Source organism: Bos javanicus, chromosome 22 (genome assembly GCF_032452875.1).
Source record: "Bos javanicus breed banteng chromosome 22, ARS-OSU_banteng_1.0, whole genome shotgun sequence".
Classification (NCBI taxonomy): domain Eukaryota; kingdom Metazoa; phylum Chordata; class Mammalia; order Artiodactyla; family Bovidae; genus Bos; species Bos javanicus.
In genome coordinates this window covers 52,698,729-52,755,139 of record NC_083889.1, presented here as the reverse complement: position 1 = coordinate 52,755,139, position 56,411 = coordinate 52,698,729, and the positions used below count along the sequence as shown (strand labels likewise).

The 56,411-nt window shown below is 48.3% G+C and overlaps 2 protein-coding genes across 3 annotated transcripts; both read right to left on the bottom strand.

Annotated features, from left to right (window-relative positions):
• Nucleotides 1-16,934: 16,934 nt before the first annotated feature.
• LOC133235459 (putative serine protease 42) lies at nt 16,935-37,586 on the bottom strand. 2 transcript variants are annotated; one of them, XM_061396995.1, is made up of 5 exons: nt 37,336-37,586; nt 20,823-20,979; nt 20,209-20,471; nt 19,145-19,305; nt 16,935-17,647 (listed from the first exon to the last, which is right to left on the bottom strand). In XM_061396995.1, the coding sequence occupies exons 1-5, from the start codon at nt 37,436-37,438 to the stop codon at nt 17,414-17,416; spliced, it is 918 nt and encodes a 305-aa protein (XP_061252979.1). In that variant the 5' UTR covers nt 37,439-37,586; the 3' UTR covers nt 16,935-17,413. The 2 variants fall into 2 exon arrangements, with proteins under 2 accessions (XP_061252979.1, XP_061252978.1); XM_061396994.1 differs by lacking the exon at nt 37,336-37,586 and adding an exon at nt 21,259-23,157.
• Nucleotides 37,587-48,936: 11,350 nt separating this feature from the next.
• Nucleotides 48,937-55,353, bottom strand: MYL3 (myosin light chain 3). Its single transcript, XM_061397014.1, has 7 exons — nt 55,142-55,353; nt 52,710-52,737; nt 52,417-52,566; nt 51,462-51,635; nt 49,563-49,640; nt 49,384-49,426; nt 48,937-49,184 (listed from the first exon to the last, which is right to left on the bottom strand). The coding sequence occupies exons 1-6, from the start codon at nt 55,280-55,282 to the stop codon at nt 49,398-49,400; spliced, it is 600 nt and encodes a 199-aa protein (XP_061252998.1). The 5' UTR covers nt 55,283-55,353; the 3' UTR covers nt 48,937-49,184; nt 49,384-49,397.
• Nucleotides 55,354-56,411: the final 1,058 nt, after the last annotated feature.

Genomic DNA, 56,411 nt, shown 5'->3' with positions numbered 1-56,411 from the left:
ACTCTTTGCGACCCCATGGATGCAAGGCTTCCCAGTCCATCACCAACTCCCGGAGTTTGCTCAAACTCATGTCCATTGAGTCGGTGATGCCATCCAACCATCTCATCCTCTGCCATCCCCTTCTCCTCCTGTCTTCAATCTTGCCCAGCATCAGGATCTTTTCCAGTGAGTCAGTTCTTCACATCAAGTGGCCAAAGTATTGGTCTATATGACCTGGCAAATCCTATGGTGCTAGAGTTTGCTGTGGTGAATTAAAATGCTTGTAAGAAGTCTTTGCTATGTCCTAATTAGAGAGTCACTGTATAGATCCCTACAGTTCTGAAGCAAGACCACACTCTCTGCTGCAAAGAAACTATATTCTTTGAAAAGCAACTTCTGGCACACTACTGAATCCTAAAAAGAAACTAAATACCAGACCACAGGACATTATGTGACTAAGAGACGCCTCCTATCATAAGGTGAATATTTAGCCAAATTAAGTCATAAACTCAGTTGGAAAAAGCAAATTCATCACTCATTGGAAGCCATATATTTGGGATTAGATCATGGCAGGTCCTGAAGACACAAGTAAGCTGTGCAAAGAAAAGGCGTAGACACCACCATCCCCCATCATGGCACTTATCTGTATTGAACTGAAGCTTCTCCGTCAGTTCACACCCATAGCCTGATACGCAGGATCCTATGACCAATTGATGAAAGAAGAAAAAACCCGGGCCTGGTTCACAGATGGGCTCAAAATCTTAGTGCCAGCTGAAAAGAGACAGCTGTGGCACTAGAACCTCATTGAGTAGTTACGTATACACATGTACATTCTTTATATAGCCAGCATTGCCTGCTGATAATGCCTTTGCTGACACCACTCTCAGTGGACTCAAGAAACATGTAACTTGCCATCATGGAATCCTGAGTAACATCACCTGACATACAGGGGCCTGCTTTTTGATCAGGAAGGTGCCAAGTAGGTACATGGTTAAAGGATCACTGGAACAGTCATAAACTTCATTATATAGAAGTTAGAGGATTGATCAAATACTGGAATGGCCTCTGTATTAGTTTTCTCTGTTCTATAACAAATACAAATTCAGTGGCTTAAAACACATTTACTACACATTTACTATCTTACAGTTCCTGTGGGCCAGGAGTCCAGGCACAGTTTACCTGGGTCTTCTGTAAGGCTGCAGTCAAGGTGTCAGCCAGGGCCAGGTTCTCATCCACCGGGAGACTCGACTGGAGAAGAGTTTCCTCCAAGCTCAGTCAGTTGTTGCCTGAATTTGTTTTCTGCTGTTGTGGGACTCATGGCAGCTTGCTTTTCCAAAGCTAGCCAGGGCGAGAAAGACACAGAATGAGTCCTCAGCAAGGTAAGAGTTTTACATATTGCAACATAATGTTAAGGGTGACATCCCACTCCTGAAATCAATCAATCAGATTCACTTTTCAAATTTCCTTGATGGGGAAGTAAAAATGACTAATTTTATTAAGTAGTGACCTTTTGGTCCACATTTATTTAAGATTCGGGGTGATGAAATGACAATTATGCACAAAGCACTTCTGCTGTATAAAAAGTCTTTTGGACTCTTTGGGAGAGGGAGAGGGTGGGATGATTTGGGAGAATGGCATTGAAACATGTATAATATCATATATGAAACGAGTCGCCAGTCCAGGTTTGATGCATGATACTGGATGCTTGGGGCTGGTGCACTGGGACGACCCAGAGGGATGGTACGGGGAGGGCGGAGGGAGGAGGGTTCAGGATGGGGAACACGTGTATACCTGTGCAGATTCATGTTGATATATGGCAAAATCAATACAATATTGTAAAGTTAAAAAATAAAATAAATAAATAAATGGAAAAAAATAAAAATCATTGAATTGTACACTAAAAGTGAGTGAATTTTATGATATGTAAATTATGCCTCAATAAAAGTTTTCAGAAACCTGAAAAAAAATAATAAAAAAAAAATCCAAAGAGCAGAAATACACCAAACAGCAAATAGGTCCAAGATGAAATGTTTAAAAATAATGGATTATTCCCATTATCTGAATGGTGGAGACTGTTTCAGAGTTTTTATATATATCAAAACACATTTAATTGTTCACTTAAAATATATGAATTGCATTTTATGTAAATTACCCATCAATAAAGCTCTGGAAAAAAAAAAGTAGGATGTTCACTCAAGCAAACTGTACATCTGTTAAGCTGACTTATCAGCTTTTATCATGGGATATCAGTTTTACTTAAAAGAGTGACTAATAAATTGTGGTAATTTAGACTTGCATATTTGGCAGACATATGATCAAGAATAAAGTTTTTTTAAAGAGTGTGCAACTTTTAAGAAAACAAGTGACAGTATTTGTTGCCAATGATAAGATTTGAGCTTAGAGGTGAAAAGTTTCAGAAAATTTATATTTGCTCTCATGAGTTCAACACCTTTCCAATAGTTAAATACTTTTCTGACAACGGTAGTGGTAACATGAGTGAGTGTGATTTTTTATTATGTAATGAAATGTGTCAACATTTGGGAATTCTATATAACAAAGTGAACCAATATTTTTCAATGATTTACAAAATTATGCATAGTTTCAAAAGATCCATTAGAAGTGAAAGATAGACTTCTGAAGTTCAGTGTATTTTCATATCCTTACTTGTCATCTGTGCCTTCTTTCTATAAAATGTTTGCTCATAATATCTACTCAGTTTTACATTTGAGCTGATTTTAAAGTACTTTCTGTTTAGTTTTTTTATATGCGTCCTAATCTTTTGTTGGAGTGTTGGTGTTGGAGAAGACTCTTGAGAGTCCCTTGCACTGCAAGGAGATCCAACCAGTCCATCCTAAAGGAAATAAGTCCTGAATATTCATTGGAAGGACTGATGCTGAAGATGAAGCTCCAATACTTCAGCCACCTGATGCGAAGAACTGACTCATTGGAAAAGACCCTGATGCTGGTAAAGATTGAAGGCAGAAGGAGAAAAGGACAACAGAGGATGACATGGTTGGATGGCATCACTGACTCGATGGACATGAGTTTGAGCAAGCTCCAGGAGATGGTGATGGAAAGGGAAGTCTGGCGTGCTGCACTCCATGGGGTCTCAAAGAGTCAGACACAACTGAATGATTGAACTGAATCCTTTGTTAGTAATGGGTATTTCAATTATCATTCATAATCATGATTTGTCTTTTCACTTGATTACATGTTTTGATGAACAAAAGTTATTTAACTATAATGCAGTCAGAAGTAACCATCTTTTTCTTTATCATCTATGCTTCTGGGGTCTTATTTTTAAAAGCCTTCCACACCCTGGGGTTTTAAAGGTACTGTCCTATATTTTCTTCTCAAAGTTTTAAACTTCTGTTTCTCATGTTTACTCTTTCATCCATGTAGTTATTAAATACATAGCATGAGACAGGAATTCAGTTTCTTTTTTTTCTACTTGACCATGTCTCCTAACACTATGTACTGAGTGGCCTACTATGCCCCCATTCATCAACAGTGCCACCTCTTTTATATATATATACGTGTCCATAGATACTGAGTCTGTTTCTGGCCTCTCCAGTCTTTCCATCGTTCAATTTACCTATGTCTGTGCCAGTACTATGGTTTCTTGACCACCAGAGCTTTTGCGCATCAACATATGAGAGAATGCATTCTCCTACCTCAACTTCTTCATTAGGGTTTTGGCTACTCTTGGTACTCCATACATGTTTTAAAATTAGTTTGACAGTTATTTAAACTGTTGAACATTCTATTTGAATTGCATTAAATCTAAAGACCATTTTGGGGAGAACTGCCATATTCATGGTATTACCCTTTCCTATTCATGAACTTGGGGTATCTCTCCTATTTAGATCTTCCTTCACATCTTTCAATAAAATTTCATAAATGTTCCCATAAAGTCATGCACATCTTTCAGAAATGCAATTTTATGTTATTCTTTTATTTAATAATGCTATCAAATTACTTTATCAGTTTGGAAAGTTTGTAGATTTTGATGGGTTTCTATACTGACAACCAGGTTATGTACAAATAATTATATTTTTTCTGTAATGAACATGTTCTCTTTGCTCTTCATGAACATTCTCTCATTCTGTTTTGGGTAGTCCTGTCTTGCTTAAAAAAAAAAAAAAACTAAAAATTATAAATTGTTTACACAGTCATGATTTTAGATATCTGTTATTTCTTCTTTGCTCACTTTATTTGTTAAGGTACAGGCTAAAATGTGGTAACAGAGATATCTGAAGATACAGTGGCAAAAATAACAAAGTTTACTTCTCTCATACCCGTCCACCTATAGGCAACCCAGGTCAGTTTCTGCCACCCTTAAAATGGGCATACACCTGCATCCAAGATGGCACCTCCATCTTCCTCACCTTCCACTTTGGGAAGGGGAAAGAGCCAAGAAAGTCTGCTCATGTCTGCCGAGGTCCACCCCGGCTGATCCAGGGTATTCGAAGCGGGGACGGCGTCAGCGAATACACTGGCTTTAATTAAGTATTAATTAGAGGTATAAAGAGTAATAGAATGAGGATAGCTCAGCAGGAACATTCAGTGGAGAAAAGAAGCTGAGTAGCTTGGTTTACACGGGAAACCAATAAAACTTCAAGACAAGAAGCTTGCACCACTTACGTAGGCCGCAGACATCCTTCCGTTCTCCCAAAGGAGAGGAGACACTGAGGCCTCCCCGGTTGGATCTTAGAAGCCCAGGCATAATTAGTAAGCATGGCTGGCTCCGCGCTCCAGATGGAGACTCAGCCAGAGTTTGAGAGAGAGAGAGACATGGGGAGACCAGTATTTCGAGGAACTGATCCCAATTCTTTATTTTCCAGAGTCTGTTTTTATACACTGAGATGTTATACAAAAGTCACGTGGGGACAGCAGTCCTGACTTTTATTAAAGTCAGGTGCTTCATACAAATGTATACAGAGGTCTTAGTGGTGTTACATCATCTTCTGGCCAGGGGGGCCTGCTGACAATTTATGACCCTCTCCTTGTGACAGCGGTCAGTCAACCAGAACACTTATTTCTCCATGGGTGATTATTTTTGAAACAGACGCCACCCAAATAAAGTTACATTCCTATAGGGTGAGGGTGTAGTGGGTTTTAGTTAAAGAAAGAATTTACTTAGCCTAAGGTCCAAAGTAATTAATATCAAAGTTTAATACTTATTTCTTCTATATATTCATTAACGTGTATAAGGGCAGGGGATGTGGAAACTTAGCAGTAAACATTGGCTCAACAAATGAAAAACCCTTCACCAATACAATTTCTAATCAGCCCACTATATTTATACTAATAGTTTTTTAACTTCTCTAAAGAACCTGTTTTTAGAAGGTTTAAAGCATCTCATGCCTCTCACGGTTGGGAGGCTGTGAGCAATCACATGTGGCCGGGCAGGCCTGTCAGGCAGGCTGGAGAACCTTCAGAGGAGTTTGTAGGTTGAAACACTCCTATCACGCCCAGGAATTATTATTAACTGGAGCTCTAAGTTAACTCCTTCTCCAAAAGAGGCGGTGGGGGACAGTCCCCTGTAAAGTCAGAGGTGTAGGTGAGAGCAAAAGTAGTAAAGTAGGCAGGCTCTGGTTATGGGGGTAGATGCTCGAGAATTTCCAGGGGGACTCCTGAGGCTCGATCCCGCCTTTGCGTATGTCGAGCCTCCTTCCTCATGACCTTTGCCATTGGCGGAGTGCCTCCCGCTGGCTCCCTGCACATGTCCCTTTGAAAGGCACATCCCTCCAACAGCACACATTACTTCTATTTACATCTGCTGCTGCTGCTGCTGCTAAGTCGCTTCAGTCATGTTCGACTCTGTGCGACCCCATAGACAGCAGCCCACCAGGCTCCCCCGTCCCTGGGATTCTCCAGGCAAGAACACTGGAGTGGGTTGCCATTTCCTTCTCCAATGCATGAAAGTGAAAAGTGAAAGTGAAGTCGCTCATTCGTGTCCGACTTTTAGCAACCCCATGGACTGCAGCCCACCAGGCTCCTCCATCCATGGGATTTTCCAGGCAAGAGCACTGGAGTGGGTTGCCATTGCTAATGAAACATAAATTAGATACATGGTCCCCCTAGGCTTCAAGGGAAGCTGACAAAGGTAATTTTTAAGTGGGTGACCACCCAGATCACTCAGGATCCATTTTACCAGTTTGGTGTACCCATCCCCAAACTGCTCTGGTTACAGCTACTAAGAACTCACACTTGCATCATTCTCAGGAGGTTTACCTTTGGGAACATGGAGTCTCATTACAGGAGGTGACAAGGAGTTGCATTCCTACTTCTGATCCTTCCAGTCATCCTGGCTTCCAGTGTGCCCAGTGATTTAGTGGTCCTAGGGCACAAAAGCCCAGCTCCTGTGCCTTAAGACTGGAAGAACTCTCTAGTATAACACAGATCCCAGAATTATGCTAAGCATAGACTTCACCTATCATCACTTTCTTACTAAACTTTTTCCCCTTACCTATCCTGCTTCCTTCACACTCATACAGGTTTCCCCTGAAAATATCCCTCTTAAGTGTTTGAACATGAATCCCTGTCTCAGAATTTGCTTCTAGAGAAATGATCCAGTGGGTGCTGGAGCTGGCTTGTACCAGTTCACGAGAGCCAGTAGTTAATTTGCAGCAATTTTGTGAGCTAGTTGTTTAAAATTACTATTATTGTTGAAAATTGAAGTATAAGGCCTACAGTTAAAGAAATTACATTAAAAACAAAGGTAATAAATAATCAAAAGCCATCACTTTTGCATTATTTTACTGTATTTACCTGTGCTCTTGGGGTTATGTCTACTGTAGCTGTATGGTAGAAATTCTGTATAATGGTGCACATCTCTTCCCAACTCCAGACTCAATAATGTCATGTTACTTAACTTATATGCAGAGTACATCATGAGAATCGCTGGGCTGGAAGAAGCACAAGCCGGAATCGAGATTGCCAGAAGAAATATCAATAACCTCAGATATGCAGATGACACCACCCTTATGGCAGAAAGTGAAGAGGAACTAAAAAGCTTCTTGATGAAAGTGAAAGAGGAGAGTGAAAAAGTTGGCTTAAAGCTCAACATTCAGAAAACTAAGATCATGGCATCTGGTCCCATCACTTCATGGGAAATAGATGGGGAAACAGTGGAAACAGTGTCAGACTTTATTTTGGGGGGTTCCAAAATCACTGCAGATGGTGATTGAAGCCATGAAATTAAAAGATGCTTACTCCTTGGAAGGAAAGTTATGACGAACCTAGATAGCATATTAAAAAAGCAGAGACATTACTTTGCCAACAAAGGTTCATCTAGTCAAGGCTATGGTTTTTCCTGTGGTCATGTATGGATGTGAGAGTTGGACTGTGAAGAAGGCTGAGCACCGAAGAATTGATGCTTTTGAACTGTGATGTTGGAGAAGACTCTTGAGAGTCCCTTGGACTGCAAGGAAATCCAACCAGTCCATACTAAAGGAGATCAGTCCTGGGTATTCATTGGAAGGACTGATGTTGAAGCTGAAACTCCAATACTTTGGCCATCTCATGCAAAGAGTTGACTCATTGGAAAAGACCCTGATGCTGGGAAGGATTGGGAGCAGGAGGAGAAGGGGACGACAGAGGATGAGATGGCTGGATGGCATCACCGACTCAATGGACATGAGTTTGGGTAAACTCCAGGAGTCCATGATGGACAGGGAGGCCTGGTGTGCTGCAATTCATGGGGTCACAAAGAGTTGGACACGACTGAGAGACTGAACTGAACTGAACTGAATAGTTTGAAATAAGCCTGGATGGAAGTATTTCTATCACAGAAATGTGCAAATGTTACAGATCAGGACTTTTTTCCCCTACAGAGCAACTTGTTAAAAATTTTCAGGTACCTTATGAGAATTACCTAAGGCATCAGGTCATTGCATAAGACATCTACTGTTACGAAAGGAGAAGAGAATGGATATTGGGGCTAATTAGAATGCCACATAGGCCTATTTTTGTTAAAAGCTGGAGGCAAAAGTTTCATAAAGTGAAATACACAGATCTTAAATGCATGATTTAATGTTTTAATGAATATATGGGACCCTGTAACAACCATCTCAATCAAGATATAGAACATTTTGGAGTTCACTGATGGTCCAGTGGTTAAGCATTTGCCTGCCAATGGGTACACAGGTTTGATCCCTGGTCTTGGAAGATTCCACATACCATAAGGCAACTAAGCCCATGCGCCACAACTACTAAGCCTGTGATCTAGAGCCCTAGAGCTGAAACTAATGAAGCCAGCGTGCCTAGAGCCCAAGCTCTGCAACAAGAGAAGTGAGTGAAGTCGCTCAGTCGTGTCCGACTCTTCGCAATACCATGGGCTGTAGTCTACCAGGCTTCTCTTGTCCATGGGATTTTCCAGGCAAGAGTACTGGAGTGGGTTGTCATTTCCTTCTCCAGGAGATCTTCCTGGCCCAGGGATTGAACCCAGGTCTCCTGCATTGCAGGCAGACACTTTACCCTCTGAGCCACCAGGGAAGCCCTCACCACAACTAAAGAAAGCCTGCTTGCAGCAATGAAGACCCAGTGCAGCCAAAAAAATATTAAGTAAATAAGTAATCTTAAAAAGAGGTATAGAACATGTCAAAACCCCAGAGAGTGTCTGTGTGCCCTCTTCAAATCCATCACAGGCAACTGCAGGTTACCTGTTTTGCTTGTTTGGTCTTCACATAAGTGGAATCAGAATACTGCACTCTTCCAGGTCTGACTTCATTCAGTCAACATAATGTTTTTGAATTTCATTCATGTTCCTGTATATAACAGCCCTTTATTCTCTTTTATTGCCAAGTTGTATTTTAGTGACTATCGTTTATCTGTTGACAGACATTTGAGTTGTTTCCGGATTTGAGCTATTATGAATAAAGATGCTGTGAACATTCGCAAGTCTTTGACTATACATTGTTGCTTCTTTATTCTAGTCTGTGGCTTTTATTTTCATTTTCTTAACAGTGTCTTTGAAAGAATAGAAGATTTTCATTTTGATGAAACCCAATCTTTTTTTTTTTTCCTAAATGGTTCATGCTTTTCCCACCCTATATAAAGAATCTTTGCCTACTCAAGGGTCACAGAGATTCTTCTTCCAAGTTTCTTACATTTAGTTCTATAATCCATTTTGAGTTAATTTTTCTATATACTTCAAGGTAAGGATTGAGGCGCTTTATTTTTTATTTATTTTGTATAGGAATGTCCCATTGTTCCAGCATCATTTGTAAAAATAAAACTATCCTATCTCCAGGTGAGTTATCTTTGCACCTTTGTTAAAATAAACTGGCCATATAAATGTGGATCTATTTCTTAACTCTTGATTATATTCCCTTGATCTATATGTCTGCCCTTATGCCAATACCACATTGTCTTGATTACTATACCTATATATTAAGTCTTGACTATCCTGTAGTTCTTTATTTTGCTTATCCTAGGCCCTTTGCTTTTCCACATATATTTTAGAATCAACTTTTCAATTTGTACAACAAAAGCTCAGGCTTGAAAAACATGAAATTTTTTCAAATTTGGAAATATCACACTATCAAATTTCAAGACTAACTACAAAGCTATAGTAACTAGGACACTGTGAAGTTAGCATAAAAATATACAAATAGATAAGGAATTGAACAGAGTCCCAAAATAGGTGCACATATATCCTGAAAGATGATGCTGTGAAAGTGCTGCACTCAACATGCCAGCAAATTTGGAAAACTCAGCAGTGGCCACAGGACTGGAAAAGGTCAGTTTTCATTCCATTCTCAAAGAAAGGCAATGCCAAAGAATGCTCAAACTACCGCACAACTGCACTCATCTCACACGCTAGTAATGCTCAAAATTCTCCAAGCCAGGCTTCAGCAATATGTGAACCGTGAACTTCCTGATGTTCAAGCTGGTTTTAGAAAAGGCAGAGGAACCACAGATCAAATTGCCAACATCCGCTGGAGCATGGAAAAAGCAAGAGAGTTCCAGAGAAGCATCTATTTCTGCTTTATTGACTATGCCAAAGCCTTTGACTGTGTGGATCACAATAAACTGTGGAAAATTCTGAAAGAGATGGGAATACCAGACCACCTGATCTGCCTCTTGAGAAATTTGTATGCAGGTCAGGAAGCAACAGTTAGAACTGGACATGGAACAACAGACTGGTTCCAAACAGGAAAAGGAGTACGTCAAGGCTGTATATTGTCACCCTGTTTATTTAACTTATATGCAGAGTACATCATGAGAAACGCTGGGCTGGAAGAAACACAAGCTGGAATCAAGATTGCCAGGAGAAATATCAATAACCTCAGATATGCAGATGACACCACCCTTATGGCAGAAAGTGAAGAGGAACTAAAAAGCCTCTTGATGAAAGTGAAAGTGGAGAGTTAAAAAGTTGGCTTATAGCTCAACATTCAGAAAACGAAGATCATGGCATCCAGTCCCATCACTTCATGGGAAATAGATGGGGAAACAGTGGAAACAGTGTCAGACTTTATTTTTCTGGGCTCCGAAATCACTACAGATGGTGACTGCAGCCATGAAATTAAAAGACGCTTACTCCTTAGAAGGAAAGTTATGACCAACCTAGATAGCATATTCAAAAGCAGAGACATTACTTTGCCAACAAAGGTTTGTCTAGTCAAGGCTATGGTTTTTCCTGTGGTCATGTATGGATGTGAGAGTTGGACTTTGAAGAAGCTGAGCGCTGAAGAATTGATGCTTTTGAATTGTGGTGTTGGAGAAGACTCTTGAGAGTCCCTTGGACTGCAAGGAGATCCAGCCAGTCCATTCTGAAGGATATCAGCCCTGGGATTTCTTTGGAAGGAATGATGCTAAAGCTGAAACTCTAGTCTTTGGCCACCTCATGTGAAGAGTTGACTCATTGGAAAAGATTCTGATGCTGGGAGGGATTGGGGGCAAGAGGAGAAGGGGACAACAGAGGATGAGATGGCTGGATGGCATCACTGACTCGATGGACGTGAGTCTGAGTCAACTCTGGGAGGAGGTGATGGACAGGGTGCTGCAATTCATGGGGTCGCAAAGAGTCAGACATGACTGAGCGACTGATCTGATCTGATATACTGTCAATTAATTTTTGATAAAGCACCAATGCAAATCAATGTGAAAATAAATGTATTTTCAACAAATGGTACTGGTATTGGATAAACATTAGAGAAAATCAAACCTTGTTCCCTATCTCACACTGCATCCCCAAATTTAATAAACCTCAGACTTCAATGTAAAAGCTAAAATTATAAAGCTTAGGGAGAAAAAATAGAAGAAAAATCTTTGCAACCACAGGTTAAAAAGTGAAAAAAAGCAAGCCACAGACTTAGGAACGAATAAAAAGATAAGTCTCTTGATTTAAAATGAGCAAAAGAATTAGAAAGTTGACTCACAAAAGAAGATACACATATGAGCAATAGTACAGGAAAATGCACTCAATATCATTAGTTACAGGGAAACGCAAATTAAAACCTCAGCGAGAGACCACTTCATACCTGTTAGAACTGGCAATCTTCACCAGGTCCTGAGGAGGGAGGATATGGATCAAGCGGAACCACCATTTACTGCTAGTAGGAGCATCAGTTCAGTTCAGTCGCTCAGTCGTGTCTGACTCTTTGAGACCCCATGGACTGCAGCACGCCAGGCCTCCCTGTCCATCATCAACTCCTGGAGTTTGCTCAGTCTCGTATCCATTGAGTCAGTGATGCCATCCAACCATCTCAGCCTCTGTCGTCCTTCTCCTCCTGCCTTCAGGATCTTTCCCAGCATCAGGATCTTTTCAAGTGAGTCACTTCTTTGCATCAGGTGGCCAAATTACTGGAGTTCCAGCTTTAGCATCAGTCCTTCCAATGAATATTCAGGACTGATTTCCTTTAGGATTGATTGCTTTCATCTCCTTGCAATCCAAGGGACTCTCAAGAGTTTTCTCCAACACCATAGTTCAAAAGCATCAATTTTTTGGTGCTCAGCTTTCTTTATGAGCCAACTCTCACATCCATACACGACTACTGGAAAAACCATAGCTTTGACTAGACAGACCTTTGTCAGCAAAGAAATGTCTCTGCTTTTTAATATGCTGTCTAGGTTGGTCATAGCTTTTCTTCCAAGGAGCAAGCGTCTTTTAATTTCATGGCCACAGTCACCGTCTGCAGTGATTTTGGAGCCCAAGAAAATAAAATCTATCACTGTTCCCACTGTTTTCCCATCTATTTGCCATGAAGCAATGGGACCGAATTCCATAATCTTGGTTTTTTGAATGTTGAGTTTTAAGCCAGCTTTTTCACTCTCCTCTTTCACTTTCATCTAGAGGCTCTTTAGTTCTTCTTCACTTTCTGCCATAAGGGTGGTGTCATCTGTGTATCTGAGGTTATTGATATTTCTCCTGGTAATCTTGATTTCAGCTTGTGCTTCATCCAACCTGGCATTTCACATGATGTACTCTGCATATAAGTTAAGTAAGCAGAATGACAATATATAGCCTTTATATACTCTTTTCCCAATCTGGAACCAGTCCATCGTTCCATGCTTCCTGACCTGCATATAGATTTCTCAGGAGACAGGTAAGGTGGTCTGGTATTCCCATCTTTCTAAGAATTTTAACAGTTTGTTGTGATCCACACAGTCAAAGGCATTGGCGTAGTCAATGAAGCAGATATTTTTCTGGAATTCTCTTGCTTTTTCTATGTTCCAGTGGATGTTGGCAATTTGATCTCTGGTTCCTCTGCCTTTTCTAAATCTAGCTGGAACATCTGGAAGTTCTCAGTTCACGTACTGTTGAAGCCTAGCTTGGAGAATTTTCAGCATTACTTTGCTAGTGTGTGAAATGAATACAGTTGTGCGGTAGTTTGAAAATTCTTTGGCATTTCCTTTCTTTGGGATTGGAATGAACTGACCTTTTCCAGTCCTGTGGCCACTGCTGAGTTTTCCAAATTTGCTGGCATATTGAGTACAGCACTTTCACAGCATCATCTTTCAGGATTTGAAATAGTTCAACTTGTATTCCATCACCTCCACTAGCTTTGTTCATAGTGATGCTTCCTAAGGCCCACTTGACTTCACACTCCAGGATATCCTGCTCTAGGTGAGTGATCACACCATTGTAGTTATCTGGGTCATGAAGACCTTTTTTGTACAGTTCTTCTGTGTATTCTTGCCACCTCTTCTGAATATCTTCTTCTTCTGTTAGGTTCATACCATTTCTGTCCTTTATGGTGCCCATCTTTGCATGAAATATTCCCTTGGTATCTCTAATTTTTCTGAAGAGATCTCTAGTCTTTCCCATTCTATTGTTTTCCTCTATTTCTTTGCACTGATCACTGAGGAAGGCTTTCTTATCTCTCCTTGATGTTCTTTGGAACTCTTCATTTAAATAGGTAGATCTTTCTTTTTCTCCTTTGCCTTTCGTTACCCTTCTTTTCTCAGCTATTTATAAGCCCTCCTCGGATAACCATTTTGCCTTTTTGCATTTCTTTTTCTTGCAGATGGTCTTGATCATGGCCTCCTGTACAATGTTATGAACCTCCATCCATAGGTCTTCAGGCACTCTATCAGATCTAGTCCCTTAAACGTATTTGTCACTTTCACTGTACAATTGTAAAGGATTTGATTTAGGCCATACCTGAATGGTCTAGTGGTTTTCCCTACTTTCTTCAATTTGAGTCTGAATTTGGCAATAAGGAGTTCATGATCTGAGCCACAGTCAGCTCCTGGTCTTGTTTTTGCTGACTGTATAGAGCTTCTCCATCTTTGGCTACAAAGAATATAATCAATCTGATTTTGCTATTGACCATCTGATGATGTCCATGTGTAGAGTCATCTCTTGTGTTGTTGGAAGAGGGTGTTTGCTATGACCAATGCATTCTCTTCACAAAACTCTGTTAGCCTTTGCCCTGCTTCATTTTGTACTCCAAAGCCAAAGTTGCCAATTACTCCAGGTATCTCTTAACTTCCTACTTTGGCATTCCAATCCCCTATGATGAAAAGGACATCTCTTTTTGGTGTTAGTTCTAGAAGGTCTTGTAGGTCTTCATAGAACTGTTCAACTTCAGCCTCTTTACAAATAATTTGGAAAACTCTGGAATTTTCTAATAAAGTTAACCATACATCTATTCTATGAACAAGCAATTCCACTCCTATGTTTATTCCCCAAAGAAGAAAAAGCATATATGCACAAAAAGTGTTGTACCTGCGTGTTTATCAGTACCTTGATTCATAATAGCCCCTAACTAGAAACATCCCAAATGTCCATCAACAAGAGAATTAATGAACTGTGAAAACTCATGTAATGGATAACTATTTAGCAATGAAAAGGAATCAACTGATGATACACATGAGAACATGGATTAATCTCAAAAACAGTATGTGGAATTGAATGAAGGCAGTCAAAAGGTACAAACTTCCAGTTATAAGATAAATAAATTCTAGGGATGTAATGTACAACATGATTAGTATAATTAACAATATCATATGTTACATACGAAAGCTGCAAAGAGAACAAATCATAAGAGTTCTCACAAGGAAAAGTGTATTTCTATTTCTTTAATTTTGTGTTTATGAGATGATGGCTGCTCACCAAACTTAATATGGCAATCATTTCATGACATATGTAAGTCAAATCATTAGGCTGTATGCCTCAAACTTATACAGTGCTATATGTCAATTATATGTCAATAAAACTGGAAGGAAAAAAGACAAAAACAGTATGTGGAAGGCAGACCCAAAAGAACAGACTGTATGGTTCCATTAATGTGAGATACAATAACCTGCAACTCTAATGTGACAGTAAACAGAACAAAGGTTATCTCTGGGAGGGGATATAGAAAGGAATATAAAGCAGCATCTGGATCGATGGAGATGTTCTCCATCATGATTTTGATGTTAACATGGGTATGTATTTGTTAAAAATCATAAACGAGTACACTGCAATATGTGCATTTTACTATATATAAATTATACCTCAATAAAGAAAATAATAAGAGAAATACATTGAGATAATAGTCATTCATCAACATAAACCTCTAACCTTATCAGTTTTTAAATATGACTAGAGAAGGAGTGCAGAAGAATTGATGCTTTTGAACTGTGGTGTTGGAGAAGACTCCTGAGAGTCCCTTGGACTGCAAGGAGATCCAACCAGTCCATACTAAAGGAGATCAGTCCTGGGTGTTCATTGGAAGGACTGATGTTGAAGCTGAAACTCCAGTACTTTGGCCACCTGATGTGAAAAGCTGATTCATTGGAAAAGACCCTGATGCTGGGAAAGATTGAGGGTAGGAGGAAAAGGGGACGACAGGGGATGAGATGGTTGGATGGCATCATCGACTCAATGGACATGGGTTTGGGTGGACTCCGGGAGTTGGTGATGGACAGGAAGGCCTGGCATGCTGCGGTTCATGGGGTCGCAAAGAGTCGGACACAACTGAGCAACTGAACTGAACTGAGAGAAGGAAGCAATGGCACATAACAAAGTAGAAATAAAAATAATTTAGTCTAAATAAGAAATGATTTTAAAAGCTTCTATTCATAACAATCCAGAAATAAAGCTATAATACCAACTGAATTAAAGTGAGATTTTTCTATGAGTAACTGAAACTGAAGATGATGGTGGCTCAATTAAGAGAGTTTATTTCTCTCTTGCATAAAGAGATGTGATGGCATCTATATTTGCTCTATAAATTCCAGAGAGTCAAGTTCCTTCTGAATTTCTGTTCTATACCCTTAACATGTTCCTCATGTTCCAAGATTGCTGCTCAAGCTCCAGTCACCATGAATATACTCTAGCCAGCAAAGAAGAAAGTGACAAAGGGCTTGTTCTCCTTTCTTTGAAAGGTATCTTTAATACCTTCCAAAATTCATACTCAACATCACTACTTACATTTTATTGACCAGAACTTATTACCAAACTTAAGACAGGTGGGAAGGTTGGAAATGTATTCTTTATCCTGACACCATATATGCCCAGAAGGAAGGGTCTGAAAGAAGCCATAAGACCATCAAGTTGACTTTTTTATTCACCTAACTATTCATATGCACCTTCTCCCCATATGCAAAATGCACGATCCTCTCCTAAAAGAAGGCAAACTCAAACTTTCATGAAAGAAATCAAGAAACAGTGAAGTGCTCTGCACAATGACAGAGAGGTAATCTGGGACCACACGGTAGTGAGGGAAACGGGCCAGTAGAGACACATTGTGTGTGGTGTTGGCCGCTCAGTCATGTCCAATGCTTTGCGACCCATGGAGTGCAGCCCACCAGGCTCCACTGCCCAAGGAATTCCCCAGGCAAGAACACTGGAGTGGGTGGCCATTTCCTTCTCCAGGGGATCTTCCTGAACCAGGGATCAAACCCAGGTCTCCTGCATTGCGGCCAGATTCTTTACCGTCTGAACCCCAGTAAGCGACCCAAACTGTCCCCTCCCTGAGTCTCAGTGCTGTTCTCCATAGCCTGGCCAAGGCAGTCTGGTGCTCCAGGCTCCATAAACCTAGAAGGGGAGCAACAGAATCACACAGAAAAGTGGGGTGATGTTTAGGCATAATGCCCTGACCCCTCTCCGGCTTCCAGGCTTCTCTCTCACTCCCTCCTTCCCAGATACAGTGGCTAGCAAACTCACCTGCAAAGGTCCCTGCAGAGATGCTAATGGCTATGAGGGACACAGAAGCAGGACCCAACTTCTAAAGCCATCTGTCCACTCACATCACATCAAATCACTTCACTCCAGGGCTTTAAAAGACCATGAATACTTTCCTAAGCTAAATGTGAGATAAGTTCTCTTCAGTGACCCCAGACCAGTACAGATGCAGAACACACACATGATTCTCCAAACATTTATTGGGTTGACATCAGAAGTCTCCACACTCTGTAATACTTCAACACAACTTGGGGTGAGCCTGGATGTGGCCACTGGAGCCCTGGGAAGGGGGTTCCAAGACTGGGTTGCCCCCGGAGGGCTTGTGTGGCAGAGGCAGATACTCACAGGTGGATCTACACTGGGGAGCAGGGGACCTTTTCCAAACCTAGATAACTGAGTCACATGAAGACATGGTAGGGCCTCCTTGCTCTCTCCCTACAATCACCACACAGACCGGTTTGATAAAAGTGTCAGATCTAACACTGCTTCACCAGTGACGATGTCTCTTCTTTGCCAGATGTTCCCCATGATGTGGATGAAGCATCATGTCCACCTGGCAGATCGCTGTCCATCCAGCTGGGATGTTTTCACCCACTCCTTCCTGGCAAGCAGAGCACGGCCAAGGGGTAGACATGGATGAGGCAGGGAAACTTCCAGGGCTTCTTGCTGCCAGCTCTCTGTCATGTGAATCTCCACAAGATCAGTGGATACCAAATGGAATTCAGGAATTGGCACTAAAGTAGGAGTGGGAGGTCAGAGGCAGGGCTAGGTGTGAGACTCAGAAACAGGGGGGAGTGTGGACCAGGGTGATCACAGGGTCACCAGGAGGCCCAGGGGCAACACCACACACAGCAACAGGAGGAGCACCACTGGATACAAAGAGGCAGCCTTGTTCACCACTGCAACCAGCCACTTAGCGTAGAGAGCAGTTTCGGTGTAAACTCCAGGCGTATTGTTACGACCACAGCCAACACCCCAGCTCACAATCCCTACCTGGACCCATGTGGTACTGTACTGACAGACCAGAGGGCCCCCAGAATCTCCCTGAAAAAGAGAAAGAAATCAAACTTCAGGAATGGAAGAGCACCCACATCAGGGCAGGCTGACTGCACAGCAAGACACTGAGAGACGGGTATCTGAGAGCCTTCCCCAGACATCTCCCAGGCCCAGATTTCCGTGATGGTAAGAACTGAGGACTGAAAAGTCAACTGGAAAATTTTAGTATCCTCTGAAGACATTATGACTGGTCATTTCCTACACTACGTGCATGTGTGCTGAGTTGCTTTAGTCATGTCCAGCTCTTCGAGCCCGCCAGGCTCCTCTGTCCATGAGACTCTCCAGGCAAGAATACTGGGGTGGGTTGCCATGCTCTCCTCCAAGGGATCTTCCCAACCCAGGGATCGAACCCAGGTCTCCTGCGGCTGCTGCACTGCACACAGATTCTCTACCACTGAGCCACCAGGGAAGCCCTCCTATACTACAGTGGTTGTTAAACACTTCAAATACGACCTCTGCTCTGAGCCCCTTAATCCGTACACCTAGCCTAAGTTTCTCTAGAGCTCCTGACCATACAGCCAGCTGACTCCATATATTAAGCTACACTCTCAAGACATCCCACATACTCATCCCAGCTCATGCAAACACTGCACATCCTTTTCCAAAACTGCTCTGGTGCCCCCCACCAACCAGCTCAGTCAGAAACTCAGAGTCCTCTTCAAGCTCTCCCTCACTCCCATCCTCACATGCAATTGGTTACCAAGAACTGATGACAATGTGCTTCAGATCCCCTCCACCCCTCCATGAGCCCAGGTCCTGCCTGGGGCTCAGCACCATTGCCCACATGGAGAAAACAAACTCCCGGCCTACAGGCCTGCCTGGACAGGACCAAGAAGCGCAGCACAGCACTGCAGGCCACACATTCTGACTCCAGCCCCTACTCTGGCCATACTGGCCTCCTCATTGCTCCAGACCGGAAACCCATTCCCTAAACATGACCGGTGCTTCAGACCTTGAGCCTCGAACTCACTGCTCCCTCTCCCACAGTGATGTTCTCCTCTTGCCAGGATCCAAACACTCATCCTCTGAGACCTGTCCCCTGCTCAGGAAGCTGCTCAGGGCAGAGGGGATGCTGTGGGCCCAGGGCTCCTACAGGCACTCCCAGAGGCCCTGGAACTTCTGTCTCTGGAGGGCCCACATCTGTATAATAAGATGTATAATGTCTAGGTGGCTGGGTTGTGAGCTGGGAGACTGAGCTAATGTGGGTGAATGCTGAAACTGGCACAGAAGTGCCCACAGAAAGAACTCAATTACAGGAACTACATGATTATCATCATCACCCCCAACTTCACTGCATCCTGGCAGCACCCCCAGGATGTAGGGCTCCTCCCTATTGGAGAAACAGGCCAGGCCGGCTCATGGGTATCATGAGGGGTTCTCCCCTGAATCTCCTTAAGTAAAGGCTGAAAGATAAGGTGGGAAATAACCCAGGCCCTGTCACTGGGGAAGAAGGATACAGACGTGGCAAGGGACCCATGAACTTACCTGACAAGAATCTTTTCCTATACTATTATAGCCGCAGATCACTCCTTCTTGTACTAAATCCTTATCTGTTCGTAGGGCCATCTGGAGCAGCCCATTACATTTTTCATAGTACATGATATATTGGTCGATCTCCTGGAGAACTTCAGACACAAGTGGGCCTTCTACAAACAAAGAAGAAACTCGGCAGGTGGTAGATCTGCACAGGTGAGTGATAAGCCCCCAAACACCTTGAATCCCACCTCCCCACCGAAGAAGGCATTATAGAGGTCATTGTCCCCATCTGACAATGGAAGAAACTGAAGCCCCAAGCTGGCAAGGGGAGAAGAGAAGGTAGGAACCAAATCCACAACAAAATAAGGAAGAACAGATCAGGACAGGAAGAGGCAAGCCTGACCATTCTGAGAAATGATAACCAAGCATCTGCCACTCTGCGTATCAATAGTAATCATGAAAGGCATCGCATACATCGGCAAAATGCCTTTACTTTAAAGCAGAATCACAGATGCTCAGACAAGGAGCACCCGAAAGCAACAATCCAGGCTCTTTCCAGAGATAAGAGGCCCTATAGCCTCAGCAACAGGGGTCTTCTGGCTCTGCCAAGACGCCCAAGGACAGAAAGTTCCCTACACACCAAGGCAAGTACTTCCAGCAACAGACAGCTCTGACTGGCAGACAACTCATCACATCCTGAAGAGTTAACCCCGGAGAGAACTCCAGAGCATCCGGTTCTGTCCCCAAGGAACCTAAAAATACCCCCAAACCAGTCAGGCACACTTCCCCACAAATCTGCAGGAGATTTCGCCCATGTATTTTTTCTTCAGAGGACAGCTCTGGTTCCCAGGACTGGTGCCTTTCATAAATGGCTGGCATCAAATATTTGTGTTGCAACAAAAGATTTCAATCAGTTTCTGGGCTCCAGCCATTTGGGAACCATTAACCTGGCTGCTCCCTTACCCACCCGACAGGTGGTAGCCTCTCCCACCCCACCACTTTAGTGCTGTTGCTTACTCCAGGGATAAGGCTGCCCCCCTCTACCCAAGGTTACTACCTCCTCACCGTCTCACCAAATTCTTGCTTCCTTCCCCATCCGGTCACCCAGCACCTGGTCCCAGCTTGCACGCGGAAAGTCTTCTCAGGGATGCATATAGGCTGGATAACGCCAGTGAAATTTACAGGGTAGCGGAGCCGGAGAAGAGCAAGGTCATTTTTAACGGTTCCACTTGTTGAGAACTGAGGGTGAACGACGACGCGGCTGACAGGGACCACCAACCCTGATAATGTACCCTGGAGTTTCCGATCTCCCATCATGACACTGTACTGGTAACGGCTGTGGGAAGAGGACATGTCCCTCATAGAGACCCTGGGAAGCATCCTTTGTGCCTTTCCACACACATCAGCTGTTTCCCAATCTGGCCCCAACCTCCCTCACCACTCTCTCCATGCCCCTATCCCCAAAATCCCCTCCTAATGACTTTCAAAATGGATTTGCTACAACTGGATTTGATCATCAAATTAGCATTCCTGGTAACAAGACTACCAAAATGCAGAATCTCTCCCATTTTGATTGTGCGGGCTTTGGTTTGGTTTGGTTTGGGTTTTCTATCAACTTGCAGGGCAATAGAAACTAAAGGGTGTCTGAGGAGGGCAGGACTCTGGCATCTCCACTGTCATTACTCACCTTAAAATACAGTGGCCTGCAGTCAGCACCCACCTCTCTGTGACGAGGGAAGCTCCGCACACATGTCTGTTACGGACCCTCAGGCTCACCTGCCAGGGCCACTTCCCTTCCTCGCTGTCGTGTCCTCCCAAGATTTTCAGGAACACTTGGCCGCACGCTGGGGTGAGGACAGGGTGGCAAGGAGAACCTCTGAGAAACAGGCCCTGACCCCCGGGAGCCTCCGATACAGCCAAGAAGGCCATGTCCTCTTAGGCTCCAGGGCAGCGCTTCCAAACCCGCAGGCCTTGGATCCGCACACGAGGCTCACCCCCCCGCCTTGGGTTCCACAGCAGGGCTGCGCTGATTCAGACCCCAATCCTCCCAAGCTCCTGAGGAGCAGCAGCTCCCACCCTGGCGCCTCAGCCCGCCCCTCCGGACGCCCAACGCTGAGAGTCACCTAAGCTAAACTCCACCAACTTGGGGACTTCGGAAGCGCCTCTGGGGGGTGGCTGGGCCACCGTGCGGTTCTTCGCGTCGCCTCCCGAGGGAGCTGGAGGGGGCAAGGACGTAGCCGACCCATCCTCCGAGGCCTCCGTGAGCCAGGGTTGAAGGAGCAGAAGCCAGACCAGGAGGGTGTGGGGGCCGCCCAGGGACGCCATGGGCTCCACGATAGCCTCCGCGCTCTGCGGCGCCCCCTCGCGGCCGGCGGCTGAGTAGCAGCATGGGGACCACGGCGCATCTCGCCGCTGCAAGCCGGCCTGAGAGCGCACTCACGCTCTCGCTCTCAGATCCTCATCCGAGACAGTCTCCACCCAGAAATCAGCCCAAGACCGAAGGGTTAGAGTCCATCTGAGGAGACTGTCCTTGCTAGGGGCCTGCCAATTTAATGTTTTTGAATTGTGGTGCTGGAGAAGACTCTTGAGAGTCCCTTGGACAACAAGGAGATCAAACCAGTCAATTCTAAGGGAAATCAACACTGAATACTCATTGGAAGGGCTGCTGCTGAAGCTGAAGCTCCAATATTTTGGCCACCTGATGCAAACAACTGACTCACTGGAAAAGACCCTGATGCCGGGAAAGACTGAAGACAAAAGGAGAGGAGGGCAACAGAGGATGGGTGGTTGGATGGCATCACCTATTCAAGGGACATGAACTTGGGCGAACTCTGGGAGACAGTGAGGGAGGGAGGCCTGGCATGCTGTAGTCCATGGGGTCGCAAGGAGTTGGACATCACTTAGCGAGTGAACAACAACAATTTAAAGGCAGGTGCTTCCTGACACCCCTGCCCTTCTTGGTGTGGTACCTGGCCTGGAGCTGGTGAGGATGGGCAGTCTAGGAATTTGCTGAGGAGCCCTAATTCTCCATAACAGTTTCTCAAGGCACGGCTCATTCACCACACCTAGACTTGGAGGTAGGGGGACTGCAGATGAAGTGGGCTGGGCAAAGGACCTGGCTGCCATAGCTTTTTCCATCATGAGGATGGATACCTTTTAAAATGAGCCTCCAGCAAAGATACCTGTGGGTCAATCCATTCTTATTAGCTCTATGTCCCTGATATCTATTTGTCTTTGTTGCTTAAATGCTTCTACCAGGCCTCTGCCTCTCTGGGTTTCATTATTCCTGTCCAAGTCAGGGGGAAAACAATACTAATGTTTGAGTTTCAGTACTTCCCACTTTTCCCCAGCCAAAAGAGGATTGCCAGTTACAATGTTTTTGAGCATGTGGGTGTTCCTCTCACAATTTATTTTCAATGTCTTGTTGACGGGGTTATTATCTAAATTCCTCTTTCTCTGCATTTCTCTCTACATTAAGCCAGGAAATTTCTGGCATATCAACTTCCTTTTGTACAGTCTACTACTGCATTCAGGTTTAAGACAACCCAATAAACAGGTATCCATAGAAGCATTCCTACTTGCCTGAACCACCAAACTGAATTCCAAATTTCTAGCAAGTGCACTCTTCATAAATTTGGCCCCAACCCTACCCAATCAAGAATCCCTCAAATCCAGTCGTATCCATATACCCTTGTTTGTTCCCATGTAGATCAGCAAAATCTTGCAGTTCTTTTTGTAAGGAAGCCTTCTAGCCTGGGTTATACTTTGCCCCTATCCTAGAACATGCTGGGATCTTACACTAGTTATTAGGTCTAGAAGCAGTGAAGACTAGGTGGTATAGGGAGAGAATTCAGTTCAGTTCAGTCGCTCAGTCGTGTCCGACTCTTTGCGACCCCATGAATCACAGCACGCCAGGCCTCCCTGTCCATCACCAACTCCCGGAGTTCACTCACTCATGTCCATCAACTCAGTGATGCCATCCAGCCATCTCATCCTCTCTCGTCCCCTTCTCCTCCTGCCCCCAATCCCTCCCAGCATCAGAGTCTTTTCCAATGAGTAAACTCTTCGAGTGAGGTGGCCAAAGTATTGGAGTTTCAGCTTCAACATCAGTCCTTCCAATGAACACCCAGGGCTGATCTTCAGAATGGACTGGTTGGATCTCCTTGCAGTCCAAGGGACTCTCAAGAGTCTTCTCCAACATCACAGTTCAAAAGCATCAATTCTTCGGCGCTCAGATTTCTTTACAGTCCAACTCTCACATCCATACGTGACCACTGGAAAAACCATAGCCTTGACTAGACAGACCTTTGTTGGCAAAGTAATGTCTCTGCTTTTGAATATGCTATCTAGGTTGGTCATAACTTTCCTTCCAAGGAGTAAGCGTCTTTTAATTTCATGGCTGCAGTCACCATTTGCAGTGATTTTGGAGCCCCAAAAAATAAAGTCTGACACCGTTTCCACTGTTTCCCCATCTATTTCCCATGAAGTGATGGGACCGGATGCCATGATCTTCGTTTTCTGAATGTTGAGCTTTAAGCCAACTTTTTCACTCTCCTCTTTCACTTTCATCAAGAGCCTTTTTAGTTCCTCTTCACTTTCTGCCATAAGGGTGGTGTCATCTGCATATCTGAGGTTATTGATATTTCTCCTGGCAATCTTAATTCCAGCTTGTGCTTCTTCCAGCCTAGTGTTTCTCATGATGTACTCTGCGTATAAGTTATATAAGCAGGGCAACAATATACAGTCTTGATGTACTCCTTTTCCTATTTGGAACCAGTCTGTTGTTCCATGTCCAGTTCTAACTGTTGCTTCCTGACCTGCATATAGGTTTCTCAAGAGGCAGGTCAGGTGGTCTGGTATTCCCATCTGTTTCAGAATTTTCCACAGTTTATTGTGATTCACACAGTCAAAGGCTTTTGCATAGTCAATAAAGTAGAAATAGATGTTTTTCTGGAACTCTCTTGCTTTTTCCATGATCCAGCAGATGTTGGCAATTTGACCTCTGGTTCCTCTGCCTTTTCTAAAACCAGCTTGAACATCTGGAAGTTCACGGTTCACGTACTGCTGAAGCCTGGCTTGGAGAATTTTGAGCATTACTTTACTAGTGTGTGAGATGAGTGCAATTGTGCGGTAGTTTGAGCATTCTTTGGCATTGCCTTTCTTTGGGATTGGAATGAAAACTGACCTTTTCCAGTTCTGTGGCCACTGCTGAGTTTTCCAAATTTGCTGGCATATTGAGTGCAGCACTTTTACAGCATCATCTTTCAGGATCTGAAATAGCTCAACTGGAATTCCATCACCTCCACTAGCTTTGTTTGTAGTGATGCTTCCTAAGGCCCACTTGACTTCACATTCCAGGATGTCTGGCTCTAGATGAGTGATTACACCATCATGATTATCTTGGTCATGAAGATCTTTTTTGTACAGTTCTTCTGTGTATGCTTGCCACCTCTTCTTAATATCTTCTGCTTCTCTTAGGTCCATACCATTTCTGTCCTTTATCGAGCCCATCTTTGCATGAAATGTTCCCTTGGTATCTCTAATTTTCTTGAAGAGATCTCTAGTCTTTCCCATTCTGTTGTTTCCTTCTATTTCTTTACATTGATCGCTGAGGAAGGCTTTCTTCTCTTGCTATTCTTTGGAACTCTGCATTCAGATGCTTATATCTTTCCTTTTCTCCTTTGCTTTTCGCTTCTCTTCTTTTCACAGCTATTTTTAAGGCCTCCTCAGACAGCCATTTTGCTTTTTTGCATTTCTTTTCCATGGGGATGGTCTTGATCCCTGTCTCCTGTACAATGTCACAAACCTCCGTCCATAGTTCATCAGGCACTCTATCTATCAGATCTAGTCCCTTAAATCTATTTCTCACTTCCACTGTATAATCATAAGGGATTTGATTTAGGTCATACCTGCATGGTCTAGTGGTTTTCCCTACTTTCTTCAATTTAAGTCTGAATTTGCCAATAAGGAGTTCATAATCTGAGCCACAGTCAGCTCCTGGTCTTGTTTTTGTTGACTGTATAGAGCTTCTCCATCTTTGGCTGCAAAGAATATAATCAATCTGATTTCAGTATTGACCATCTGGTGATGTCAATGTGTAGAGTCTTCTCTTGTGTTGTTGGAAGAGGGTGTTTGCTATGACCAGTGCATTTTCTTGGCAAAACTCTATTAGTCTTTGCCCTGCTTCATTCTGTATTCCAAGGCCAAATTTGCCTGTTACTCCAGGTGTTTCTTGACTTCCTACTTTTGCATTCCAGTCCCCTATAATGAAAAGGACATCTTTTTTGGGTGTTAGTTCTAAAAGGTCTTGTAGGTCTTCACAGAACCGTTCAACTTCAGCTTCTTCAGTGTTACTGGTTGGGGCACAGACTTGGATTACTGTGACATTGAATGGTTTGCCTTGGAAACGAAGAGAGATGATTCTGTCGTTTTTGAGATTGCATCCAAGTACTGCATTTCGGACTCTTTTGTTGACCATGATGGCAGAGAACTGGTGTGCCCTTATTATGTAATTTACTCACATGAGGTCATTACAGTGTCTGTAAGGCAGAGAGACCAGCCTTATCAAATGGGAGGAGGTGCTGTTTCTGTTAGCAAGAGAGGCTCAATGTGGCTGGGCGTCAGGGTGTCCTAAATCTATCCAAATGTATACCCCCTTGTAAATTTTCAGGGTCTCACTCCCAAATCTATGGCCTAACTTTTTCATAAGAGTGCTGATGAATCTCTTAATTCAGTTGATGTTGAAATTCAGCAAACCCAAAAATAATGAGCCCTAAACCCCATGCTCCACAAGAAGCCACTGCACTGAGAAGCCCACTCGGCACAACTGGAGAAAGCCTATGTGCAGCAATGAAGATGCAGTGCAACCAAAGCTAAATTAATTCATTTTAAGACAGAAAAACCAATTGCAAATTTTCTATTAATGGTGAACTACAATGATATTTTATGTGTTTCATCGTTTTTTTTTTTTTTTTTTGCCACATGGCATATGGGATCTTACCGAACTTCCCCAAGTAAGGATCAGACTCGCCCCCCTGTATTGGAAGTGCAGAGTCTTAACCACTGGACCACCAAGGAAGTCCCTATACATCTCATCTTTAAGAGTACATTTCATGCGGAGAAGTGTCACCAAATGCTATTAACCCACGAACATATGGCTTGAAGCAAAAAAATCTTCACTTGAAAGGTATTTGTTGAGTTCTTTTGGATTCTTCTCCAGTCATTTGCCTTTTATCCTGTCATTACATTGCAAATTAATCACTTCATTGAAGTTTAGGTGGAAGCCACTCAACCACCATGTTAAGTAGATTTTTGAAATATGTAAATCTCCTTTGCACTGACATTAAGGTACAAAAACTGCCTCTGGAACAGTAACAGAAAGCTCAGAAAATATATCTACTGCAAATGTGCGTGGAAATGCCTGTCTTACATCTTGTTTTAGCTTTGGACAGCACAGGGACTTTATAAAGTAGCTAATACAACTTGTGATTCAAAAAATGTTACTTATCATCAAAGTGATTTACCACAATATAGATAATAATGGGCTTCCCAGGTGGCACAATGTTAAAGAATGCAGCTGCCAATGCAGGAGACAGGAAACACGGGCTCAATCCCTTGGTCGGGAAGGTCCCCTGGAGTAGGAAATGGCAACCCACTCCAGTATTCTTCCCTGGAAAAGTCCATGGACAGAGAACCCTGGTGAGCTACCGTCCATAGGGTCGCAAAGAACTGGACACAACTGAGCAGCAGCACACACACACACACACACACACAGACAACGACACAAAACTAATCGAGGATTGGGAAACACTGTCACAAGGCACTTGCACTACCTGAGAAACGAATACCAGTATTTGAAAGAAGAGGACTCATCTCAAGATACTCACTGTAAACTCAAGGGAAACCAAAAAAGGTAAATACTGCAAGTAAGACAACAGTGGGCCTTCCCTGATGGCTCAGAGGTAAAAATCTGCCTGCAATGCAGGGAACACGGATTTGATACATGGTTCCAGAAGATTCCCTAGAGGAGGAAATGGCAATCCACTCAGGATTCTTGCCTGAAAAATTCCATGGACAGAGGAGCCTCACTGGCTACAGTCCATGGGGTTGGAAAGAGGCGGACACGACTGAGTGATTGAGCAGAGCATGAAGACAATAGTGAGGGAAAAATAGAATCACAAAAAAGACTCCATCGATGTAAAGAGAAGGGGAAAGAGAGGAAAAGAGAAAGAAGAGACAGGAGAAATAGAAAAAACAAGCAAGCTGGTAGATTTTAATCCAACAATAACAGTACTTACACCAAAGGTAAATGAATCTATTAGATTACATTAGTAGTTTTATTAATTCATGTTCATGTCATATTATATGAATTAAGACAGACTGTAGAGATTTTTTTTTAAAGCACAACTATTTATCCACATTAAATATAGACAGGTTATAGGGGAAAGTATAGAATATAATACATAATGCAAATATTAATCGAAAGAAGAAATGGCTAGATTACTATCAGGTAAAGTCAACATCAGAACAAAGAATATTGTCAGGGATAAATAAAGACATTAATTGCATAGTAATAAAATCTAAATATGTTAGGATCCTAAATGGAGCTAGTAACAAATCTCCAAAATTTACAGAGCAAGGGCAAAAAAAAAAAGATATTATGACCACAATTAGAATTTGGAACTTTAACATGTCTTTCATAATTGATAGAAAAAGTATACAGAGAATTAGTAGGCATATATAAGATCTGCAAAACACTATCAGTGAATTAGACCTAATTGACATTTATAGAATACTCTATCCTAACAACAACAGAATATATCTTTTTTTGAGTGCACATGTAGAATACACCAAAATACAGCATATTATGGGCCATTAAACAAATGGCAGCAAATTCAAAAGAATTAAAATTGTACAAAATATGTCTTCAGATTATAACAGTATTAAGCTAGAAACCAATAATATAAAAATATCTAGAAAATTGCAAAATGTTTAGACAGATATTAAAACTTTAATTTTGTACTTCCAGAATGGCTGCGTGAGGAACTTGATTGATTCTCTCTTTAGAGAGCAAGCTATTTATAGCTGGTGAAAATTATTTAAAAAATAACTAAGTTCTCTGGAAATTGGCCTGAGAGGACACAGAAAATTGAGAAATATTTATGCAAGAAAATCTAAAAAATCTTGGTGAGAACGAAGAGTTCTTGGCAAGAGTCTGTGGTATGTGAGCCATGACCAGCTCCTATCCCCACTCCTTAGCTTCATATTATGGAACTGTGCTCTGGGCAAGTGGCCAAGTCAACTGGGTCTCCCTCTCTCCCAACTATGGTTTCACTCAGAAGTAGATAGCTGTGTCTTTCACTCTCCCAAGACCAACTGCAGAAGCTCTATTCTAGCAGGCACGACTAAGAAAACCTTCCTTCCCTCACTTAATTCCTGCTCAGAGCAGAGGCTCTAGTCCAGGCAGAGCAGGCTAAGAATCCCAAGTCTTCAATGGCCCCCTCCCAGTTCCCTCCCAGAGCAGAGGTTCCAAGCTGGAGCAAGGGAGATACCATCTCACTCTCCAGTGCCCACTCCTGGAACAGGAGTTTCACTCCAAGAGAAGCAGGCTGCCATCCACTTCCCTAGCTCTGCTGCAATAGCTCAAACATCCTGCCCAGGAGAACAGGCTCTGTGACTCTGGTTGAAATAACTGAATTTATTATCTGGAACAAAGGGTGGAGAAACTCATGCCTAATGGAGTTGTTAAGAACAAAAGACATCTTCCTGGTGAGCACTTAAGAGAGCGGCAGTAGCTCCATGATGCTAGTGACAGATTAACAGCAGATTAACCAGAAGTTGAAAAGAGAAAACCAGTGAAAGAGGTGGCCAAGAAGAGTTCTCCTGGAAGCACACTCATCCCCGGGGGGCGGGGGGGGGGGGGGGGGTCCAAAAACACTGCGTATGTGCTAGGCTATGCCAACTCAGGAACAATAAGAGCAGGAATTAGGGGTTTCCCTGGTGGCTCAGTGGTAAATAATCTGCCTGACAATGCAGGAGACACAGGTTCGATCCCTGATCTGGGAAGACCCCACAGGCTGCGAAGCAACTAAGCCCCTGCGCCACAACTACTGAGTTTGTGCTCTAGAGCCGGGAAGCCGCAATTACTGAGCCCACGCACCCTAGAGCCCATACTCCTCAACAAGAGAAGCCACCGCAATGAGAAGCCCAAGCACCACAACTAAAGAGTAGCGCCCCCTTGCGGCAACTAGGGAAAACTTCGTGCAGCAACTAAGACCTGCTGCTGCTGCTGCTGCTGCTAAGTCGCTTCAGTCGTGTCCGATTCTGTGCAACCCCATAGACGGCAGCCCACCAGGCTTCCCCGTCCCTGGGATTCTCCTGGCAAGAACACTGGAGTGGGTTGCCATTTCCTTCTCCAATGCATGAAAGAGAAAAGTGAAAGTGAAGTCGCTCAGTCGTGTCTGATCCTAGCGACCCCATGGACTGCAGCCCACCAGGCTCCTCTGTCCATGGGATTTTCCAGGCAAGAGTACTGGAGTGGGGTGCCATTGCCTTCTCCAACTAAGACCTAGAACAGCCAAAATAATAAATAAAATGATACAAAACATAAGGGCACGAAGTAGAGCAAATATAAATGTGCTTCCCAAACCAAACACAGATCTATCAGCAGAGGGCAGAACCCTTGCTAGTTCAACGGATCAAAGCACAGCCTGCACAATGAGCTTTTCTGACCCAGAGGCAACTCCTAAAAAGCCCAGCTTAAAAATAAAATCACACTCATCCATAGTTGGCTGAGAGGCAGTGCACATACCAAAGGCTGTATCTTTTAGGAATGAATGGACAGGGAATTTCCAAGTTTCTAGTCATCAGATGAACATGTGGGGGAAAAGTAAATTCCCTAAACGGTGAAAACAGTCTCCAAGACATGCACACATTTCCAAAGGTAAACAGTGAAAATAAAACTAACCAAAGGGGCTTACACACAACCAGTGACCAATAAGAGGCTTATGCTGATCCACGAGTTAACACTAGGAAGCCAGGCTACAAAATAAAAATAAGGAAAAAAAAAAAAACATGAGCAGGGATATCAGAGGCTGCAAACTGAGAGGGAAAGAGACTTCACAAAATTATCTCACACAAATACTAAACAAACAGACAAATGATCACAATCCACGGTAACCAGGGTAAACAAATGATCACAATCAGTATCCAGGTTTGTACTACATTATCTGTGATGTCTGCTATTCAATGAAAAAATTACAAAGCATACAAAGGGATGAAATAAAATTTTAAACATAAACTTCTTTCTCCGCCTGTTTGAGCCACTACCCCCTCATCTTTAGCATGCACTGTGTATCTGCATCATATAACTAAGTCCATTAGAAGACACGGGAATGCCTACTCACCAAAACAAAAGCAATTTCCTCCTGACACCAGAAGGTAACTCCTTAGGAGATAACATTCCTTTCTCAATCCTGTAAGAGGTCGCAGTAACCCTCTAACCTTACTGGACTACGTAAATTGTCAATATGTGACTCTGTGCATAAACCTTTGTCTCAAATCTTATATAACTGTGCAATGACCTCTAAGAGGCAGAACAACACAGTCCGGAGAACTTTCTGAAAGACTGTCTCCTGGATTATAATCCTCAAATTGGCTCAAACAAAAGTTTCCATTTCTTTCTTAGACTGACTGATTAATTTTTTTTATCAACAAAAGATACACGAAAGTTTAACCAATACATAGGAAAACAAGCAGATAACAGAAACTATCTTTTAGGGACCCCATGTGTTGAACATAGTAGACAAAGGCTTCAAAATAGTTATTTTAAATATGTTCAGAGAAGAAAAACAAAAGAAGCATGCACACACATACATACATACATGTCATCTCAACTGAGGCAAGAACATTCCTTTCTTTGGGATTCCCTGGTGGCTCAGACAGTAAAGTGTCTCCCTGCAATGCGGGAGACCCAGGTTCGACTCCCAGGTCAAGAAGATCCCCTGGAGAAGGAAATGGCAACCCACTCCAGTACTCTTGCCTAGAAAATTCCATGGATGGGGGATCCAAGTGGGCTACAGTCCATGGGGTTGCAAAGAGTCTGACACGACTGAGCGACTTCACTTTCACTTTTCAATACTCTTTTATGATCAAAAAAAAGGAGTAAACTAAGAATAGGAAGAAACCTCCTCAATATGATGAAGGCCATATATGAAAAAGCCACAATGAGGGGCTTTCCTGGTGGCTCAGTGGTAAAGAATTCGCCTACCAATGCAGGAGACATAGGTTCAATCCCTGGTCCAGGAAGATCCCACATGCCATGGAGCAACTAAGCCTGTGTGACACGACTGCTGAGCCTGTGCTCTAGGCCCAGGAGTCACAACTATTGAGCCCGTGTGCCGCAGCTACTGAAGCGCGCATGCCTAGAGCCTGTGCCTCACAACAGGAGAAGCCACCTCAATGAGAAGCCCGAGCACTGCAACTGGAGAGGAGCCCCACTCACTGCAACCAGAGAAAGCCCGCGCAGCAGTGAAGACCCAGCCCAGCCAGAAATAAGATACATACATAAAATTATATATAAAAGAGAAAAACCCACTATGAACACCATACTTAATGGCAAAAGACCTAAAGCTTTTCCCCTAAGATCAGGAACCAGACAAGGATTCCCACTTCCACCACTTCTATTCAACATAGTATTGAAGGTTCTAGCCAGGCAATTAGGCAAAATAAAGGCACCCAAACTGGACAGGCAAAAGTAAAATCATCTCTGTTCACATGATCTTATATATAGAAGTCCCTAAAGTTTCCACACAAAGAAAAACCCTAATAGAGATAACAAATGAATTCAGAAAAGTTGCAGGATATAAAATCAACATGCAAAGATCTGTCACATTTCTATACACTAATAGTGAACAATCAACAAGGAAATTAAACCAAATATTAACCAGAAATCAATGACAGCTTAAATATCAAACTGAAAACTCCTAGGGCTTCCCCGGTGGCTCAATGGTAAAGAATCCACCTGCCAATGTAGGAGACACGGGTTGGATCCCTGATCTGGGAAGATCCCACATGCTGCGGAGCAACTAAGCCCGTGTGCCATAACTACTGAGCCCACGTGCTGCAGCTACTGAAGCCCGTGCCCCCTAGAGCCTGTGCTCAGCAACAAGAGAAGCCACCGCGATGAGAAGTCCTCAAAGCTCAACTAGAGAAAGCCCGAACAGCAACAAAAATCTAACACAGCCAAAAATAAAGAAATAAAAATTTTCATACTCCTAGAAAAAATTATAAGGGCAAAATCTGTGTAACCTTGAAGTAGGCAAATACTTTTGTGATGTAATGCGTGCTTAGTCACTCATTCATGTCTGACTCTTTGCGACCCCATGGACTGTAGTCCGCCAGGCTCCTCTGTCCATGGGTTCTCCAGGCAAGAATGCTGGAGAGCATTGCCATTCCCTTCTCCAGGGGATCTTTCCCACCCAGAGACTGAACCTGTGTCTCCTGTGTTTCCTGCATTGCAGGCAGATTCTTTACCTACTGAGCCACAGGGGAAGCCCCTTTGTGAAGTAGACACAGAAACAACTGATAGAAGAAAAATTGATAAATTGGACTTTATCAACATTAAAGAACTCTGTTCTTTGAAAACTACTGTTGAAAGAATGAAAAATTCAAGGCAGAGATTGAAAGAAAATATTTGCAGTACATCTATAGGACAAAATATTTGTATCCAGAATACATGAAGAATTCGTACAACTCTGTAAGAAGACAAATGGCCCAGTAAAAACAACAAAAGCCAAATACTAGTGACAGGAAGCAGAGCAGTGGTTGCCTTGGGCCAGGGGCAGAGGGAAGAATGAACTGTGAAGGGACACAAGGGCACTTTTACAGGGGATGGAATTGTTCTGCATCTTGATTATTGTGGCTTTACAAATATATCTCTCTCAAAGCTAGTCAACTATGTGCAATTTACTGCACTTAAAAATACACCTTGCTAAAATTCATTTTTAAAAATAAATAAAATCAGGATTAAAAAAAGGAAATGACAAAAACAAGTCCACTTGCAATTTATATCAAAAAGAATAAAATACTTAGAAATGCATTTAACCAAGAAGGTGAAAGTATACTGAAAGCTACAAAAACTTCCTTTAAGGAAATTAAAGATTTAAACAGAAAGGCATCCTATACTGAAGAATAGGAAGATAGAACTGAGAGCTCAGAAAAAAAAACACCTCACATATATAGTCAAATGATTTTCAACAAGGGTGTCAAGAACGTTCAGTGAAAAGAGGATAGAATTTTCAACAAACTGCGCTGGTACGACTGTATATCCTCAGGCAAAAGAATGAAGTTGGACCCTTACCTTACACAATACACAAAAATTAACTCAAAATGAATCAAAGACCTCAATGTAAGAGGTAAAACTATAAAACTCTTAAAAGAAAACATAGGAAAACATCTTCATGAGATTGGATTTGATGGTGATTTCTTGGGTATGACTCCAAAAGCGCAGACACAAAAGAAAAAACAAATAAACTGGATTTCATCAAAACAACTTTTGGTTTACAAAGAACACTATTAGCAGGGTTGAAAGATAGTCCACAGAAAGAGAGAAAATATTTGTAAATCGTATATCTGATATGGGATTAGTATCCAAAACACATAAAGAACTCCTACAACTCAACGACAAAAACCCCAACAACCCAATCCAAAAATCAACATAGGTGGTGGGATGGGGAGGGTGGGAGGGAGGCTCAAGAGGCAGTATATATATATATATATATACACACACACATATACATATATATACATATACATATATATATATATACACACATACTTATGGCTGATTCACATTATTGTATGGCAGAAACCAAGACAACTTTGTAAAGCAATTATCCTCCCATTAAAATTAAAAATAAATAAATTTAAATGAACATAGAAATTGAGTAGACATTTTTCCAAAGAAGATACACAAATGGCCAGTAAGCACATGAAAAGACATCATGTCTTTTACCCAACATCACTAATCATGAGGAAAATACAAATCAAAACCACAAGATATTACTTCATACCCATTACGATGGCTAAAAATAAACAATCTGAAATCAACAACACAGAAAATAACACGTGTCAGTAAGGATGTGAAGAAATTGAAACCCTGTGCATTGTGGAGAGGGAAGAGGAAGGACATAAGGGGAGAGAGTAGGGAGGCAAAGCAGAGGGGGTGCAGGGAGGGAAAGAATGGAAGAAGCTGAACTATTTATACACAGGAAAATCAAAACGCATCATTTGCAGAAGATACAATTGCTTTCTAAAACAAATCCAAACAAACCACCTGAAAAATTAATAAAACTATACAAAAACAAACTAAGAGGGCTGGGAGAAAAGATCAATATACAAAATCAATAACTTGCTATCTGTAGCAATAATAAATTAGAAAATGTAATAGAAAAAAAAAAGATATTGCATTAAAGATAGCCACACACTTTTTTCTTTTAATACCTAGGAATTGGCACAAGGCTTTGCACCGTCTGCCTGTGTTCCTCTGATCTTTTTATTTTTTTAACTTTTATTTTGTATTGGGATATAGCCAATTAACAAAGTTATGATAATTTCAGGTGAACAGCAAAAGGACTCAGCCATCCATATACATTTATCCAGTCTGCCCACAAACTCCCCTCCCATCCAGGATGCCTCATAACAGTGAGCAGACTTGCACATGCTATATAGTAGGTCCTTGTTGGTTATCCATTTTAAATATAGCAGTGTGCACATGTCAATCCCAAACTCCCGATCCTCTCCCCCATCCTTCTCCCTGGCAACTGAAAGTTCATTCTCTAAATCTGTGAGTCTATTTGTTTTGTAAGTAAGTTCTTTTGTATCTCTGACCCTTTCTTACCTCTCTCTTCCTCATTCACAGGGCTCCAACCCTACTGGCCTCTTCCATATGCCTCACTGGCTCCTGCCTCCTAGCCTCTGCACTGGCTGTTCCCTTTGCCCCCAGATAATCACACAGCTTATTTCCTCACCTCCTGGATCTATACCAGGATCAGTAAATTTTTCCTGTAAAAGGCCAGATAGTAAATATCTTAGGCTTTGTGGGTTGAGAGACAAAAATCTAGTGTATGCAGGTACTTAGATAACAAGAAAGAAAATGAATTTCCACAAAATGTATATTGATGAAATTTAATACACAACCAGAAGAACTGAGTACTGGGTTTGTTTTGGGTTTTTTTTTTCCTTTTGGTTTTGGTTGGGGTAATACAGGTCTACTAAGAAGAATGGAATTCTTTAGGGGGATAACATCAAAATTAGTGTTCCCTATCATGGAAATGATTGCAAATGCTCTTCTGGAAAAACTATTCTTGGCTAAGAGGTGGTGAACCAGATTTGGGGTGTACTCAGAAGGCAATAGCACCCTACTCCAGTACTCTTGCCTGGAAAATCCCATGGATGGAGGAGCCTGGTAGGCTGCAGTCCATGGGGTCACTGAGAGTCGGACACGACTGAGTGACTTCACTTTCACTTTTCACTTTCATGCACTGGAGAAGGAAATGGCAACCCACTCCAGTGTTCTTGCCTGGAGAATCCCAGGGACAGGGGAGCCTGGTGGGCTGCCAGATGTCTATGGGGTCGCACAGAGTTGGACACGACTGAAGCGACTTAGCAGCAGCAGCAGCAGCAGCAGCAAATGTCTCCTCACTGAGGCTTTCCCAGGACACCCTCTCAAAAAGTGTGCCCCTCTTCTCCGCCCTCTTGATCCCCCTTATCCTCTAATTTTCTCTGTGGCACTTCTCACAATTTGAAATACTATATGTTTTACTCAGTATATGTGGGCTGTCTTCCCCCTCCATACGTAAACTTTCTGGGGACAGGGTTTCTATCTGTCTTGTCACTGCTGGAGTCCCAGCACCAGAACAGGACTGGCACACAGCAGGCACTCAATAAGCATCTGTTAAATCAATGAACGAATGAATAAAACTCTGGGGAAGAGAAATGAGCAGAGTTGAGATCAGGCACCTGTAAGAGATCAGAGCACTGCCTGGCACATGCTTTGCTCGGTATTAGTGTTACTGTTGTTCCTTTCAGCGGGGGCCCAAGCATCCAGAAAGTGTAAGCCCCAAAGCAAACAAATCTTCCAGCCACCAGATGCATCCATCGCTCACCTATCCACCTGCTACAACCCCTCTCCCTGTCCCCCAAGAGGGTTCCTGTCCCTCCACTGAAATCTGTGTCCTCCTCTGGTTCTCTCTGTCCCTCAGCTACAGACGGGGCTTCAGGACCAGTTCCCAGGGGCCCTCGCCCCCTCCAGTGCCTCTAACAGAGTCCCTACTCACTGCCAGGGATGCCTGGTACCCAACCGTCTGATTCCACTCTCCATTCTGGCCCCCACCCCACCTCTTCATTGCCTAAGTATTCTGGGCCCCCATCTCTCAGCCTGACTAACTGCACCTCACTCTTCACTTTCTCCTCTGCAAAGCCTTTCCTGACACCCTTCCCTCAGGGGGTGTCCTCAGCTGTCTATGCTGGCCCTTCACTGAACACTCTCATTCCATCAGGACATCTGTGCTGCCCTATTTATCTCCCCCGCAGGCCCTTCCTTTACCTCCCCAACTCCGCTCCAGGAAGACCTAGACTTGACCCTTGGCCCCTTAGCTCTTGAGAGTCCCCGCCTGCAGCCCCCTGGAAATTACTTGTTCCTGGGGTCCATTTGCTCCCCCTTGCTGGTCCTCTCTCTAATCCCACAACAGCCCCATCCTACAGGGGAGGAAATGAGAGGTCAGAGGTTAAGCGTTTTGCCAGGACCACACAAGGAGGCAGGAGGGAAGCGGGACCCTGGGCAGGGCTGAGGAGGAGTGGCGCCGGCAGCACTGGCCTGGGGTGCACAACATGGCAGACAGACGGAGGGACAGATTTTTGGATGAGCCAGCCGCTGGGCTGGGGCTGGAAACCAGAACGCCTCCTCTCTGCAAGGCCAGGCGTCAGGGGCTCACCCTGAGGCGGCTCCCCCGCCCGCTGGCCCACCGCCAGCCGTCATCCCCGTGAGGTCAGCCACGGGGCCGCGATTTCGGGGAAATACCAGCTCCTTATTAAAAACAGGCGGTGGTCAGGCCCCTGCTGCTTTCCCAGTAGAAACTAGGCTGTTTGTTCCAACAGGAACAAGAGTGGGCAGGGCCGCGCGGGGGCCAGAGCCGCGGTACCTGGCGGAGGGTCCAGGCGGGCCTGAGGAACGGGGGTGAGGTGGGGGTTGGCTTCCCACGTCTTGGCGAAGGCAGCCGGTAAGGGGACTGCCACCCAGCACATGGCCGCTGGGTCAGGGGCCGGGACCTGACACCGCGCGCGAGGAAGACGTGACAGGCTTCCCGGCAGCGGGACCTCAGCTCCAAACTCCGGGAGCCGGCAGCGCCAGAGACGCGGGCGGGTTGCTAAGCCCCGCCCCTTCCGGGTGCAGCCCCGCCCCCCGTCCCGCGGGCGCCCACTCGGCTGCGAGCCGCCGGGCCCTGCAGGGGGCGCCAGAGGGCCGTGCTCCACGCTCAGGGCGCCGGCCGCCGGGCATCTGGAGCGCGTTAGACCTGGGCGGCCGGCGGCGGCGTGAGCTCATCCCGGCCGGCCCGCTGCGGTTTCCAGGCGCGGCGGAGGGAGCAGAATACAGAAGCTCCGCGCCGCTGGCCCCCCGGGGGAGCGCGGCGGGAGCCGAGCTCCTCTGGGATGTGGGTGTGAGCCGGGGCGGCGGCAGTGTGTGTGTGTGTGTGTGTGTGTGTGTGATGTGGGTGGGTGTGTGTGATGTGTGGGGGGGTGATGTGGGTGTGATTGGGTGTGAGCCAGGGCGGCAGTTGTGTGTGTGTGTGTGTGTGTCCCCGCAGGAGAGATTGCCTATGATAAGTTGCACACATCACAGCACATACTCCTCATTTTACAAAAAAGAAGCCTGAGTGCAGGGGAGAGAGGAGAGGGCCGGCTGGGTGACACATGGCTATGACTCCAGGTGCCCCGCCCCTCAGCCTGTGTCCGTCTGTGTGCGTGTGTGTGTGTGTGTGTGTGTGTGTGCCCGCGCGCGCGCACCAGCGATGAGCCGGCCCATCGTGTCCCACAATGCCGGGGTCAGTGCCGGAGGTGGCCAGGGGGCGGGGTTCCTTCCCCCCATAAGACATTCTTCCTGGTCCCTGCCCCATCCCCTGCCCACCCCGATCCGCGCAGGACCTTGGCATTCATTTCCTTCAGGAAGCAGGGAGAGACTCCTTCACACAGAACCCTGGTGAACAGTGACACACACGTAGGTCCAGACTCGCACGTGGAGCACACACTACATAAGAGAAAACTTTCAGTTGTCAGGGCTCCCCCGAACCGGGAGGGCGAACAGGCAGATTGCAAAGTGGCGACAAGCTTTGGAGGGGCCTCTTGGTGAGATGCCCTCATCTCACCAAGGGAACAGGAGGGGCTGGAGGTCACTGAACCCTGCATCCTGGGGGCTCCAGCTCCCTACAGGGTGGGGGCACTTGTGGGCTGCACCAGACGGAGGGGGAAGCTGGGGCTGGAGCAGGCAGCTCTGAGGATCCAGGGTTCCCCTAACCCATCAGGCTGGTCCTTCCCTTGGGCCCTCACCTCAGGCACCTACTGTCCCAGCTTTGGGTGGTCATTGCGCCAGCTGTGCTGGAAACGAGGGACGTGGCCCAGCACCCGCCAGCCTTCCTGGCTGGGCTCGAAGCTCTGTCATGCCCACATCCTCTTTCCTTGCCCCACAGCTGGGCAGAGGCTCAGAAACAAAGACCCTGCCTGCAGGACGGGCCACACGGCTCCATCAGCCTGCTCACTATTGCTCCCTGGGTCCAAAGCACACATCTGCAGGGGCTGGTGATGCTGGGCTTGCTGGGAGCTCTGGGCCTCTGTGACCACTCTGTGTTGCCACCTGTTTAACACTGAGGCCATCCTGCCCTGGCTAGGCCTTCACGGGAATGTAAACTGTAAAGGGCTGTGCATCTACTGTGTCCCCAAGGGTCCTCAGCTCCCAAGACACTGGGGCCAGCTGGGTGAGAGATTTTTTTTTTTTTAAAACTGGAATGACTCTGGTTTGCATAACCAGAGATTCCAAATTACTTAGCAAAACATGTTTGCTTTTTAATTAACATGTGCTTGAAAAACAATGGTTTTAATTACAGTGGGTGGGGGAGAGAAGGGATGCTGGGGGAGAATACTGCAAGTTCCAAGGCCCTAGTCAGACTTCTTAAAAATAAAATGGGGTCTTTGCTCCAAGCTGGCAGAGGCTGAGAGGCCCCGATCCTTGGGGAGCCTTAAAAACATGCCTACCTGACTTCACCCTTTCTGGGCGTTTACTCTTTTGCTGATGGTTTACTCACTTACCCACTGTTTTCCTGGGCCCCTCAGGAAAGGGGTGTTTTTTTTTAAGAAAGCAGTCTTGGGGAGTAGGTGAGTAGGGGTCTATCAGACAGAAGGAACAGTATGAACGAAGATGGAGAGTGTAGACCTTGTTGGGGGAACATTAAGTTTACTGGGGAGGGAGGGAGAGGAGGTAGGGGGAAGTGACCCATAAAAAAGCCAAATGCCCCAGACTGGTGGGCTGGAAAGGCGGAGCTTGTCCCAGGGCCTGCTGAGGTCCGAGCCCTGGTGAAGGCGCCAGGGGTGGTACTGAGCTGGGGCCAGGAACATAGGAGTGGACGGAGGTGAGGCCACAGGAAACAGGAATAGGCAGAGCAAGGGGAAGGGCTGTGGAGACTGGAGACAGGAAGTGGCCTGGGGCTTGGGGGCTTGCTGGTCGGATGCTGGTGGGCTCCGTGGATTTGATCGGTCCAGCAGGGAGGCAGTGTTGACCCCACCATCCTGCAGGCAGGAGACACCTACCCGGCAGGTATTCAGTCAATGCTTGCAGAAGGGCGAGGATGAGAAGCTCCATCCAAGTCAGCCATACCAGCTCCCCCACTGATCATTCAGGGCCAGCACTGGGGTGCAGCCCCGTACAGGGGTCAGCGCGGAGATTGGGCAGGACCCCCTCCCCTCACCCATGCAGACAAAGGGAGGTTGAGAGGAAGCTTTTGGGGAGTGAGAGTACCCCCAAGGGTAGGGTTAGGTGACCTCGAACCCCGAGCTCCCAGTGGCCCATTCAGGACCCTGTTTCTCATTAGGGGCCTTCTAGCCTTCCCCAGCCAGCACCCCCACATGAAACGTGCCTCCCTGTACTTAATTCATTATGTGCAGTGTGGGAGGCCCAGTGGGTGGGGGTTATTTTTTCCCCTGAGCTCAGACATTCCTTGCTTTATTATTCTCCACATTTCAAAGCAACTGTCGCCTCCCCTACCCCCATCGCACCCTCCCACCCTTGCTCCTGACTGCCCCCAAACCCCCCCAACCCGAAGCTCAGACTCCAGAAGTAGCCTCTCCAGGGCTCAGAACAGTTGAGGTTCCCATACCTCCAGCCCCATATAGGAGGGAAACAGGCCCAAAGAAGAAGCCCCAGAGCAACCTGCAGGGGACCCCCCTCTCTCACTACACTGCCTTCCTTGCCTGGATTCACCCCTCCAGGCCTCCTTCCGCAGAGGTGACCTCAGAGCCCTTTGTGGTGCAAAAACAGCCCTTGCCTTATGGCACCTGGAGCAGGTGCTCGGACAGTTCTCGGGGCCCAAGAAAACTGAGCCCCCAGCAGCTTTACAGAGGGTAAGGCCCATCCTGGAGCAAGGGATCAACCTAGAGAATAGCAAGACTGGGGTCAGCCTAGTGGATCACAGAAGGGTCAGATGGGATGGGGAACACTTCTAAAGACCCAGTTTCTGAGAACTAGAGAGGCCTGGATAGGTTTTCACCCTACATCAGAGAGCTGCCTGCCTGGCTGAGCGGGCTCAGCTGAGAGTGAGCTCCATGTTGCTGGGGGTATTTAAGCAAGCAGCAGCTCATCAGACTTGTCCTGGAACAGATGTTGGCTCTGATGTCTGAGGCCTCTTCCTGCCCAACTTTAAGGTGGGAGTCAGGCTGGCAGGCACCAATAAGTGGAATCAGGGTTCTTCCCTGCTCACTCAGGTCGGAAATCACAGGCCACAGGAGCTGGGCCAGAGCCAGAGTTGGACTCGGCCAGGGAATTGTTTTAGTTCACTACAAGGTGCTGGCACCTGGTGAAGCACAGGGAGCACAGTAGATGCGTGGTCACTGTGCAGTGATGAGTTAAATGGGCCCTGCAAGAATCAGGGGAGGAAGGCAGGTGCAGGGGTCAGGGCCTCCTCCTGGGAGGGGGACTCTGACCACACGGGAGACCCAGGCAGGAGCCCAGGGCAGGCAACCTGGGGGTGCTGGGGACTGAATTTCAAGGTCACTCTTGATGCTCTCACCATTTTGCCCCTGCTGACCCTAGAGCGAGGCCTGTCCACCCTGAGTCCAGGACTTGATGGCTGGATCCCCAGGTGCCCAGGATGGTCAGAGTCACTCTGCCATGTGACCCTGGAGCCACAGCAAGCCTGGGGGTGTCCCTCACCTCCAGCTCTACCCTCCAGACCAAGGCACCCTTTTGGCAAGGGAATGCACAGAACCTGAGCTCCTGAGAGAGGGAGAAGCTGGCTACTAGCAGCCCAAGCCGTCTCCACCGAGAGCCGTGGGGTCCGGGTGTGTCACCCTCTCGAGGGCTCCCAGCCCAGGCCTTGCAGAGGAACCCCCCGAGGCTCCCGGGATGTGCCCAACTTCCCTTCTCACCCCTCAGCCCTGAGCACTGCTGCTCTGCGCCAGCTGGAAGGCCTTCAGTGTTTGCCTTTCTGCCCCAGCTGCCACCATCCCAGCCCTGAGCTGCAGCAAGGGAGGTGAGGTCACTACCACGCTGACTTCCCACCAGAAGCACACATAGTTATGGGCATCCAGCGGTTTGGAAATACCTGGAATCTCAGGATCCCAGATATTCCAATGCAAGGAGCTGAGGCATCTTTACTTGTGTGCTCACCCTCCCCAGCCCCAACCTCACCAGTGCCTGCTTGTCCCAAGGGCTCATGCAGTGCCCCTGCCAAGCCTCCACTCCCCACTCCATCCCAACTGGCCAGGTCTCCGTTAGTCATCACGGTACAGCCCAGTTGGCACCTGATTCAAATGAGCCTTGAACCTGAAAAGGACCTGTCCCACTCAAGGGCCTCTCTCTGGGTATTGGGGGAGATTTTTTTCACTGCAACAAACTGAGATTTCCTCAAAACTCAGAAATGGCCTTGTAAGGTCTTATTGTGCCAAGTTAAGACATGGAAAACAACTGCTACCAGCTACCATCCCCGATGTTTATAAACGAAATAATATTCTTAAGGCAAAAAAAAAAAAAAAAGGCAGAATGTAATCTTTGACAAAAAACACCCAGGCCCTGAAGATGCATGAATTGAGTTTCATGGATAACATGCAACATGGGCCTTATTTTTCTCCAGTGAAAGCAGTCTTGCATATTGTCATGTGTTGCACCCTGGACTTGGAAACACCCAAGTTCTTCCAATCTCCAGCAGAGCAAGAATCCCTTCTGCAGCCTTTCTGATTGGAATTGGTTCCCCTCTGCTTACACACCCCTTGGGACAGGGTGCTCAGTACCCCTCCCAGTTAACCTGGGAGCTGAGGATGGCATTCTAGAGCAACTTTAAGTGGCTTCCAAGCAAGCCTACTATGGGAGAGAAGGAAAGAGATGAGGAGGGGAGTGATGGACGAGGTACTGAGAGGAGAGAAGACAGGCCTCCAGACCCAGAGCAGATAGTAGGGAAAAGGGGTGCTCATGTTCAGCTGGACCAAAGTATAAAAATTAAGAAGTTGGCCAAGATGTGAGACTTCCCAGGAAGCACTGTCTACCCCACCTCGGGAGCTGCAGAGCCTTCCACTGCCTTTCCCCATTCCCAGCCCTCCAGAAAGGCTCTCATCCTCGCCAAGGCCTCAGTAGACACGCCAGGTATCCAGATCCACAGACCCAAGACACTGGAGGTTGGAAGAAAATGGTGGAGTCTCAGGTGTCCACAGCCTGGCTGGGGAGGAGCAGCGGGCAGGGGCCCTTCCCTGTCGTGGGGGACCTGGGCCCTGGCCACTGAGACTGGAGGGGCCTGTTGGGCGGGCGACCCTAGGGAGCCTCGTGTACACACTCACACACACTCCACATTCCAGCTGTGCTCTGTCAGCATTCGGGCAAACCAGGATTGTGTGGCTTTGGGAGGGCGGCAACAAATAACCCCTAAACTTGGGCAAGGGCGGGCCTGGGGCTGGCTGGAAGGGGCTTGAGAGAACCCCAGGGAGGCTCTTCTGTGCTGGGTCACTGGGGTTCAAGGTCTGGGGTTTGCCTACTGTTCCCTGAGGTGCCTGGGCTCCCTGGGGTGTGGCTGACCCGGTACCCAAGGGCAAGGCTCATCCTTGCCCCCTCCCCTAAGCCTTCCTCACCACCCAAAACCTCAGAAACAATAGCAGAGCACTCCAGCCTGGCACCCCAAGCCCCCCTTACACAGGGTGAGGGCTGCCCAATTTCCGTTTGCTGCCCGCCCTCCTCCGCCACCTCCTTTCCACACCCCACATCTGACTTTGTGCATGCCTTCGCTTAGATCCTTTTACCCTACCCACCCCCCATGACCCAATTTCTCTTAAGATCTCTATCAGCTTTCTGTCAGCTTCTCTGCCGCAGTGCTTTGATCCCCAGAGTCCAATGTCTCACGCCCACAGTTTGACTTCCTTCCTCCTTGTGACCTGGTAAGAGGCTCCTCTGATACCTGATTTCCTCAAGACCCTGCCTGACTTCATTCTGCCCCAGCCTGAATTTCTGATCTTCTTGGCCCCCCATTCAGTGCTATCTGCCCCACATCTCGGTGGTGGCCCCCAGATCCTTACAGATGGTGTCTGGCGAGAAGATGCAAGCCGTGGCAGGCTGCCAAGCTCCCTGGAGAGCTGAGACCTCAGAGCAGAGAGGGCTGCTTAGCTCTGGGGTCCTGAGGCTGAATTCTGCCCCTGGCTCCCCAGCCCCCTGATTGCCCCACTGACCCTCTGGTTCTGCCTGGACCAGGACTGGAGTGGTGAATACTCCTGTCACCTCACAGAGACCTCAGAGCTAAGGCCTCGGACCAGATGGGGGAAGAAAGGCATAGAGAGACCCCAGACCACATTCCAGCCAAACGGGGCACATGACCTGGCACCTGAGGTATGGAGGAGACCAGGCTGACCCAAGGGCAAGCCCTTTGCCACCCACCCATCCCGTCCCACCGGCCGCAGGGACACTGGCTGGACCACCCTGCTTGAGGGGGGAGCTGGGACCAGTGTTTATGCAACTGTGGGGAGGCCACAGCCTGGCAGGGAGCGCTGCCCGCCCAACACAAGCACTGACTCAGCAGAGCCCCCCAGCACGTACACACTCAGACGTGCACACAAACAGACACACACACATACACAGAGGGAAACACACATGTGCATGTGCGCAGACGCATAGGCACCTGCATTCGCGGGTATGCACGCACACTCACAGACACAGTCCCAGACACAAGTAGGCGGGCACACTTGTGGACGCACACACACATGGACACAGGGACACACAGAAACGCACACGCATGTCACCCGGCCATGGCAGGTGGGAGGCTGCTGCGCGAGAAGCCTCACCCCCACAGCTGAGTTCCACCCTCCAGGCCCCCTCCGCTCTGACACTCAGACCCACAGTCAGTGACCCAAACCCACACGGTGTCAGCACAGCCACATACAACAGGCAGAATGCCCCCAGAGTGGCACCACGGCCATGAGTGCGACAGAGACATTCCTAGTGGAGTAGAGCCCCAACAAGAGGGCGCCAAACAGTCCCAGGCAGGGCTCAGCAGACACCATAGCCCCAGCTCTGCCTCTGCCAGCCCCTGCAGCCTGTCCACTCTCGGCCCACCCTGGAAGACTGGTGGGTGGGAGTTGCAACGTGTCCTGTAGAATGTGTGAGGTATTCCCTTCCACCTCCAGGCCAAGCCAAGTAGGGTAGTAACTCCCAGGAACTAGGGGAGCCTACAGGACGGAGGGTGTATTTGGGAGAAGGCTTGGGGCCCTGCAGGACCATCCTGGAAACCAGAGGAGAGGCGGGCTTTCTTGGGAGAGCAGAACACATATCCCCTGAGATCCCGCACCCCTGGAAACGTGGAGGCAGGACCTCTTCCTGCCTGGGGATGGTGACAGCAGGTGTGATCCCTGCCGATGGGACTCAGCCCACGGCGGGCATCCCTGGAAAGAAGAAACTGGACCATTCACCCAGGCGGCCTCTGGAGACCTTTGAAGGGAATCTCAGCTGCTCCTGGACTTGACGTCCGAGAGCAAGGTGGCTAGGACAGACAGGAGCTGTGGCCTGCCCAGAAGGATATTAGCCAATCAGGGGGCTCTCTTCCCTGACTGGGGCCAAAAGGAGACCCTGTTGTCATCTGTGGAGGTCCTCAACCATCCATTGGCCAAGGAGGCTAGGCAGAGTCCAGCAGAGTCACACGCGCATATGGACACCCCCAACTAGAGCCTCTGCTTCCTGCCCCACCAGCCAGCTGGACTGTGCATGATGGAAGGGCAGACCATGCTCCCCAGCCCTCACCAGATCCGGGGCTGGACTGGATTGTGTTTAGATAAGGAAAGGAAGAAGGAAGCCTCAAAATCTGCCCAAGGTGTTGCTGAGAGTGTTTTCAAAAATAACCTGGAATCTGATCTCTTTGCACCATATCCGCTGGACCAAGTGTGCCTCTTATCTCTCCTGGACCCTCCTACCTGGGGTCCCTGATTCAGCTCCTGTCTGCCAGTCTGTTCTCCACACGGCAGCTGATAGACCATCTCCCCAGAGCACACACCAAAGCCGTTCCCATGGCCCAAGGACACTCCTTCGCATCCTGTCGCCGTCCCACCGCACTCTCTGCTCCTGTCTCCACTGGAATGTCTCTTCCCTCTGATGCCCTCATGGCTCCCTGGAGCAGATGCTGAAATAGTGCCCCACATGGATGTGCCAGCTTACCTCTGGGGCACCACCCCAAGCAGCAAAGGTGGGAGCTGGTGAATGAGTGGTCTGGTTCCCTCACCCCCTCAGTGGGACAACACCACCATCTCCTGGAGGTCCCCAGCAGGGCTGAACCCCCAGGATGATCTGCTCTCATATACCCAGGGGAATTCCTTCCCTGCACAGATGCTTTCTCCTGCTCTCTGAGGCTACCTCCCAGGAACACTACTTGCATTCAAGTCCTTGTCTCATCTCTGCTGCTGGGAAAGCCCAGCCTAAGACAACACCATCTCGCCTCTCTTGTTTTTCCTTTTTTTATTATTATTATTTTTTGAAATGTATTTATTTTAGTTGGAGGCTAATTACTTTACAATATTGTAGTGGTTTTTGCCATACATTGATATGAATCAGCCATGGGTCTTGTTTTTCTTATCTTCCACAACACTTCCCCATCCCTCCCTCCCTGCAACCCCTGGCAACCACCATTCTATCCTCTGTCTCTGAATTCTAGAAACCTCCTTGGAGTGGGATCATGCTGTAACTGTCGTTCTGTGTCTGGCTTCTTTTACTTTGCATAATGTCCTCAAAGTTCATCCACGCTGTGGCGTGTGTCAGAATTTCCTTCATTTTTAAGTCAGAATAATATTCCACTGTATGTATAGACCAACCACACTTTGTTTATGCATTCTGTTGATGGCCACTTGGGTTGTTTCCACCTTTCAGCTATTGTGAATAGTGCTGTTGTGAATACGAGTTTACAAATACCTCTCCAAGTCCCTGCTTTCAATTCTTTTGGCTATATACCCAGAAGTGGAATTTCTGGGTCATATGGTAATTATGTTTTTAATTTTTTGAAGACTGCATACTTTTTCCACAGCAGCTGCACCATTTTATATTCCCACCCAGAGTGCCCAAGGATTCCAATTTCTCTCCTTTCTTGCCAACACTTGTTACTTTCTGTTTTCTGGATAATAACCATCCTAACGGGTGTGAGGTAGTATCTCATTGTGGTTTTGATTTGCATTTCCTTAATCAGTGATGTTGAGCATTTTTTCACGTGCTTATTGTCCATTTGTATATCTTCTTCAAAGAAATGTCTGTTCAGGTCTATGGCTATACCACCCTAAACGCATCCAATCTCATTTAAAGCAATGTCTATTCAAACCCTTTGCCTATGTTTGAATTGGCCTATTCATTTTGTTGCTGTTATTGAATTGTAGGAATCCTTTATATATTCAGGATATTTACTCTTCTCTTCTCAGTCTTTGCCCAACCATTGCCTTCTCAGATAATCTCTGATCTGATTATTTAACAGGCCAACCTCCTTCCCAACACAGACACTCACACCCACACCCTGAGCACACACGCACCGCATGGCCCCTCCCCTGCTTTGGGTTCCTGCCCAGCCTTGATCACTGGTTGATACACTCTATGGCTTGGCGATTTGTCAGGTTTGTATGAGCGCCAACAAGCAGGGCCTAAAGGCATACAGTAGGTGCTCAATAAATGCTGAAAAGATGACGGGAAGGCGAAACAGACTCCTACACACACACTCACAGGCCCTCACAGACTCTCACACATACTGCCAACAGTTGCCACACACACCTGCACACACATGCTCTCACACGCAGAATCCTGCCATTCTCCCCACACCACACCGATCCCCCCAGGCAGCCTGATCCATGCAAGCCCTCTCACCCACTCTCACATGCCTGCACTCACCTCACAGGCAGGTGTGCTAGCATCCACCCGCACCCTGGGGGGCTGCCCTGACCTCCCGCGTCCTCCTGGCCTGCAGGCTGTTTCCCCCCCTGTGTGACCCACCCTCTCCACTCTGGGCCCTTGATGTCCCCCACACCTCTCATCTCTAGGGCCCCCAACCCTCCCTGCAGAGCACTGCTCTTCTTCCCCATCAAATCAGAGTAGATCACCTCCTCCGGGAAGCCTCCCCTCGCCCATCCCACTAGGCTCTGAAAGGAGGGGAGGGCCTCACCCCAGGACAGGGCTGGCAGTGGAGCTGGCACTGCTGGGGGTGGCGTGTGCACCCCGGTTGTCATTCCACACCTGTCTCCTGCTGAGAAGCCTAGGGCTGAGGAACCACTGGTGGCCCTGGGGTGCTACCCCTCTGGCTGAGAATCACACCACAAGCAGAGAACAACTTCCCATCCGTGTCAGGCGGGGGTCTAAGGCCTCCTCGGCCCTGAAAGCCTGGGGACAATATTGGCTCCTCCCCACCACCTGTTCCCACTGTGACTCAGGCAGAGCCATTCTCCGCTCTGGGCCTTGGTTTCCCCACCTGTGACATGGGTGGCTCTGGGCCAGCGCCCCGCAGTCCCCTGATGGCTGGTCGCCATGTTAGATAGCCCGCACAGAGCTCCCAGGCTGCTGGTGCATCCTTGTGTTAGAGACCAGAGCATGACTGCTATCTGCAGAAGTGGGAAAGGGGAGGGGAGGCAGTCCTCATCCAGCTCAGCCCAGCATCCTGGTGGGCAGGCACTGAGGGTCTGGCACACCAGATGGCACAGTTTCGATGGGATAAGCCAGGAGGAGAGATTTCAAAATGATTCCCCCCTACCATTTTGTCCAGAGCTCACCCTGTGTGGCACATAGATATTTTACAAAAGTCAACCAAAAGGCTATAGAGAAGAAAGAAGGTGGAAGGGGGAGGGTGGGGACTTCCCTGGTGGTTCAGTGATTTAAGAGTCTGCCTTCCAATCCAGGGGGCGTGGGTTCGATCCCTGGTCAGGGAACTAAGACCCCACATGCTGTGGGGCAACTAAGCCCGTGTGCTGCAATGAAGTCCCAGCACAGCCAGGGAAAAAAAAAGAAAGAAAGAAAGAAGGAAGGAGAGAAAGAAAGGAAGAAGAAAGCAAGGAAGTTAGGAGGAGGAAGTAAAGGAGCCATTTATTCATGAGGCCCAAGGGGTGGAGTCAGCGATGCAGTCACTGGCCAAGGTAGCCTGATGGCAGTGATGACGGCCTGCAGGGTGGTCTGCAGGGTTGTGCAGAGAGAGGCTGTGTAGGCGTTTCCATGAGCTCCCCTCCAGCCCTTCACAACTCCAAGCCTCTGGTGTCCGCATCACGAATAGAAGACGAGCTGCCCCAGCACTGTCTCCCCCCAGGCTCCCTGAGAACAAACGTGATCACAGGTTACTGCAGAGCGGGGAGCCGGGCAGCGGGATGTCAGCTGAGAACTGGCATTGCTGGGGCTGGGGAGGGGGCAGCAGGGAAGCTGGATGAAAGAGGTGGGAGGGGGACCACAGGACCGACATCAGCTGAGGTGGCAAAGGTGGTCACAGGTTTGGAAGGGAGTAGGGCGGTCTCACCTGGGGTGAGAGGTTCAGCCGGCCATGATGTGCTTGACAAACGCTGGAAAGAAGGAGAGTGAGCTGCAGGGTTTGGCCCTGGGTAGTCAAGGGTGATGACGCCCCACTCCAGCAGCCAAGGGTGGGACCCTAGGACCCCAATGCGTCCCCCCAGCAGACTCCCTGCCTGCTGAGTTTACCTTCATAGTTGATGCAGCCATTGGAGTCTTCCTGCCCCGCCATCAGCTTCTCCACCTCGTCTTCTGTCAGCTTCTCACCTAGCAGGAGTGGGAAGCTGAGTCAGCACTGTCGAGGTGTGAAGGGTGGGCAGACCCCTGACTGCCTCTGGACGGTGGGTGTGCCTCTCCAGTATTCCCCATGCCTCAGATTGGTATACCCCGAAGCCTGAGCTGTCACCCCTCAGTTCTGAAACCAGGAGAATCAGTGACTAGTCAAAAAGAACAAGCCCTGGGGTGCAAGCCTGGTGCCCGCTCTGAGCCTAGACTCCGTCCATAACAGCGCCATCTTGCTGTTCAGGTCCCCGGCACAGACTGTCCCCTGTCCTCAATAGTCTGGAAGGTCTCCCTCCATCAAGAGGAGACCAGGGAAGATGTGCAGGATAGAGCTGGGGACCTTGGGGATGACCAGGGAGGAGCTCTAGAGACACCACCACTGCTGCCCAGACAAGGCTGGCCCTTCCCTTTCCTGACTCTGTGCTTTTGTGTGCCATGCCGGTCCCCCCAGTGGAACGCCCGCTGCAGTATCCCTCACACCTCCTACCTCCCCCAGCCACACACACACACACACACACACACACACGCACACACATACATAACCTCCGCGACCGGCACAGGGCTGATCACACAGTGCTGCTGCTGCTGCTGCTAAGTCACTTCAGTCGTGTCCGACTCTGTGCGACCCCATAGACGGCAGCCCACCAGGCTCCCCCGTCCCTGGGATTCTCCAGGCAAGAACACTGGAGTGGGTTGCCATTTGCACTCAATAAATATTTGATGCAGGAAGGGTCGCTTTGAGTAGACACGATCTGAGCTCAATGAATATTTGCTGTAGGAAAAATTCTGTTTGAGAAGGGGACATCCCTGCCAGCCAGGGCCCTGATGGTGGGAGTCAGGATGCCCAAGAGGCAGGCACAGTACCTTCTCAGCTCCGGAATTTGACCTTGAGGCAACAAACACCAGGACTGGATTGACTGACCCTCCTTGGGTGCACCACCCCGTCCCGCCCCGTCCCCAGAGCCCTTCCAGTTCTGTGAGCGGCACCCACTGGCTTTCTTTATCCCCCACCTAAATTTCTAAATTCCCTGCATAGATTTTCGAGGTCTCCTGCCGTGGAGGCACCTTGACAGCATCACCCTCCATTTCACAAGGGAGAAGCAGGCGGGGGACAGCGTGCTTCCTCCCAGATGTTCCCGGAAGGCGGGCTGGGAGCGGGGAGGAGGCCGCCCTCACCCAGCGTGGCCAGCACGTGGCGGAGCTCACCCAGCGTGGCCAGCACGTGGCGGAGCTCACCCAGCGTGGCCAGCACGTGGCCGCCCTCACCCAGCGTGGCCAGCACGTGGCCGCCCTCACCCAGCGTGGCCAGCACGTGGCCGCCCTCACCCAGCGTGGCCAGCACGTGGCGGCGCTCACCCAGCGTGGCCAGCACGTGGCCGCCCTCACCCAGCGTGGCCAGCACGTGGCCGCCCTCCCCCAGCGTGGCCAGCACGTGGCCGCCCTCCCCCAGCGTGGCCAGCACGTGGCCGCCCTCCCCCAGCGTGGCCAGCACGTGGCCGCCCTCACCCAGCGTGGCCAGCACGTGGCGGCGCTCACCCAGCGTGGCCAGCACGTGGCCGCCCTCACCCAGCGTGGCCAGCACGTGGCGGCGCTCACCCAGCGTGGCCAGCACGTGGCGGCGCTCACCCAGCGTGGCCAGCACGTGGCCGCCCTCACCCAGCGTGGCCAGCACGTGGCCGCCCTCACCCAGCGTGGCCAGCACGTGGCCGCCCTCACCCAGCGTGGCCAGCACGTGGCCGCCCTCACCCAGCGTGGCCAGCACGTGGCCGCCCTCACCCAGCGTGGCCAGCACGTGGCCGCCCTCACCCAGCGTGGCCAGCACGTGGCGGAGCTCAGCGCCCATGACCGTGCCGTTGCCCTCCTTGTCGAAGACCCGCAGCCCCTCCACGAAGTCCTCATAGGTGCCGGTGTCCTTGTTCTTGGAGATGTGCTGGAGCATGGGCAGGAACGTGTCAAAGTCCATCATCTTGGAGTTGAGCTCTGTGGACAGATGGCCAAGCACCCGGCTCTGAGGGGCGGGCAGGCAGCCCCCTCGCCATGTCTGACAGTGAGGACCTGCTCCCCTCACCCAGCTCCCCAGTGCACTCTACACCAGTTTGCCATTTACCCAGCGCTCCAGCAGGCACTTTACAGTCAGCTGAGAAACGCATGACTGTCATGGTCCTCTGCTGTTCATAAGGACAGCGGCGCCACTGTGGGCTGTCTAGCCCCTCTGTTCTCCTTTGGGGGAGCAGTTCTTCCTAGCACCTTGTTATTTTTCTTACAGATGCCACTCTCCTCACTACCTAGGGTGGGACAAGAGCAGCTGGACAGGTCAGAGACCTTGTCTGGGGCTTCTGTACCTGCGGCGGGGGCTTGGGTCTCAGTCTTCCTTGGGGCAAAGTGGGCAACCGTCTCTGGCCAAGGCGGTGAGGGCAGCTGGCCCTGTCCCCTCCCAAGAGGGATGTCCAGGGGGCCAGGAGGGACAGGGCGAGCATGCTGGAGACCCAGGCCAGGTCTCACAACTCCACTGGAGCTGGTTTGTGCTGTTGTCAGTCCCTGTGACCAGGAAGCCCGGCTAATGGGCATGCGGCCAGATGATACAGGAGCCATCGCTGCTTGTGAGCATCCCCTGAGGCTGGGCTCAGGTCCTCCTCCAGACAACGGGAGGGTGTCAGAGGAGTGCACAGTGGGGAGACTCCCATGTTGCCCCCCCACCAGCGATGGCAGTCTCCCCCAGGGACTGGCGCTAATGGGGACATCTTAGGCTGAGTGCACCCACCTTCCTGCTTTGGCTTCCCCAGGACACGGAGCACCTCGGCCTGTGTCGGATTCTGGCCCAGCGCCCGTAGCACGTCCCCACACTGCCCGTACGTGATCTTCATCTCGCACTTGGGCGTGCGGTCGAACAGCGTGAAGGCTTCCTTGAACTCTGCCGGGAGGGGGCGTGAGCTGTGGACACTTTCAGAGGCAGCCCACCCAACTTGTCCCACACTGCTGGCAGGACTCTCAGCCTGGGGACCCGGGACCCAGCCTTGCAGCCCCAGGGCTCAAGACCCCCCCACACACACTCACCTTCAATCTGCTCCGGAGTGAACTCGATCTGAAAGGAGACCCCCAAATTCTGAGTGCCGAGTTCAGAGGATGGGGCCAGGCCTCCTCCTGGTCACTCCACTCCATGGCCAGCCGGGGCCTCAACCCCTCGGTTGCCCGACCTGTCCACATTTCAGGATCCCAGCTTCCACCACCCAGGACCTCCTGCCGTCCACCTTGACTCCCACCCCCCACCTCCTTACCCCTCCTCACCTGTCCTACCTGACGGCATTGGGTCTGTGCGTACCCAGACCTGACACCAGTTAGGCCTCATCCGGGGAAGTGATGCGGAGGGAAGCCTTGTGCCCTGAATCTCCATCCCAGGGCCTTACCTGAGACCCCCTAGTCCTGGACAGATGTGCCTGAAGCCACAGAATCTAACTACACTGGCTTTGCCAGCTCTGCTGGGCCTGGGGCCCAGTGGGCAAGTCTGTCTATGAGATGGGGGCACCTCATCTCACTGGGAGTGGGTGGCAGGTGGCAGGAGGGGCTGAGCTGAGGGTACAGGCCAGGGAGCCCTGCAACATAAGAGCTCATCTACAGGAGGGGTGTGTGTGATGAACATGTGCGTTCACACACCTGTGTGTGCACCTGTTTGCGTGTGTCTGCCCCCCCGCCCAGAGCCCTCGAGGCTGAGCACTGTCACTCACCTGGCCCCGCCTACACCTGAGTCTCACACACCCCCATCTACAAGCCCAGGGCAGCCCCCAGCGTGGCACAGGATGGGGCCAGGGCCCGAGCTGTTGAGCATTTGCAAGACCATGGCAGGGGCACCTGAGGTCAGAAGGCCTCCTGGGACCCGGTTTCCCCCTCCTCACTCGATACCAGGTCTATTTTTATCACTGCAGTCACTCAGCCCAAGGTCAAGGGCGCACCAGGGAAAGGAGCTTGGGGGAGGGGGACTTGACTGGCACCTCGCCCACTGAGGCTCCCGTGGAGTCCCCGCCCCAGTGCACCCCAGCGCAGAGCAGAATCCTGCCCCAGCCACCCTGCCGGGTTGCCCCTCCCAGCCCTCCAGCTCAACCTTGTGTTGGGAAGACCCGACCAAGTTGTTTCTGGCCACCTGAAAGCTCCCTCTGCCAGGAAGCCCGCGGAGATTAGGTGCCCTGGGGTCCTGGCCTGGCTTTTTGCAGAGTTCGCAGGAGAGACCTCATGAGTTCCTCTGCTCAAGGGCAAATCTGCAACCTCAGATCTGTGGAGACCACACAAAGCCACCATGGGCCCTGGGGTTGTCCAACCCTCTGCCTGTGGGATACACACTTGGGGTCTGAGGGTGGTCGGGGTGGGGGCAGACTCCAGGGATCACTTGGTGTGAATGTTTCCCGACAGTCTGTGAGGAGGGCTCATTGTCCCATTTCACAGCTGAAGAAACCAAGCCTTAGAGCAGCGATGGCAATGGAGCAGATTTGGGATTTGAACCTTTGTGCTGTGCTAAGTCGCTTCAGTCGTGTTCAACTCTGTGCAATCTCATGGACTGTAGCCCACCAAGCTCCTCTGTCCATGGGATTCTCCAGACAAAAATACTGGAGTGGATCGCCATGCCCGCCTCCAGGGGATCTTCCTGACCCAGTGATCGAACCTGAGTCTCTTGTGTCTCCTGCGTTGGCGGGCAGGTTCTTTACCACTGGCGCCATCTGGGAAGTGGAGGTGGATCTGTGAGGACTGGTTGCAGTCTTGCTGGGAACCTTGAAGGGCTGGGATGGCTCCACGGGGCCCCTTTGCCAGTAGTCAGGGCAGCGGTGGCCAGTAGCCAGCCAAGAACAGACGCAGGCGGGACGCCGGGTGCGTGACACTATGTGGATGCCACAGGTGGCAGTCACGGCGCATTCTCCAAGTTTAGACTCTGAGAAAGACTTCCGAGCCAAGCTGGGGAAGGGCTCCTGGGGCCACTGGTCACAGCTCCACGACCAATTTTCTCCATGACCTACCCAGACTGTGGCTCAGCGTCGCCACCTCAAAGCTGAGGCCCCACCAGCTCTGGGGCTCAGGGACCTTGGCGGGGGTGACTGTGACCCAGCCTGGGCAGGAGCCTTGCTTCCCACCCTGTCTCCCCCCAGGGGGACTTGGCATGGACTTAAAACCCCACAGTATGACAAGAAAAGTCCCTGCCTGGCTGCAGGGGTGGGGGACACTGGCGGGCCCAGAATTCCCCAAGGATGTAAGTAAGGTCCAAGGAAAAGGACAGGGGAAAGTGAGTTTCCAACCACCAAAAAGACAGCCCCTTCAGCAACACTGGGGCAGTCCTGCCTGCTGTCTGACCACCGTCTCTCCTGCTGCAGCCCTCCTGATGCTGAAGCTTCCAGCTAGAGCTCGGTACTCACTTTCTGGAGCCCACTCTCCCACTGGGTAGGTCCACTCTGGGATTCATTTACCTACCCTTCCCTTCCTACCTAAAACATGGCCTCCGCACCCACCTTGATCTTGGAGGGATCAAACTCAGGTTCCTTGGAGGGCTCGGGTGCAGGTGGGGGTGCAGGTGCGGGAGCCGGAGCTGCAGCTGCTTTGGCGCCTGCCTTGGCCTCATCCTTCTTGGGATCTGGCTTTTTGGGAGCCATGGAGGCTGTGAGCACAGAGGCGGGGGTGTAGAGAAGGAAGCCGAGAACAGGGTAGGTGAGCCTCCTGCAACCAGCCTTTATCCCGCCTGGACACCTCATGACCCCGGCCCCACCCCTGCAGGGCACAATGGGGACAGGGCCATAAAAGGACATTGGATAGACTCAGGGGCTATTTTGGGGCCTGGGGAGGGCATTGTTCAAGCTCAGGAATGGGTGGGGGAGAGGGAGGGCTCTCCAGGCCTCCCAGTCACCTGTTGAGGAGAGAAGGGGGAAGGGTAGACAGCGGCCACTGCTCAGCCCGCATGCATTCCCCGAAAAGCACACACACACACACACACACAAGGGCCTGCTGTCCCTCGGAAGGCCAATAAACTGAACAGGTGCGGGAGGATGGACCCGGGGCATGTTGGGCGTTGTGCTGGATGCCGAAGGACGGGGATTACCTAAGGGCACCCCTTGGGTTACACTTCCCATCTGGACCTCGAATTCCCTGTGTCTACACGGAGGTGGAGAGGGAGGGCCGTGTCTGTCCACGTGCGTTGTCTGTTTGTCTGGGTGTTGGCATGCAGTGGGGAGGGTCTCTGCGTATCTCTGGTAGGAGGGTCCGTGTCTCTGTGGGGCCCATTCCGGTCCGTGAGTGTTGCTTCTGTGTGTTTGGGTTGGGTGTTTATTGCGTCTGTGTGAGCGTCTGGCTCGCCGGCAGCTGCGGCCCCCGGCTCTGGGAATACCCTAACTGGCAGTAAAAGGGGGTCTGCTCCCTCGAGGGCCGGCACCCAGCCCAGTTCAGCAGCCCAACAGCGTCCACCGCCTCCTGCCTCAGCACCTGCCTGGCCCCAAGGTCAGCGTCTTGGTTTCTCCCTCGCTTCCTACGGCCCCTCTTCCATGACCCCTTTCCCCACACACCTCAGGGCTTGCTCCCCACCAGACCCTCGTTCACACACCATATACCCTCTGCCCTTGCCCCTCCTCTGGTTGGCACATTCAAGGCATGGCCTCACTGCACCCTCCCGGTCCCACCGCCCCAGGCTGCCCTCTGCCAACCTTTTAGCTGGGGCCCTGAGAGGGTCTGTGTCTCTCAAGGATCCCAGGGGGCTGGGAGGGGTGCCCCCGGGGTGTTCAGCCTGGGGTG

What these genes read in the sequence shown, in the direction of transcription:
- LOC133235459 (XM_061396994.1), bottom strand. Translation starts at nt 21,460, where the DNA reads ATGGCGTCCCTGGGCGGCCCCCACACCCTCCTGGTCTGGCTTCTGCTC. An exon ending in GCAGGCCACTGTATTTTAAG is followed by an intron (nt 20,472 to 20,822) that starts GTGAGTAATGAC and finishes CTCTTCCCACAG; the next exon opens with CCGTTACCAGTACAGTGTCA. An exon ending in GGGAAGGAAGCAAGAATTTG is followed by an intron (nt 19,306 to 20,208) that starts GTGAGACGGTGA and finishes CTTTGTTTGTAG; the next exon opens with AAGGCCCACTTGTGTCTGAA.
- MYL3 (XM_061397014.1), bottom strand. Translation starts at nt 55,282, where the DNA reads ATGGCTCCCAAAAAGCCAGATCCCAAGAAGGATGAGGCCAAGGCAGGC. An exon ending in TTGATCCCTCCAAGATCAAG is followed by an intron (nt 52,738 to 55,141) that starts GTGGGTGCGGAG and finishes GTCTCCTTTCAG; the next exon opens with ATCGAGTTCACTCCGGAGCA. An exon ending in TGGCTGCATCAACTATGAAG is followed by an intron (nt 49,427 to 49,562) that starts GTAAACTCAGCA and finishes CCTTCTTTCCAG; the next exon opens with CGTTTGTCAAGCACATCATG.